The sequence below is a fragment of the Cnephaeus nilssonii genome, assembly GCF_951640355.1.
Source record: "Cnephaeus nilssonii genome assembly, chromosome: 5".
NCBI classification, from domain to species: Eukaryota; Metazoa; Chordata; class Mammalia; order Chiroptera; family Vespertilionidae; genus Cnephaeus; species Cnephaeus nilssonii.
In genome coordinates, this window is record NC_137076.1 from 21,248,044 (window position 1) to 21,311,659 (window position 63,616).

General features: G+C 42.8%; 2 protein-coding genes, 1 long non-coding RNA gene and 1 pseudogene across 4 annotated transcripts in view; all 4 read left to right on the forward strand.

The window, feature by feature from the left end:
• LOC307100519 (olfactory receptor-like protein OLF4) overlaps nucleotides 1-1,655 on the forward strand; it is a gene marked incomplete at both ends in the record, with an annotated part of 15,383 nt that extends 13,728 nt beyond the window's left edge. The window contains one exon of the mRNA XM_079772986.1: nucleotides 1,567-1,655. Within this exon, the coding sequence (XP_079629112.1) occupies nucleotides 1,567-1,655 (89 nt within the window). The remainder of the gene's footprint in view (nucleotides 1-1,566) is intronic.
• Nucleotides 1,656-11,104: 9,449 nt separating this feature from the next.
• On the forward strand, nucleotides 11,105-12,073 carry LOC307100520 (olfactory receptor-like protein OLF4; the record flags this gene model as incomplete). Its single annotated transcript, XM_079772987.1, has 1 exon — nucleotides 11,105-12,073. One exon carries the CDS (start codon nucleotides 11,105-11,107, stop codon nucleotides 12,071-12,073), a length of 969 nt encoding a protein of 322 aa, XP_079629113.1.
• Nucleotides 12,074-33,060: 20,987 nt separating this feature from the next.
• On the forward strand, nucleotides 33,061-34,319 carry LOC307100522 (lupus La protein homolog; annotated as a pseudogene). The gene has a single exon. The product of its transcript is annotated as a lupus La protein homolog (transcript).
• Nucleotides 34,320-42,181: 7,862 nt separating this feature from the next.
• Nucleotides 42,182-57,052, forward strand: LOC307100299. The gene is made up of 3 exons (XR_013813595.1): nucleotides 42,182-42,329; nucleotides 52,772-52,898; nucleotides 53,922-57,052. It is a non-coding gene; the product is annotated as an uncharacterized lncRNA (long non-coding RNA).
• The last annotated feature ends 6,564 nt before the right edge of the window (nucleotides 57,053-63,616 follow it).

Consider the following 63,616-nt stretch of genomic DNA (forward strand, 5'->3'; position numbering starts at 1 on the left):
AATATTTAATTTTCAAACCATCCTTTGTGGTTATTCCAGGTCTCTGAGTTTGCAAGACTGCCACGCAGGCCTCCCCTGAGCTTGTCAGGTTAGCATGTGGCTCCTTTCGTCCACAAATCCATGAACTCTCTTACAAGTAAGAAGTATATCTATCTGTATGTGTGTGCATTTGTAGATAATTAAAATAAGTGCACTCACACTCATATATAAAAAGACTCATTAATAATCCCATATTTTATGTTGAAAGAAAATTTGTGATAATTTGAGTAGGATAGAAATTAAAAGAATAAATGGTTGAATTAATGTGAAATAAAGGAATGTAGAAATTCAGGCACAAAGACATTATAGGGAATTCACGTTACCACCTAATGGGGCATAATCTCCAAATTGACTTTAGATATTTTACTTCTACTTAAGGTTAGACTTTAACACAAACTATTCTTATCCAAGGGAAGCTAAGTGAATTAATTGAGAAGCTAATATTTCGTTTCCTCCAGGAAAAAAAGTTTGACCCAGCAGGCGTGGCTCAGTGGTTGAGCGTGGACCTATTGAAACAGGAATTTTGGGGGTAAAATAGGACAAGTTTAGGAAATATTAGAAATTTTGGAAATTAGGGGCCCACGGAGAAAGCACAGGACTACAGAGCAGCAGAAGGTATATTTCCATAGAATGGGGGAGCTGGAAAGCTGCAACAGGTACATTTCCATAGAATGAGGAGTTGGGAACAGCAAAAGGTCTATATTTACAAAATAAAGAGAAGGAAGCCCTTCATTCAGAAGGAGAAGAAGAAAGCCCAAAGGGAATAGGAAAACAATAGGGAAGGAGGGGGGAGAACCTAACATGTCCCATGTGAGACTCAACCTTTGAGCCCAGGAGTTACTATGGTAACCAGTCTAGGGGAATAGTGATGACCAGTCAGAGAGGATATCAAGGCACCAGGATCTGCAGCCTTTATAAGCCATAGGCCCTATGGCATAGGGAAAAGGAATTCAGTGGGACCCTTTCCCCCTCCCTATGTGGGAGTCCATTCTGTGGGACTCTTTCCCTCTCCTCATGTGGGAGTCTGTACTTATTCTTCAATAAATTTCCACCTTTGCTATACCACTTTCTGTCTGTGGATTCATTCTTCGATTCTGGCAGACAAAGAATCTGGGTTTCAGTCCAAAAATTCTGTATCACTATGAACCAGGAGGTCAAGGTTCAATTCCCAGTCAGGGCACATGCCTGGGTTTCAGGCTTGATCCCCAGTGTGGGGCATGTATGAGGCAGCCGATCAATAATTCTCTCTCATCATTGATGTTTGTTTCTCTCTCTCCCTCTCCTTTCTGAAATCAATAAAAATATATTTTGAAAAAATAAAATGTTTGGATAAATGTCTGCATTGCGTTCCTGTGGCTGTTGTAATAAAATACTGCACTCGGTGGCATAAAAGAAACACACTTATGTTCTTACTGTTTTGGAGGTCAGAAGTCTGAAACTAGTCTCAATAGACTAAAATCAAGTTGTCTGCAGGGCCAGTTCCTTCTGGAGGCTCCAGGAGATAATCTGTTTCCTCTCCTTTCCCAGGTTCTCAAGGCCACAAGCATTCCTTGGCTTGTGGCCCCTTCTCCATCTCCACAGACACCAGTGCAGACCATCTCCAAAAATCCCTCTGATCCCAACTATTTTTCCTTTTTTTTTTTCTGCATTCTAGGACCATGGTGATTACATTAGTCCCACCTGCATAATTATGTTCCAACTTCTAATCCAGTGATGGGCAACCTTTTGAACTTGGTGTGTCAAACTTCACCAAAACACTGAGCATAACTCGGGTAGTGTGTCACTTTGAGGAAAAAACATTATTTCGCAAATGTTTCATCCTCAGGAGCAGCAAATGTTTCATCCTCGGCATGCGGCCGCCTCAGAGGCCGCGTGTCATCAGAAATGGCTACGCGTGTCAATGCTGACACGCATGTCATAGGTTCGCCATCACTGTTCTAATATAAAAGGGAAATCATTGTACTATTGTTGTTCTCTCTGCAGGAATGAAATGTGGACATTAAAGATATAAACATTTTTTAAAGTCAGCTGATTAGCAAAATATTCCATCTACTACCTTAATGCCCCCCCTTTAGTATAAAAATAATATATTCAAAGTTTATGGGATTGGATGCAGGCATCTTTTGGAGGCTCCTATTTATCTGCTACATGGTCTTTTTCAGAAATACATTATTGGAAGTCACTCTAAGACCTTTATTTTAAAAATGGACAAAGCCTTTCTCAGAAGCTTATTTGATGTTGTTCAAGGATCCTCTCTAATAAAATGGTAATATGCAAATTAACCATCACTCTGCTACATAAGCCACGCCCACCAGCCAAGCCACACCCACCAGCCAATCAGGGCGAGTATGCAAATTAACCCCATCCAAGATGGCTACTGCCACAGAGAGCAAGGTTTCCCAGGTAACAGAGGAAGCCAAGCTTTCCGATAGCCGTTGCAGGCCTAAGCCTCCACTCAAGCTACAAAGTTTCCATTATAGAAGGTAAACAAATTCAAACAAATGGCGGCAGAATGGAGCTTGAGAGAGCAGACCAGGGTTGCCGGTGGCAACAGGGGAAGCAAAGCTTTCCGCACACCCTGGCTGGGCTCACCTGCTTAAGGTTACAAAGTTTCCATTGTAGAAGGTGAATTAACTGCCACAGAAATGGCTGCCGCCCCGGAGGGAGCAGCAGGCTTGGCTCCGCTCCAGGCTACAAAGTTTCAATTGTAGAAGGAAAATAAATTCCAGATACCAAGGCCTCCGCTTGGGTTGCCAGGAGGCGTGGCCGGCCTGCAAACCACCACAGGCCCCTCGCTCAGGCTGCCCCACGCCCCAAGGGAACCCCACCCTGATCTGGGACACTCTTCAGGGCAAACCAGCTGGCCCCCACCCCTGTACGAGGCCTCTATCCTATCTAATAAAAGAGTAATATACAGATTGATCATCACTGCAACACACAATATAGCTGCCCCATGTGGTCAAAGATCCTGCTCCCATGTGGACACAAGATGGCCACTACAAGATGGCCAGCAGGAGAGGGCAGTTGGGAGGCATCCGGCCTGCAAGGGAGGGCAGTTGTGAGGGACCAGGCCTGCAAGGGAGGGCAGTTGGAGGTGATCAACCCTGCAGGAGAGGGCAGTTAGGGGTGACCAGGCTGGCAGAGGAGGGAAGTTGGGGGCAAACAGGCTGGCAGGGGAGCAGTTAAGCATCAACCAGGCTGGCAGCGGAGTGGTTAGGGGTTGATCAGGCTGGCAGGCAGAAGCAGTTAGGGGCAATCAGGAAGGCAGGCAGGCAAGCAGTTGGGAGCCAGCAGTCCTGGATTGTGAGAGGGATGTCCGACTGCCCTGGTGGGATCGGGCCTAAACGGGCAGTCGGACATCCCTCCAGGAGTCCCAGATTGGAGAGGGTACAGGCTGGGCTGAGGGACAACCCCCCGCCGTGCACGAATTTCGTGCACCGGGCTTCTAGTCTTTATATAAAAGAATGAAACACAGAATGTATAAGAGCTTCTGGAATAAGTAAATATACTATTCATTCAAATTACATGGAAATAGCCTAGCCAGCGTTTCTCAGTGGTTGAGCATCGACCCAGGAAACAAGAGGTCATGGTTTGATTCCTGGTCAGGGCACCTGCTCGAGTTATAGGCTCCATCCCCAGTGAGTGCAGGCAGAAGGCAGCTGATCAGTGATGTTTCTCTCTCATCAATGTTTCTCTCTCTCTATTCTTCTCCCTTTACCTCTTTCTAAAAATCAATAAAAGCATTTTTTTAAGTACATAGAAATAAAATTTTGGTTCAGAAGATCTACAACTTGACTCTGACATAGAGCCACAACCTTGGTGGTCACAGAGTGGTCCTCAGACCAGGACCAGCAGCATCAACACCTCTTGGGAGACATTGATTTTCAGAATCTCTGGGCCCACCCAGATCTCCAAAGGAACTGAGTGATTCATATGCACATTGAAGTTTTGGAAGTGCTGGTCTCACTGGGTTTTCACCTTTCACTTGACAACTGAGGCAGGATAACTACTAGTATTTGTGAACAATGGGCCTTGAAAGGACTGACTCCATCCTGTCCCTCACCCTCCATCTGAACCATAGGCACTCCATCTTGTTCCTGTAACCTCCATTTTGTAAGAACTGCTGTTTAAAATTTTCCACTAAACACAGATGGTCCTTTGTTTTGTTAATTCCAGGAAGTAACTAAGCCTGAGAGCCTCCCTGATAGAAATAACTCTGCTATTTCTAGTTTCTGTAAGCACACTTGCTAGAATAATGGGGAAAATAAGACATTTGGGGAGGGGAGGCCTAGCAACCTGAATCTGTGCCAGTAACCTAATGCACATCCTTGCTAGCCTCTTAATTATCTGGTCCTACAAGCCGCTCTGCTGGCATGGGGTTCTGGTCCATCCTTGGTTCCTCCCATACCAGGTGTCTTCTGGTTATCTGAGCTGTGCTCAAGGCTACAAGCTTTCTGCAAGATATCTGCTAAGCACACTGCCCCCATCCCAGCACATTGGGTTTTTTTGTCTTTATAAGCTAACCCCTAATTCCATTTGGGGCCGCGAGAATTTTGAGAGACCCAATTCTTCCGGCTTTTGACATAAAGACTCCAAATTTGCCTCTCTGATTACAGCATCTTCTGTTTAGCTTGCTGAATTTCCAATATACATTTGTGTTGGGTATTATAGGTGTTCAGCGGCCTCCCTCCAGACATTGACAAATATCCCCTAGGGCAAAATCATCTCAGGTTGAGAATCACTGGCCCAGAGTTTGAAAACTGAAAGCAACGTGATAGATTCCAATCGAGGCCTATCCCTTACCCATCTTGTAACTTTGAGCAGATTACTAAACCCCTTCAAGCCCCATTTCTGCAAAGGGGAATAGAGTTTATATAATAGACAAATATGCAAATTGACCGCACCTTCGCTATGCCCAAGCCACGCCCACCAACCAAGCCACGCCCACCAGGAAACCGTTGCAGGGACGTTGGGGTGTGGCGGAGCCCAAGGCCGGGAAAGCCTCGGGCGGAGGCTTTCCCGGCCTTGGGCACCAGAGGGCAGCCTGCACGGATTGCAGGCAACCACGGGGTCGGCTCCTATGATCCATAGCAGGGAGGCTGGGGTGCAGCAGAGCCAAGGCCGAAGCCCGGGGCCAAGCACCGACCCTGAAAGAAGGCAGAAGGTGGTGGCCACAGCCAAGGCCTGGGTCCCCGGTGTTGGCAGAAAACTGGTGCTGGCAGCCAGGTGAATGAAGGTCTAATGCACGAATCTTCGTGCAAACGGGCTACTAGTAGAGTTCATAATAGAACTATCTTATAGAGTGGATTTTTCAAAAATTAAATAAAATTATGCTTATAAGATGCTAAGTGCAGGTTATGTAGCATAAGAATATCTACATATATCTCATAATTAACATCTATATATATATAAAAGCCTAAGTGACCGTTAGGACCGGTCCACCAGTCACTATGATGTGCACTGACCACCAGGGAGCAGACGCTCAACACAGAAGCTGCCACCTGGTGGTCAGTGTGCTCCCACAGGGGGAGCACTGCTCATTCAGAAGCCGGGCTCACGGCTGGCAAACATAGCTACGGCAGCAGGAGCCTCTCCCGACTCTGAGTGGCAGTGGCAGGCACAGCAGGTCAGGATGAGCACAAGTGGCGTGGCGCCAGCTAGGGTTCCTCCCTAGCTGCCTGCCACTGGTGCACTGCTACATCCCTCAGGGGGTGTCTGACTGCTAGTTTATGCCCAATCCCCGCAGGCCAGCGGGATCGGGCATAAACCTGCAGTCAGGCATCCCCCAAGGTGTCCCGGATTATGAGAGAGCCCAGGCCAAGCTGAGGGGCCCCCTCCCCCCTTGCACGAATTCATGCACTGGGCCTCTAGTATCTATACTAATAAAAGGGTAATATGCTAATTAGACCGGACATCTGGAAATCCATCCGGCCGTCCTTCCGCACAAAGCCATGGTGGCGAGGGCCGAGGCAGAGGCGGTTAGGGGAGACCAGGCCGGCATGGGACGGCAGTTAGCAGTGATAAGGCAGGCAGGGGAGCAGTTAGGGGTGATCAGGCCAGCAGGGGAGCAGTTAGGGGTGATCAGGCAGGCAGGCAGAGGTGGTTAGGGGCTATAAGGCAGGCAGGCAGAGGCAGTTAGGGGCGATCAGGCAGGCAGGCAGGTGAGCAGTTAGGAGCTGGCGGTCCCGGATTGTGAGAGGGATGTCTGACTGCCAGTTTAGGCCTAATCCCACTGGGGTCCCAGATTGGAGAGGGTGCAGGCCTGACAGGGACCCCCCCACCAGTGCTCGAATTTCATGCACCAGGCCTCTAGTGTTTTATAATGAGGGACTTAATGGCAGCTCATAACTTGTGAAATAAGTACAAAATCCCTCATCATTTTTGACAAATGTGTCCTGAAACCAGACTGTGGTGTCAGAATTGCAATTGCCTATCAAAAGAACACAGCTCTCCCCTTATTGGAGAGATAGATAGCAGTTCTCTAGGGACATCAGGGATGTGTACCCACCACAGATCAGTGCTGGAGGATCAAACGGACTTGGTCCTGACAGGTTTCCTGGCCTCAGACACTGGGCAAATGTTAACTCAGCGTCGGGGTAACTCAGCGTAGGAGGTCAGATCTATGGAAAGCAAGAAGATCAAGGACAAGGGAAAATAAAAACTAAATTTACTTGACTCCTAACCTGGTCCCTTGGGATCAGAGAATCATTAGGAAAATTTCCTTGCTGTTTATTCCACAGGCCTACAGGGAAATCATGTGCTTAACAGTTGGAACAACACAAGGGAAATGTGCCTGATGAGCAGGTATAGAGAGAGCTGTAAATATCTCCCCTGTGCAGTCCTCAGTTTGTACAATGCTGGGGACAGCACATGGCTGTTGCTTTTGATTCCTAAGCTGGTTCAGGGACTGATGCTTCACTCCTTCCTGCTGTCTCGTGTGGGGACAGATCCTCAGTCTCCATCATCAACCATCCAGGGAGCAATTCAGACTTCCACACGGAGAACTTCCTCTCAGAGACCACATCCAGGTGAGTCTGGGAACCCATTAGGTACATCAGGAAAGGGTCAGACAGGATGGAACCTGGAACTTTTACCTGAGTCACTGTGAACCTAATCAGCCCAGCCCAGGGACCAGATATCTCTGTTTGTACGTTTGGTTAAGTAACTAATTTATTCTTAATTTACTTAATATGTTAATAAGGATGTTTCTCTTTGAATCTGCAATACAGGGCCCAGAGTTGACAGTTAGGTGGTGGGGATGGGAGTCCAGTCAGATGTCACTGTAGAATGAGTGAGGTGCATAAAATGATTGCAGTAAAATGAAAACATATCTGAGGAGTTCTGCTGTTCAGGGAGAAAGAAATAGAGAGTAGGTGTGGAGGACAATGCAGTGAAGTGAGAGTGTTTGTGTTAAATTTCCAAGGTGAGGTGTGATGGAGCATGTTTTGTATTTATTGAAAAGACCCTGGCCAGTGCAGGGAGATGGTACCTTGCAACAGCAGTTGGTGAGACGTACATTGCAGTGTCTTCTCTCAGGCTGGGTATTCACATGAGGAAAACTAATTAAAAGTCAAAGAGGAAGACTAAGTATTAAATTGAAAGACAAGCTTTGCCATATGGTAAATGTTCATATACTTTGAGACCTAATTCCAGAATCATTAAATAAATAATAACTGAGCATCTGCTATGTGCCAGAACATTCTACGAACATTATGTATTATATTCTTCTAAATTTACAATTTAATTATTAACCCATGTCGATATCTTTAAATTATGTCTTCTTTCAGTTAATATTTGGTTCTTCATTCAATTATGTTTATTATGTTTGTTTTGAAACTACTCATTGTAACCTGGCTTATTATCCCTTCTTTCTTTCCATGTATTGTTTCTTTTTAAGTGTGTATCCATGCACATACCTTTGCGAAAAACTCAAAATGTGAACAAAGCAGGGGAAGTCCCTGCTCTTCTTTTTTAATTGTTGAAAGTATTACAAATAGTAGAGTATATGTCTCCCTTTTCCCCTATTGACCTCCCCCCTGGGCATGCTCTCACCCCACCCCCCTAGTGTCTGTGTCCATTGGTTATGCTGCTCTTTTGATCATGCAGTATAACAGTGAGGGCAGAGAACAATGAAATAAATGGGTGCTTAAAATAATGTCCTCAGGAAGAATCATGTGAAGAAAGCTATTCAGTATAATTAGATAGAATTTTCATGGTGTGGCAGGATTTATAAAGCATGGTCTGGGAGGTTTTGCATGTTGGATGAAGACCGGACCAGGACCAGAATGTGCCCACTGGGTTTGTCACAAAAGAGATCAAAACCCAAAGCCCAAGAAATAATAGAAAAGGTGCCACATCAAAAAAGGAAGAAAGTGGCTCACCCTCCCTCAGACCATATAAAAATGAACTGGTCAAATAATTACGAAATAGGTCCAGAAAAAAACAAGTCTTCACTGCTTGATATTTAAAATGTTCCCCTTGATATTTTCTTTAGTGAAGTGTTGGTTTATCCCTTTGCTTTGGGTGTACAATATGTAAAGTGACACCATAAAGATATCACCTCTTTTGTCTTTTAGACAAGTTTCTTTTTGTTCTCTTATTATTTTGCTGGGCATCCAGGGAATGTGTTTAGGGTTCAAATGCTGCCAGAACCAAGGAAGATTTTTCTTCCTCACACCTGAGCTTATTAGGTCATTTTTAACTCCTCATTTCATTTCATTCCTTTTGCTCTCACAATGTTTATTCAACAGAATTTTTATACAATTACAACTATTATTTTATGGTTTATTCTTTATTAAAGTGTGCTTAGCATACAATATTATATTAACTTCAGGTGTACAACATAGGGATTCAACAGTTATATACTTACAATGTGGTCACCACAATAAGTCTAGTACCCATCTGTCACTGTGCAAAGTTATTAAGATATTATTAACTATATTCTTTGTGCTATACACGACATATACATGATTCATTTATTTTACAACTGTAAGTTGGTAGCTCGTATTCCCCTTCACTTTTTTCACCCACTCCTTCACCCCCGTCTGTTTGTTCTGTATCTATGAGTTTGTCATTGTTTTGTTTTGGTTGTTTGTTTGTTTTGTTTTGTTTAAGATTCTACATGTAAGTGAAATTATATGGTATTTCTCTATCTTTCTCTATCTGTCTTACTTATTTGACTTAGCATAATGCTCCCTAGGCCTGTCCCTTGTTGTTGCAAATAGCAAGGTTTCATTCTTCTTTCATTCTTTTTTGAGGAATATTCTATAGTGTATATAACAGGTAGAGCAAAAGCAGGCTTATAGTTGTGAGTACACAGAACACAGAGTTTATTCTTATATTATTACTTTTTAATTATTGTATAATTTTCCATGTGAACAACTGTAAATCTACTTTTGCCCCACCGTGTGTGTGTGTGTGTGTGTGTGTGTGTGTGTGTGTACCACATTCATTTATCGATGGACTCCCAGCAATGCTACTTCTGGTATTTATCTGAAAAAAAAAAAAAAACACTAATTCAAAAAGATATGGCCACCCTGTGTTCATTGCAGCATTATTTACAATAGTCAGGATATAAACAGATTTTTTAAATGTTTGTTTAAATACACTGCAGAAAAATGGCCATCCCCATATGGAGCCCAAGTTTATTGTCTATGGGAGGGATACAAATTGGAATTGCTAGAAACCATTTCTACAGTATACAAGTGAACAATCTGGCCAACTTGGGTTATAGCCACTACTTGTCAAATCAGTCTGAGAAAGGCATGGAAATAATATAACCATGTTATAGTGTGTGTGTGTGTGTGTGTGTGTGTGTGTGTGTGTGTGTGTGTGTGCAGTCCTCAAAACAGGACGACTATGGATCATATATTCCGAGGTAACTCTAACAATACAGGAGCCAGAACTCAATCAAGAGAAGGTACTAAGGAGGGACCTGTTTGCATCCATGGGGCACATTTGCAACAAAGTGCAAGAGGCAGCGTGAACATGGAAGTCCCTGTGCCTGAGGTTTCAACAGTAGCAGAGAGGCCCCAACTTGTCTGACACCTTCTCTCATCCTCTTCCTCATGCTCATTCACCTCCAACTCTGGTTTCCTTTCTTGGCTGAACATTAAAGAAACATCTTCTTCAGAATCTTTACCCAGGCCATTCTCTCTGCCCAGCACACGCTTTCCCATAGAACCTTGTATCTCCCTCTCTTACTTGATGTCTCTTTACAAATGATATCTTGTTGCCCTAACGCTAACCGGTTTGGCTCAGTGGATAGAGCGTCGGCCTGCAGACTCAAGGGTCCCAGGTTCGATTCCAGTCAAGGGCATGTACCTTGGTTGCGGGCACATCCCAAGTAGGGGGTGTGCGGGAGGTGGCTGATTGATGTTTCTCTCTCATCTATGTTTCTAACTCTCTCTCCCTCTCCCTTCCTCTCTGTAAAAAATCAATAAAATACATTTTAAAGAAAAAATGACATCTTGTTTGTAGGTCTTGCCTAAACACCCATGAAAAATAAAACACCCTATTCATTTCTTTATACCTGCTTTCCTTTTCTTCATAACACCTGTCACCATCTCAAATGTTATATATATACTGGTAGTTCATCCTCACATGAGGATATTTTTTCCATTGATTTTGAGACGGGAGTGCGTGAAAAACATCCATGTGAGAGAGACACACCAATTCGTTGCCTTCCACACCCACCCTGACCCAGAGCCAGGGATCATCTTCATCATTAAATTGTAGAAACTTTTGTTCTTCAGCACCCTATACTTACAGCCTGGACAGAGCCAAAAACATGGTCAGCACTCAATTTATATTCCTGAAATACATGAAAAATGTCTCATTAAAACTGTAGAATACATAATACCTTAAGGATAAATTATGATTGATGCAAAAGCTTCCTATCACAGGTGACATAAGGGTTTTCCCAAAAAGAGACCAGGTTCACACACAATATGTTAAAATTAATTATTTCTCTACAAATATAAATTTTAGCATTTCAAATATGTAATACAAGTTTCTGTGAATTAGTCATATTATTTCCCTCTTTCCTAGTAGTCACCTCCACCATATGCCACCAAGGAATGGTACACAAATTTCAGAATTTATTCTCCTGGGATTTTCAGAGGAACCAGAACTGCAGCCCCTCATATTCGGGCTTTTTCTCTCCATGTACCTGATCACTGTGTTGGGAAACCTGCTCATCATTTTGGCCTTCAGCTCAGACTCCCACCTCCACACGCCCATGTACTTCTTCCTCTCCAACCTGTCCTTTATAGACATCTGTTTCACCTCCACCACCATCCCAAAGATGCTGGTGAACGTCCAGACACAAAACAAAGCCATCACCTATGCAGGATGCATCACACAGATTTATTTTCTTATACTCTTTTCAGTGTTGGACGTTTTTCTCCTGACCGTGATGGCCTATGACAGGTATGTGGCCATCTGCCACCCCCTGCACTATATGGTCATCATGAACCCCCGGCTCTGTGGACTGCTGGTTCTGATGTCTTGGATCTTGAGTGTCCTGAATTCCTTGTTACAATGCTTAATGGCGTTGAGACTGTCCTTCTGTGCAAATTTGGAAATCCCCCACTTTATCTGTGAGCTCAATCAGATGATCCAACTTGCCTGTTCGGACACCTTTCTTAATAACATGGTGATGTATTTTGCAGCTGTCCTGCTTGGTGGTGGACCTTTCGCTGGGATCCTTTACTCATATTCTAAGATAGTGTCCTGCATACGTGGAATGTCATCAGCTCAGGGGAAGTACAAAGCATTTTCTACCTGTGCGTCTCACCTCTCAGTTGTCTCCTTATTTTATTGTACAACGCTAGGCGTGTACCTCAGCTCTGCTGCTATCCAGAGCTCACATTCAAGTGAAACAGCCTCGGTGATGTACACTGTGGTCACACCCATGCTGAACCCCTTCATCTACAGTCTCAGGAACAAGGACATCAAACAGGCACTGAAGACATTCTTTGTGAAGGAAACTACAAACAGGCCAGTTGTCCTACGACTGAAGACGTACCCCTGATGGCAGAGGTCAACGTCTCAGAGTCAGACATAGAAGCATGGGACAGATTGTCCAATCTCAGAGGGAAGGTGGAGGCAGGGGTGGCGGGGGCTGAGTGGGTAGAAAGAGATCAACCAAAGAACTTATGTGCATATATGCATAACCCCTGGACACAGACAATAAGGTGGTAAACGCTTGGGGCAGGGGATGGGAGTGGGCTAGAAAGGGTCAATGGGCGAAAAAGGGGGACATGTCTAATGCTTTCAACAATAAAGATGTTTTTAAAAATAAAATGCAGTTTCTGAGTCCCTCTTCAGAAGGGCTCAGTAATCGGCATTTACAATGATTAAAAATGATTTATAAACAGGTTGAAAATGAGCACACCTAGATAGTGGGTATCATTGCACAGATTATTATGTTATTATTAGTTTAAAAACAGGGTGGGAATCTGTGTTAATGGAAATGCCATGATTTAATGCATTTTGACTTAATTACCAGCATACTAGTATGTCTTCTTAAACTGATATTTTTCACATGAAAATAATCTAAATTTGCCAGCAATGCTCAAATCCTTTTATGATTATAGATATAGCTTTGCAAATAAGAGAATTTGAGCTATTCACTCTTGTTACAAATTGCATGAAAGGTAGGAATAAAGTGTGTCTTTGGATTCATTTTTTTTTAAAGGCTCAGAATCAGATACTGTGATTCAGACTGTAGAAGCAGAGCCTTCTCTTTCTATTCATTTCCTAGAATTTCCATTTCTTTGACTTAACTTCTGTATTCAATTTCAGTAACTCACTTCATTAAACTTTCTTGTCTCTGATATCCCATAGTTTTTCCCTTTGTTGTTTTTTTTTAGCTTCCCAATTTTATTTCCATCATGGATCAGAAATATTTGGAAAATCCCATTAACATAATGAGACAACATGGATTTTTTAGAATAATTTTTCTAGAGTGACATATATTGCATCAAATGTGTGGTTTTTTTTAACGAAAAGAATCATCCAGAATTTTACTTCCCCTATGGGAAAAACTACACTTACTGACCAAGGAATTCATACAGTTTTGTAAGAGGAAAATCTGAGACCTCTGTTGTTCACTTTTATGACTGACATTCCTTTGTATATCACTATCTTAACTGCTCTTCCTGATAATGTAGACTCTGACATACCGTGTGTTTAATAGCTGGTCACTGTGTTTTATTCTCCTCATTAGGATCCTGTTCTCTCTCAGCTCAGTGTTCACAATCCCTACCTTACCCACTTGCAAAATGATTATTGAATCCATGTCTCTAAGAGGACTCTTCACTGAAAGGCAAATTTTAATAAATAGGTTGACCTAATATGACCTTAGAATCACAGATGACCATCAATGCGATGAAGTAAACTTTTAAATCACATATTGTATTACTATGCAAAATATTTCTTCTTCATGCTGTACATCTAGTCACTGGAGTATGAAAGATTGGTGCCCATGTATAAGGGGTTTATACTTATGGTGAAGAACTGATTGGCATTTTTATTTTTTTATTGAATTTTCTTTGTGTTTCTGCTTGAAAACTTCCAGAGCTGCCCATAATATGACTCCTTTCATTTCTATAAAAGCCATATATACCCCCTTCTAAATTTTGCCATAACCACTGAGTATATCTCCATTATACTCAGGATTCTACCCATCTTTTATCTATACTAATAAAAGGGTAATATGCTAATTAGACCAGACATCTTTCGGACATCCATCCGAATGTCCTTCCAGACAAAGCCACGGTGGTGGGGGCCAAGCCAGGCACAGTTAGGGGCAATCAGGCCGGCAGGGGAGGGCACTTAGGGGCGACCAGGTAGGCAGGGGAGCAGTTAGGCATTGATCAGGCTGGCAGGGGAGTGGTTAGGGGGTGATCAGGCTGGCAGCCAGACAAGCGGTTCGGAGCCAGCAGTCTCGGATTGTGAGAGGGATGTCCGGCAGTCGGAATCCCCCAAGGGGTCCCAGGTTGGAGAGGGTTAAGGTTGGGCTGAGGGATACTCCCCCTCCTCTGTGCATGAATTTCGTGCACCGGGCCTCTAGTGATCAAAGAATGACTCAAGAGAGAGCTTGCATTCCTATCAGTCATGTGAATCAGAGTCACTAGTTTTCCTGCACATGCCTGTCCTCCTAACCTCTCCTGGTTACAGGAAAATGAACCCACAGTGAGAGTTTTTAAGTACAAGTTGTCTGTCATAGATACAGAAAACAAACTGGAGGTTGCCAGAGGGGAGAGGAGCTGGGGGCTGTAGCTAAAAAGGTGAAGGGATTAAGAAGTACAAATTTGTAGTTATAAAATTGTTACAAGGCATAGAATGCAGCATAAGGAATATAGCCAATAATATTGTAATAACTTAGTTACTACTAACTATGATGCCAGGTGAGTACTTAAAATACTGGGGGGATCACTTTGTATGTAAATTACATGATTGTCTAACCACTATGCTGTACCTCAAACTAATATAAAATAATATTGAATGTCAGCTGTAATGGAAAAATTAAATTAAAACAAGAAAGCACACTAATCATATGCCAGAAAATGTAGAAGAGAAATTTTAAAAATTAATGTTATTTTCAGCATTAAAAAATAAATTGCTCTAGAGTACTGAGAGTTAAATAAAGTTGTCTGAAATAAACGGAAATGACAAAGTAACCATGAATGCTGTTTTTAAATATGAGAGCAACTGCTAGAATGTTCTTCTGTATACTTAGTGCTAATACATCAACTTTTATACATATTTCTAACTTGTTTTTACATCTGTTATCCCTTATTGTTCTTTTTGGCCTTTGTGATTAGATCTATTTCTAAACTTTGCATCATCCCCAACCATTATATTCACATTTGACTAAAGATCAGCTTTCCTTCTGTAAGTATACTACTTAAATCCATCTACCTTTACATAAGAAATTATAACTGAGAGACTGCTTCCACCCCAAGTTTAACAACCTCTCTATTATATTCTTTTATTTCCAAGTCTTTGAAAATCTACTGGACTAGTGAGCCATGTTAATATCATTAAAATATTATGTTATCTCCTTCTATAAATTATCAGAACCGGCATAATATTGTCTAAGGAATCCCAACCCCCTGTTTTCCTACATGTGTCTCAGGTCAAACTGGGGAGTCTCTGACAGAGAAGGCTTACCCTGCATTGTAACAGGACCACAGATGTGTTTTGCAAGTTTTTGGTTTTTGTATTCATGAAAGGGACCCACACAGTATTCACTGTCTTGGGAGCGGTTAGTATTACTAGTATGTTTATGGGGTGACTACTTCATATTGTGTCGGCTGTTAATGTGGATTCTGCTGTGAAGTTCACTGGTGCAGAGAGCACAGATTTGTCCACTCTCCTGCTGAAGAGCATTTGCTCAGCTATTATGTCTCCAGGTGCTGTGGCCACACTGACACATGTCTGTAAGTGCATATACGACTTTAATAAATGCTGCCAAAGATGGTTGTGGTGTGTTTTTTTTCCAAATTAAACCAATAAGTAACCAATAACAAAATTGGTTCTACTAACTTACACTCCTACTAGCTCTACATGAACAATCTGATAGCTCCATAGCCTTGGCTGCACTTGACATTGCTCTTTTTTATTTTAAATAAAGTGATGTGTGAATATAACAGTACCTTGTGATTATTATTAGTATTTCCCTGCTGCTAACAGAGGTCAAACTTTTTTTCACATTTTGATAGACCATTTGTTTACCCTCATTTGTGTAGTGCCTATTCAAGTTTTTTACACCTTTTTATAATGGCTGTTCAGTATATTTTTGACAAAATTCTTTATATATTCTGGCTTAATGTACTTATATGTTGAATCACTATATTGTACACCTGAAACTAATAAAATTAATATTATATTGTATATCAGCTATATTTAAATAAAAATGTTTGTAAATAAATAATCTAGCCTGGCTGGTGTGGCTCTGTTGTTTGGGCGTCATCCGTGCACCAAAGGGTTGCTCGTTCGATTCCCATTCAGGGCATGTGACCTGGTTGCAGGCTCAATCCCTTGTCAGGGGCATGCAGGGGGTAGCCGATCAATGTTTCATTCTCACATCGATGTTTTTCTCTCCCTCTCCCTTTCTCTCTCTAAAAATCAATAAAAATGTTTTTAAAAAGAAATAATCTAAAATGCACAAATGATTACATGAAATGTAAATGCTCCAGATATTAATTTTATGACTATATGATATACTCTGTAGAGTTATTGATTAATGTGCTGGGCATTCTTTTATTGATGAACATTTAAACAGTCTCAAATATTGTTTTTAAATTACTTAAAATTGGGTGGTGGGAGATGGGTGGAGGGGGCAAAAAGGGGGAAATAGGGGACATCTTTAATACGCTCAACAATGAAATAATTTTCTTTTTTAAAGAGCTGTGCATTTTACTGCATATAAATTTCATTTCAAAAAATCTGTAAACAGCCCAGCCAGTGTTGCTCAGTGGTTGAGCATCAACCCATAAGCCAGGAAGTCACAGGTTTGATTCCTGGCCAGGGCACATGCTGGGTTGTGGGCTCGGTCCCCAGGAGGAGGCATGCAGGAGGCAGCCAACCAATGATCCTCTCTCGTCACTGATGTTTGTATCTCTCTCTCCCTTTCCCTTCCTCTCTCTGAAATCAATCTTTACTAATAAAAGGCCTGTGGCCGTGACACCGAAACACCATCACAACCAAACGAGCAGTGGCTCTCATGGCAGGCGGGGCAAGGTGCGAGCTACTAGCTGCAGAGAGCTACCAGCAGCAGAGGGTGGGGCTCGAGCTATGAGCAGCTATGGGTGGGGCGCCCAGCTGAAACAAGCGAGCTACTCATGCACGCTGGGTCTCTAGTAAAAACATATTTTTAAAAATCTGTAAACAAACCTGAATTCTAGTTAATGATATGCACATGGATGTGATTATAGAAATGCATATTGTATGATTCCATTTATATAAAACTAGAGACCCAGTGCACAACATTCGTGCACTGGGTGGGGTGGGGGGCGTCCCTCAGCCCGGCCTGCACCCTCTCACAGTCTGGGACCCCTGGGGTGATGTCCAGGGCTCTTACAGTCCAGGACCCCTCGCTCCTTACCACCTGCCACCGCCACTGCACTCACCAGCCATGAGCCGGCTGAGCGGCGCTCCCCCTATGAGAGCGCACTGACCACCAGGGGGCAGCTCCTTCATTGAGCGTCTGCCCCTTGGTGGTCAGTGCATGTCATAGCAACTGGTCATTCTGCCGTTCGGTCGATGTGCATATTAGTCTTTTATTATATAGGACTAGAGGCCTGGTGCACAAAATTCGTGCGTGGGGGATGTGTCTCTCAGCCCAGCCTGCACCCTCTCCAATCTGGGACCCCTTGAGGGATGTCCGACTGCCTGTTTAAGCCCAATCTCGTTAGGATCAGGCTGAAATGGGCAGTCAGACATCCCTCTCTCAATCCAGGACTGCTGGCTCCCAACTGCTCGCCTGCCTGCCTTCCTGATTGCCCCTAACCACTTCTGCCTGCCAGCCTGATCACCCCCTAACCACTCCCCTGCCAGCCTGATTGATGCCTAACTGCTCCCCTGCCAGCCTGTTTGTCCCTAACTACTCTCCCCTGCAGGCCTGGTCACCCCTAACTGCCCTCCCCTGCAGGTCTGATCCCCCGCAACTGCCCTTCCCTGCAGGCCCGGTCACCCCCAACTTCCCTCCTCTGCCTGCCTGGTCACCCCTAACTGCCCTCCCCTGCAGGCTTGATCACCCCCAACTGCCCTCCCCTGCCAGCCTGGTAACCCCTAACTGCCCTCCCTGCTGGCCTGATCACCCTCAACTGCCCTCCCTTGCAGACCTGGTCCTCCCAACTGCCCTCCCCTGCTGGCAATCTTGTGGCGGCCATCTTGTGTCCACATGGGGGCAGTCATCTTTGACCACATGGGGGCAGCCATCTTGTGTGTTGGAGTGACGGCCAATTTGCATATTATTCTTTTATTAGATAGGATTAAATAGGATAGATGCCTGGTGCATGGGTGGGTGCTGGCTGGTTTGCCCTGAAGGGTGTCCCAGATCAGGGTGGGGATTCCCTTGGGGTGTGGGGCAGCCTGGGCAAGGGGCCTATGGTGGTTTGCAGGCCGGCCATGCCCCCCAGCGACCCAAGTGGAGGCCCTGGTATCTGGGATTTATTTATCTTCTATAATAGAAACTTTGTAGCCTTGCGTGGAGCCAACCCTCCTGCTTGCTCCATGGCCACAGCCATTTTTGTTGGGATTTATTTATCTTCTATAATTGAAACTTTGTAGCCTTAAGCGGAGGCCAAGGCAGGCCAGGGCAGGCGGAAAGCTTGGCTTCCTCCATTGCCGGGGAAACCCAAGCCTCCTGCTCTCTCCGTGGCTGTAGCCATCTTGGTTGGGTTAATTTTCATACTCGCTCCTGATTGGCTGGTGGGCATGGCTTGTGGGTGTAGTGGAGGTATGGTCAATTTGCATATTACTCTTTTATTAGATAGGATTCTAGAAAAACACAAATGCATCTGGAGTGACAAAATTAGACAAATGTCTGCCTCAGGATGAGGCGGCAGGGAAGGCAGGAAGGAGAGACTTCCAAAGACATGAGGAAAGTTTGATGAATGTGAAGACATATTCATTATATTGATAGTGATGGTTTTGTGGTTAAATGCAAGTGTCAAAGCTTATGAAACTGTGCATGTTAAATGGATACAACTTATTATATGCTATTTATACATCAATAAAGCTGTTTTAAAGGAAGAAGAAGAGGGCCCAATGGTTGATAGTGCTAAATCATGCTAACTCAGTGGTCGGCAAACTCATTAGTCAACAGAGCCAAATATCAACAGTACAACGATTGAAATTTCTTTTGAGAGCCAAATTTTTTTAACTTAAACTTCTTCTAACGCCACTTCTTCAAAATAGACTCGCCCAGGCCATGGTATTTTGTGGAATAGCCACCCTCAAGGGGCCAAAGAGCTGCATGTGGCTCGCGAGCCGCAGTTTGCCAACCACGGTGCTAACCGATCAAGGAGGAAGAGAATTTGGTCACATAGTATGGGGATAGATTATAAAGGGCCACCTTCCATCAAGAGGTGGAATCTTGTCATATCTCTTGATTCTGACTGACCTTGTGACTTGGTTTTACCAAAAAAATGTGACACATTGTACAAGTTCTGAATCTAGGCTTCAGAGACCTTGCAGCTTCTACTTTTGCGTTCTTGAGATTGTACTGCCACGTGAATAAGACTGAGCTATTCTGCTGCAGAGACCACGTGGAGGAAAACCAAGGCATCTATATAGTAACCTATGCATAACTAGACCTGAGAGTGAGGCCATGCTAGACCCTACAGTGTCAGGTCATCCACTGACTGATGGCAGCCACATGAATGGGCAAGAGAAGACCTATAGAAGAACTACAGCGCTGAGCCCAGATCACATAGCTGAACTCCAGAAAGATTGAGTTCATAATTGTTTCATTATTTAAATTGTGGAGTTGTTTATTACACAGTGAAGGCTGATATAAGAGGCATTTGAACCTTGATAGAGCATCTTGAACTCAAACAGTTGGAGGACACCAGAAGCTTGACTGAAGCATGTTGAAAATAGAGGAAGGTTGAGAGAGTTGGTTTAGAAAAATATTTTTAAGAACATTTTCCATGAAAAGTGGTATAAAAATATATAACAACAGAAGGTAAATGATGATCAAGAACAGAGTTCTCTTTAGTTGTCACACATTGAACCTTGTAATGATTAGGAAGTGGTAGAAAATTGTCAATGGGCAGAGCACAAAACATCAGATTGAGAAGTAAGAGTTTAATTGTAGGGAGTGACAAATTTTTAATCTCTGGAATATAGTAAATTATACAACTCATTGAAAATCATTTCTTCCAGGAGGATATCGTAAACCTGAGTGATGTTAGGACCGTGTCTACTGTGAATTGCAGTGGTACTCATCAATGGCTAATGTTGGCCTTGTCCCTTCTTGCTAAAGCATACTGTGGAATATTCTACTAGGCCTCTTGTTGGTTCTCACACCAGCTCTTCTAACCCCGCCCACTCCCTCAGGGCAGTCTCCTGACACAAATACTGCCAGCCGCTTGTGGACACAGCATTACAGAGCCCTCTGTGTCAGGATGCAGGGGTCCCCAAAGCCTGACTAGACCATAATGAAGTCATAAATTCCAGGGGAAGAGGAGAGCCCCAAACATATCTTTTCAGGTTGTTTTTCACCGGGATGTACAGAGACAGTTGTGGAACCCCAGGTGTCAACCCTAGAGCTTCTTTATGGGACTGAAACAAAGCCGTGAGAACAAGGAGAAGCCAAGCTGTTCTCATCACAGGAAACTAAGGGAGAGATCTCAGCACTGCTATCCCCTTATAAATGCCCCTTTTTCCTTCTAGCTGTTCCTCCCTCTGGCACACCAGCCTAGCACAGGAGCCATGGTGTTTCCACAGGAAGAGGGCTTACAGTGACGGTGGGGATCTACTGCCCTACACTGAGGTCACTTTTCCCTTCAGAGAGCTGATCCTGTAGACTCCCTCCAGCTCCATCCTCTCTTCAGCGTAGCTTAGATGCAGGGCTTTGAATCTATTGGGCAGCCCCTGCCATGTTGTTCTCTCTGATTTGTCTCTTCCTAACCCTGCAGCCTTTACACACTCCATGCAATATGACTCATTAGAGATGTTTTCAACACCTAAAGCCAAGTGTCTATAGAGATAGATGGGGACTTGGTATTCACTGGGTTTTCCCTCTTTTATGTCTTAAATCAAGAACCAGACAGCCCTTGCCAGTTTTTCTCAGTGGATAGAGCTTCAACCAGTGGACTGAAGGGTCCTAGGTTCTATTCTGGTCAAGGACACATACCTGGTATGCAGGCGCTCGATTGGGGTGCGTGCAGGAAGCAACCAATCGATATGTCTCTCTAACATCGATGTTTCTCTCTAACTCACCCCCTCCCTTCCACTCTCTCTAAATATCAGTGGGAAAATATCCTAGGGTGAGGATTAACAAAACCAAAAAAAGTAATAAAAAAAAATGTTTACTAGCGAAGTGGAGCTACCATTTGACCCAGTGATTCCACCCCAAGGAATATCCTAAGAACCCCAAAATACCAATCATAAAGAATTTTTGTACCCCTATGGTCATAGCAGAGCTATTTACAATAGCCAAGATCTGGAAACAGCCCATGTGCCCACCAGTAGATGAGTGAATAAAAAACATGTGGTACATTTACACCATGGAATATTATGCAGCTGTAAAATATATATATATATATATATATATATATATATATATATATATATATATATATTTCCTTTGAGACAGCATGAAGAGATGTGGAGAGTATTATGCTAAGCAAAATAAGCCAGTCAGAGAAAGACAAGTATCACATGATCTCAGTAATATGTGGAATCTAATGAACAAAATAAACTGATTAGCAAAATAGATCCAGAGACATAGAAGCATGGAATAGACAAATGGATGTCAAAAGCAAGGGGGAGGAGGTGGGAAGTGATTAAACAAAGAACTTATATACATATACACATAACCCATGACACAGACAATAGTGCAGTGAGGCTTGGGGGCAGAGGTGGCATGGATGGTATCAATGTGGAAAAAAGGGACATATGTAATGCTTTCAACAATAAAGATAAAAAATTTTTAAAGTACAGATTAGTAGTCAAAACAGTCACAGGAATATAAAGTGCAGCATAAGGACTATAGTCAGTAATCCTATATAGTAAGAGAGGAATATGCTAATTATTCGTTATGCCCTGAGGCATAATGACCAACTGCCTAAGGATCAGATCATGGATCTGCAGGAGGGTGGGCAGCGAACTACAAGCTACAAGCGGGCAGCGGAGACCTACAGGAGGGGGCAGGGCCGCAAACTATGAGGGGGGAGTTGGGAGGAGGGAGGGGGAGGGGGAGCTACAGGAGAGCGGGCAGCAGGCAGAAAGCTACAGGAGGGCGGCAGTGACCTACTGGAACACAGATTCCTGCGCAGGACTACTAGTAATGTAATAACGATGTATGATGTCAGGTGGGTACTAGAATTACCAGGGGATCACTTGATAAATTATTGTCTAACCACTATGCATTACATCAGAAACTAATATAAAATAATATTGAATGTCAAGTGTAATTGAAAAATAAAATATTTTTAAACCCCCAATAAATAAATACTTAACAAAAAATAAAAAGAATAAAGACAATCCCATTTACTATTGCAACAACAAAAAAAGTAAAGTACTTAGGAATAAATTCAACCAAGGAGGTAAAAGACCTATACTTAGAAAATTATAGGATATTGAAGAAAAAATTGAGGAAGATACAAATAAGTGGAAACATATAATGTGTTCAAGAATTGGAAGAATTAAATCTTTAAAATGTCCATACTACCCAAAGCCATCAATAGATTCAACACAATTCCTATTAAAATACCAATAGCACATTTCACAAATCTAGAACAAATATTCCAAAAATTTATATGGACCCCAAAAAAGTCCACAAATAGCTTCAGCAATCTTGAGAAAGAAGAAAAAAACGTTGGAGGGATCACAATACAGGATATCAAACGATATTATAAAGCCACTGTAATCAAAACAGCCTGGTGCTGTCATAACAACAGGCATACAGATCAAAGGAGCATAACAGGGAACCCAGAAATAAACCCACACCTTTAAGGTCAATTAATATTTGAAAAGGAAGCAAGAGCGTACAAAGGAGTAAAGACAGTCTCTTCAATAAAGGGTGCTGGGGAAATTGAACAGGTACATGCAAAAAAAAAAAAAAAAATTACCGCCAACTTATACCAGACACAAGAATAAACTCAAAAGGGATAAAAGACTTAAATGTTAAAAAATAAATAAAAAATAAAAATCCTAGAAGAAAACATAGGCAGCACGGCCCCTCCTGCTGGAGTGCTCCCTGAATCTCTGCTCCTCCCTGCTGAAGAGAGTGCCAGCAGCAACCTGATTTCTCCTCTCTCCGAGCTGAAGCCCAAAGTGAGCATCAGGCTGCAGGGCTGCGTCCATGGCTCCTCTCAGTTCTTCTCCATGTCTGCCTTCCAGGTTCGCTGGCACTTGCCTTCAGATGTTTCAACGAGTAAATATCTCGGATGTGTTTGTGCATCGAGCAGGAAAACCTTTGCTGAATTAGAGCAGCTCAAATCGTTGAAACTTTGCGGAGAAATCTCAAGGGGATCTCTCACCCCGACATTCCTCTGCTGTCACTCTCCAGGCCTGTTGTAAGTGGCATTTCAAGCTACATTCCACCCCTTCTTGTCATTTTGCCATCTCTGAATTTTTGCATCAGACATATGTAACGCCAGCCCGCAGGCGTTAAGTATTAAATCATATATACTTAAATCATATATACATTAAGTATTAAATCATATATGCTTAATGATGTCTCTAGATAGTAGTTTTCTGGCATCATCCCTACTGTGCAGGTTGGATCACTGGGGAGGCCCAAAGAGACACAATGGCTTTTCCAGGACACTAAACTGATCAGACAAAAAAAAGAGTTCTGAACTCACTTAGCTCTTCTGAAAACTGAAACACTGGCTACTTTCCCAGGGAGGGCTGTGTTGATCTGTGTCTATTTATGGAGGGGTCATGGGTGAACAGTTAACAGCCCTGAGTGGACTTCAGGTAAGTTGATCCAAAGAAGAAGTTACCTCGCTTCCTTGGTGACAAAACAAAACAGAAGTTAGAGCTCTGGTAACCAGGCACCCACATTCTAGGGACAGGCCCCTATCTAGCTCACTTGACTGGAGACAGCGGAGAGAGTGCAATGTTCTGCTGTGGTCTCCGGACTTCCTCAGGCTGTGGCTTTTGGAAACCCATAATACAAGCTGTTTCACTCCCTGTAGACGGTGACTCTGGCCTCCCCTCTAACGTCAGTGGTCATTTAACAATGTGTAGCCTCAGGTAGCTTATGGCCGACAGAAGCAGGCCAATCGAGGTAAGCCTAAAACTGTGATCCTACGTGGGCAGCATCTCAGCCCTTGCCACTTCTTGTGTGTGTGTTGGGATGGGGGAAATGGCGGGAGGGAAGGGTGGCCTTCCTGGGCAGGAGCAATTTGTTATTTATTGGAAGACGGTAGGTCAGGGCTGGCAGAATAAGAAGTCAGTGCTTGGGAACAAGCTCTTCCAACCATTTGTAATTTGGGGCCACTACGGTGTGAATTTGTTTCCTTCATAGATTAGGGTCTACACAGGTGCCCCTCTGTACCTGATAAGAAGTATTTATGGTGGGGGTCCCTTCTGTAATGATGCCCAGGCAGCCCCCTAATGTTACCTGGCCTGGATACCAGTCTTTATAGAGCTCCACCCAAGAGACAATGGAGCAGCAAATGGACAGGTACAGCTTCGCCATCCTTGGACAGGTAGCAGATGCATGAGACCAACAACATTCAGCGGTGAGAGTAGGCACAGAGGCATCTGTACACCAGGATGTTAAGATGACCAGGGCGAGCCCAGATCCCAGACTCCAATCTGAAAACTCTTTTGTGGGTCTCCCAGGCTTTGCCACTAGAGTGTCCCACTCCCAAAAGAATCTGGATCTCCATTCACCAGCTACATGAAAGGATAGAAATCAGTCCTCAGGTATTTGTGGATATAATAGAAAAAATGGTATGTTGTTTGGCTCCACAGTAGACCATGAGCATCTGGCATTTTCCTAACTGTTGTTTGAACTCCCTGCTCCAGCTATCCTGCATAGCAGTCAGCTCCACTGTTGCTCCAGGCCTACTTCTAGACTTACTTGTTATCATACGTAACAGAATGATTTATATATAGAAAGAATGAGATTAAGCTCATCTATAGGTTTGTATGCAACCTGTTACCTCACAGAAAAGGACCACCCAGGTCAGAAGCTGGGGCCTCACATATTTTCACGATGTCCCCTAAGAGAGTCCATTTGCCACATGATGCAACCTTTCCATGTCCTTGGACTTCGGCATGATTCAGTTCATTTGACATGTTAGCAGTCAGTGGGAAACATCTAAAGTGTGTTGTTGTTGTTTTGTTTGTTTTGTTTTTTATATATTTCTTTATTGACTTCAAAGAGGAAGAGAGAAGGAGAGAGAAAATCATTGATCGGCTGCCTCCTGCACACCCCCGACTGGGGATCGAGCCGCAACCCAGGCATGTGCCCTTGGCCAGAATGGAACCTGGGACCCTTCAGTCCGCAGGCTGACGCTCTATCCACTGAGCCATGCTGGCTAGGGCTAAAGTGTGTTTTAATGACATGTTATTAGCTTGCTTGTGCTGCCAAAACGTGGTGCCATGTTGGTTGGTGTAAACAACAGACATTTATTTCTTTAGAATTCTGGGAGCTAGAAGTTTGAGATCAGGGTGTGACAAAATTGGTTTTTCGTGAGGCCCCTCTTCTTCTCTTATAGATGAGCACCTTTCATATTCTTGTTCATGTCTTTTTAACAGGTGCTTCTCTGTTACCTGACCTATTCTTATAAGGACACTACTTACATTGTATTAGATTCCACCCCCAATGCTACTCTATTAACCTTATTTCCTTAAAGGCCATCAGTCCAAATGCAGGCTCATTTTGGTGTCATAGGACTTTAGACTTCAAATTGTGAATTTGGGGGACACAGTTTAGCTCTTAATGTATGCTGTGTCTTGGCTGCTTCCTTGCATTCAGCCTGACTTGGAATTTGCCATTCTTTTACATTTCAACCAAACTGGCGTCAGGTCATCCAGTGCTATCACGGTGGCCCTTTTTTTTTTTTTTAATATATTTTATTGATTTTTTACAGAGAGGAAGAGAGAGGGATAGAGAGTTAGAAACATCGATGAGAGAGAAACATCGATCAGCTGCCTCCTGCACACCCCCCACTGGAGATGTGCCCGCAACCAAGGTACATGCCCTTGACCGGAATCGAACCTGGGACCCTTGAGTCCGCAGGCCGACGCTCTATCCACTGAGCCAAACCGGTTTCGGCGACGGTGGCCCTTGATGTGCACTTTTTCAGTGACACTGAGTCAGCTGTCAGCTTCATGCCGGCCACAGGGATTTCCTCCTTTCTGAGTCATCTGCTCAGAACCTTTCCCTGTGGTGGGCAACCTCCCTTCCTGAAAGCTCCAACGATTTGCTCCTTTGCCAAATCTGGAATCTCCATAACCAGGGTATCAAAACTCGATTTAATATAAAAGGAAGAAAACAATCAGTGTCTTCATTTGAAATCAAGAGAGTTCTCATAGTGTCTGTGTACACACGGTCTCCAAACTGGGGAGAGATGGAACTCTCCCTCTTTGTCAGGGGCAGATCAAGCCTCAGTAACTTAGAGGGAACATGGTGCCACCCTCTAGAACTCAAAACCTTTAGATGGTTCAAAGGTTCTCAGTTCTTTTTTTTTTCTTTACTTAAATCTTTATTGTTGAAAGATTACATATGTCCCCTTTTTCCCCCATTGACCCCTTCTAGCCCACCCAAAGGTTCTAAATTCTGACTTGAAGGAGCTTGAGCAGCCATTTGACATCCCTAAGTCTCTGTTTTCTCATCTCTATAATCAAGTTGTCGGTTGCGTACTCACAGGGACAATGCTCCTAATACAGACTATTCATAAAGGAATATGTGCTGTTCCTCGGCTAACTAAATGCCCGAAGGGAATAATTGTATAATACTCCCCCACCCACTACACTCACATTGTACATATAAAGCTTGACATTTTTTCCTGGCTGGGCACTCCTGTCCCTCCACACACTTCCCTAAAGAACTGGGAGTTCCTGGTGAGATCCGGACCTTGATCCTTTCAGTGGTTCATGGTGATGTTGCTGACATTATGTCCCTTCTTGTCTCACTTAGTGTGAAGATGACATAAGCTTGTCCCTGGATGAGGCTTGCACCTTGAGGGCCCTCCAGAAGGGAGCACACGGAAGGGTCTTGTATTGTCTATGGTATCAGCCTTCCCATTTAGAACCATCATTTACATAGCTACCTACCTGCTCACCTGTCTGGCATTCAACACCACCCAACATCTCCTGGACCAGCTTTTCACTAGATGAGCACTGGCCACCTCCTCTGCCCACCTCCAGCTTGTGTCCTGAAAATATCTCCTTATCACTCTGAGCCTCAGGGTGCTTCTCTGAAAAGAGGAAGGTAGGAAATAAACCTTATATACTTTTGGTGGGATTAACTGGTAATTACCTGTGCCGGGACCTGCAGAATATACTGCTGGACACGCATAGTCCTTCATCTTTATGCATTTCTATTCCCCGATGAAAAGCCCTCTTGTCTTTTTCTTCAGTGGTCTGTGGCCATTTTGACTTTGGCAAAGCACATGGAAAAAGCAACCTGTCAAGAAGGTTGAGATGCCATCTATTTGATGCTGGGTTTTGTCCTATATGTGGCCAGATTATGGAAACTTGGGATCAGCAGAGAAGCCCCAGGCTCACTCAGATATTTGAGATAATTTTGGATGGAGTTCATTCATTCAACGATACATATGATACACCTGCTACATGTGGGCACTTTGAGACATTTATCATAACTCACTGAACAATCTCTGAACTTCAGGTTAGTCAGAGTCAGACAGTCAGACTGGACATCATTTGAGGTCTCTTCCCAATATATTACAGATGGTATCCTCATAGCATTCTCTGCATCGGGAGGTATTTTCCAAATGCTGGCAGAATGATGGATCACAAAACAATATAAAAAAAAAATAAGTGATCTTCGAGTCCAGAAGAAGGGCCTCATGTTTCTACAGAAGGAGCAGCATCAGAATACATGTGAAGTGCCAGCATATATGTGTCTATGTAGTAGTCGCTGTTCCTGATAATGCTTTATAATCATTGCTATTCATTCAGTGCTTCATTTGACATGAAGAGTCTGATGCCAAGAAATCTCAAGCCCATGAAACTCAATTTCAGATGACTCTAAGAAAAATAGTTCATTTTCCGTTTACTACTTTTATTGTTGTTGTTGTAAGTTCCTGAGTGTTGTAAGCTCTTTACATGTCAAACCTGAAACCAAAACTTGTCATTAATTAAGTTTTAAAAGGGATTGTGAAAGGATTTCAATCTAAAATGAAACTGGAGGCTATGAAATGGAGAAAGAAGCTCATGTGCATGCTCTTAGAATGGAACTTGAGAAGTGAGAGACTGACTTCCTGGAAATGCCTGGTTTACAGATCACGAAGACTTACCTCCCGACCAAGGAACATCTGCCAAAAATTTCTCCCCACCTTCATACATTTACTGCTTGGACTCTGCCTGGAATTCCTCCTCTTTGTACTCCTTGCCCATAAATACAGCCCACCCCAAAGCCTCAATGGATCCTCCTGTAGCTTGCTACCACATGCATTTCTCAAATTGCAATTCCTCTGTTATTCCTGAATAAACCCAATTGTTGTTCATTCAAGCTTGTCTCAGTTTACCTCTTCATTTAGGTTGAACAGGATAATTGACCACAAAGGAATATATGTTTTCATGATTATGTTTGTTATGCTCATTACAAAAAAATAGAAAACAAACTCAATTGAGGATAAAAATAACATAAAAAGTAAACTCTCTGGTAATTTCTACTACTAAGATTTCTGTGAACTTCAATATTCATGCATATACATATTTCATTTTCATTTCCCCTCTAAGCTTATTTAATTTCTTAATTTTTTCTCACCATCAAAAAATCATGAAGAATTATTCATAACATAATTCTAATGGATGGACCCTAAGCAGCTAGATGGTCCCTAATACCCACAGATATGGGTGATTTTCCCCAAGGAGGGTGAGTGAGCAATGAGAGAAGCAATCTACTATGAGTGGTTCTGTAAGGACCATTTGGGTGCCAGTAAGAACCCTCCTTGCCTGTGAGCCTGGTGGGGGTACAATGGAGCCAGAAAAGACACTGGGAAGGATGTGGAGGTCACAGAAGCTGAGGAAAGAAACAGAAATTAAATCTAAAGTGTGCTATACCTGTAGGGAGTGGTGGTGGCTCTAATTATAAAAATGTATGCATCTCTCTATGCACCATTTACCCTGGAGTCAGGGCATCATCGTTGGTTGCATGTGGGAAAAGAGGAGGAGTGAACCCTGTCCCTCACAGTTTAGTGCACATTTCTGTGCATGTCCTCTAAACTCCTTCGCATCCAGATTGGGGGGTGGGGTAGGGAGGCAGGTTCCTATTTTTAAGTAAAGGGTAGGGATAACAGGTACACAGGAGTTTGAAATATTCACTGTGGGGGGTGGTGAGTGAGGCCATACGGGTGTAACCTATAAGGATAAGGAGAGATTGTGAGGAAGGGGAAAAAGAGGTCTTTAATGAAGAGACAACTCACCCATTAGAGTGATGGTGGCTGGACCATCTCAGCTGGGATTCATTAAAAGGCAGAGTACCCACCTGGCAGGCAGAAAATCCACCCTCCCAGCCAAAGAGAGGCAAAAAAAAACTTTGCTCAAAACATTTTGAAATGTGAGGCCCCAATAAGAGTCTGAACTAAGGCCAGAAGCCTGCTGCCACAGAGCCCACTCAATGGGGAGAAGGAGACCCACACAGCCCCTCACCAATGATGTAGACACTGACATCACAGAAGCTGGGGAGAAAACATCCCAAGTACTTGGGTTGGGAACCTCATCATTTCAAAGATGGCAGGGAAAAGATACCTAGGTCTGGGGCTTTATAAGTCTTGGTCCACGTTCTCCCACGCTTGGACGTGAGGTTAGGGTGGGGAATGGCCCTTTTCGTTACTAGGTGCTTGGGCTTCTGTAGCCTCCTAATACTCGCTGCTGGGGGGTGGCCCAAGTCTGGTGGGTGTGACCCACACAGGTAGAGAAAGATAGGGTGAGGAGGAGAGGGAATGAGGAAAAGGGAGGAATAAAAAAGGAGCATATTGGACCAGCTAAGATGGAAAAAAAAAATTGCAGCATCTCACCATTGAAGTAGAGACTATCCTGGACAAGGGTGAGTGGCCCAGTGGGGTCAGCTGGCTCAGTCCAGTGGCTGTTCCATCCTTCTCAGGCCTGAGGAGGGTAGATGGGGAGGATGATCCTATATAATAAATAGCTAATATGCTAATTAGACCAAACAGCAGAACGACCATCTGGACGACCTTACAGACGAAGCCGGGGCTGTGAGGTGGGCTGCGAGGACCAAGCCCCTTGCACGAATTTCGTGCATCAGGCCTCTAGTAATAAATGAAATTCCTAGGGAAGGCTCCTGAGACGCCTGGGGCCAGGACAGGAAGGGGCCAGAGAAAATGAGGAGGCTGGCAAAGAGGTGAGAATCCAGATTAGATGCTCTGAGTGCACTGACTACAGGCCATGCTGAGACTGTGAGCAGAATCAATGGGTAAAAGCATTCTTGTTAAATTGAAGAAAACTTTATCTTCACGGCATGGGGATAGGACACGTGAAGAGCTGAAATTGGGATTAAACCAAGTGAAAAGGGGATGTTTGTCTTGAGAGAAATCCTGGGGACAGAATTGAAAACCTAAGGGCAATGCCCTCATTGATCAAACAAAGGGGAGAAAAAATACGGAAGGATGGCCAGGCTAGGGGCTGTCTCTAGCATGCGGGTGCCTGGTTACCAAAGTTCTAACTTCTGTTTCGTTCAGTTACCAAGAAAGTGAGGTCACTTCTTGAAGGTTCTGTTACCTGGGCCTCTTCCTTTAATTAGACCCACCTGGGCTGCTTTGCTCTTCTTGCCCATGTCATCTCCATAACTACACACAGGTACCCAAAGCAGCCCTTCTCACTGCTCCCCCGGAATGTAACCAGGGCCCCAGCTTTGAGGAGACAGAGCTGAGATCAGACCTCTTTTTTCTGATCAGTTCTGTGTCCTAAAAAAAAGCCGTCTGCCTCTCAGGGCTTCCCCAGTATCCCAGCCTGCACTGTGAAGATAACGCCAGGAACTATTTCCTAAAGTGAATGTCAGGTGTATCTGACACAAACCCTACAACACCTGAGGGCTGGTGTCACAGGTGCCTGATGCAAAAATTCAGAGATGGCAGAATTACCAAATGGAGCCTGGAATACCACTTAAAACGGGCCTGGTTTTCAGCCATGTGACCTGGTAAAAGTCACACCTTCCTTGGGCACATTTTAAGTCTTTCACCTTTAAAGGGTTGTCATTCATACCACCTAACCTGCTATGGTCTCCTGTTATAGTTAGAATCAGACCTTGTGCCTCCTGTAACCCTGAATAGCTTCCACAATGGCTCCCAGTGGTCCCTGCCTCCTTGTATGCACATCTTTGTGTCACCACGAAGTGGTTAGCAACCAGCTTCCGAACAACAGAAAATAGCCAAAGTGATGTCATTTTGTCCCTAGTAATATTTGCATGGGGGATGTGAGACTCAAGATGACAGAAAGATCCAGAGAAGGGTCTGGGGATCAGTAATCCAAGGGACAGTGGCTGTCCCAGGTGGAATGCTGGAAAGAGCTTGAAGCCAAAAAAAAAAAAAAAAAAAAAACAGTCCTAGAGAAATGTGGATAACTATTTGGCATCAGTCTGGATACATCCAGATGCAATGCCATGTCAAGTTTCACTTACAAATTATGTCACTTCCCTCTTATTTACTTTGAGCTCGTTTCCTTTTTCTTTCCTGCTGTTTTAATTCCTTTCTCTCTCCCTGTCTCTAGCTCCCTCTCTCTTTTCTTTATCTGTCATGTCTTTTTTTTGGGACGGGCGGGGGGGGGGGGGGGGGGAGTTAGGGTACTACAAGCATCTAGACGGTATGGGACAATATGCTGCTAATTATCCTACAATGCAGAGGACAGCCTTCCACCACAAAACTATGGGACTAGAATGTCAATAGTGACCATACACCAAGAGCCCCTATGTCAGACAATGCCATGCCTTTGTGGTAGGAAAAGATGCTTGGTATAATTTCAGTCTTCTTGAACTTTTTGAAGTTTGATGTGTGGTCTAGTATGTAACCTATTCTGGAAAATATTCCACGTGCACTTGAGAAAAATATGCAAGCTGCAGTTTTTGGATGAAATGCTGTATAAATGTCTATCAAATCAAACTGTTATACTATGGTAGTTAAGGCCATTATTTCATTATTCATTTTCTAAAACACAATCTTTTTTAAAGCAGCTGACTAATCATCTCATGCAACATTTAACTCTCAAAATGACCCCTTAAGTCAAGTGCTTTTATCTTCATAGTTATTACAGATGAGAAAATAAAGCCAAAAGGCCAGATCACTACTTCACAGTCAAATCACTTGTCTGTGGTAGGTTCAAGTTTTCAACATGGAACTGTCTGCCTCCCCAGCCCTCTACACACTCCAAAATTGTAGAAAGGAGACTCAAAAAGGTGGAGGGGAAGACGGGGAAAATAGTGAACAGTAAAAACTCTCACCAGGTATTGTGCAACTTAGTCTGAGTAGCTGGACTTCCCAGAGAATGGCTGCATGTCCTCTGCATGGCACAGGTTGCTGATGGTAAAGTTGAGGGTGAAGGGCACCAGGCCAGGGCCAGCAGCTGCAGTGAAGGAGGAAAGGAGAGGCCATGCCCTGAGTCAGATTGGACCACTGGGGCAAAGGGTCACTGGCACACAACCCCTGCCTGCGCAGGGAGCCCCATCATCTTGGAGATACCAGAGAAAAAGTGTTCATGCCTTGGGCTTCTTACAGGTATCATTTTCTGTTCATCGGAGGCTGGACATGGAGTGGGGGTGGGAAGTGAAGGAGGTGGTATGCTTTATTTTATATGGTTCCCAATTATGACCACAGACAGAAACCAGAAGATGGTGTCATCAGGGTGTTACACAAATGAGCAAAAGATGGTGCCTGTATATGAGCCCCTATGTTATTTATTTAATACAGCAGGCTGGGATCCATTAGCACAAAAGCCTTCAGGACTAAACTCAATTTTATGTGTCCAATTGTTTCACAAAAGAGCCCAAACAAGTGTATATTAGCCATTTAGAGCCTGCCTGCTTTGCATAACCTGTAACTTTGAACCTAACATCTGATAGCTATACAAAGGGTAAACCTTACTCTTAGTGATCCTTTGACCCGGCTCTGCGGACCGGGACCTTAAAGATAGCCACGGTGGCTTAAAATGGTGATGAAAAAATGGCTGCTCTGGAGGCCAAAATCTGTCATCAAATTGAGTATTATTTTGGTGACTTCCATTTACCACGGGACAAATTTTTAAAGGAATAAATCAAAGTAGATGAAGGCTGTGTATCTTTGGAAATAATTTTAAAATTCCAAAGGTTAAACCGTCTGACAACAGACTTTAATGTAATAGTAGAAACATTGAGTAAATGAAAGACAGAACTCGTGAAAATAAATGAAGATAAAACCAAAATCATATCTTCAAACAAACCCCTCCCTGAAGTGACTGATGAGTATTATAACGAAAACATATCTGTTTATATTAAGGGTTCCCTACTGATGCAACCCTTGGTGATGTAAAAGAATGGTTAGAAGATAAAGGTCAAGTACTAAATATTCAGATGAGAAGAACATTGCACAGAGCATTTAAGGGATCAACATTTGCTGTGTTTGATAGCATTGAATCTGCTAAAAAGTTTATGGAGACCCCTGAACAAAAGAACAAAGACATAGATCTGCTAATATTTTCAAGAAAGATTATTTTGCAAAAAAAAAAAAAAAAAAAAAGTTTGAAGAAAGCAAGCAAAATAAAGTGGAAGCTAAATTACTAGCTTTAAAAGAGCAAGAAGAAAAACAAAAGTTAGCAGAAAATGCTGAAATGAAACCTCTACAAGAAAAGATTGGCTGCTTGTTGAAATTTTGAGGGGACCTAGATGATCAAACCTGTAGAAATTTACACATCCTTTTCTCAAATCATGGTGAAATAAAATGGATAGACTTTGTCAGAGAAGCAAAAGAGGAAATAATTCTATTTAAAGAAAAAGCTAAGGAGGCACTGGATAAAACCAAAGATATAAATAATGGTAACCTACAAGTAAGGAACAAACAAGTGACATGGAAGTACTAGATAGAGACTTGGAAAAAGAAACATTGAAAAAACTCATAGAAGATCAACAAGAATCCCTAAACAAATGGAAGTCAAAAGTTCACAGATTTAAAGGAAAAGGAAAGGGAAATAAAGCTGCCCAGACTGGGTCTGCTGAAGGAAAAATATAGTTCCAGGGTAAGAAAACTAGATTTGATAGTGATGATGAACATGATGAAAATGGTGCATCTAGACCAATAAAAAGAGCTACAGAAGAATCAGACAAAGAAGAACCTGCATCAAAACAACAGAAAATGGTGCAGGAGACCAGCAGTTTAGTAAACAGATTTTTTTATTCGTTTTAATTAGTTTTTCAGCAGCTTTTGTCTTTGGAGGTTTTTTAAAAGAAAACCAAATTAGGTCCACTTCAATGTTTGCCTGCAAGAAAGGAAAATGTCTTGTTGTTTAGTTTTTGTTTTGTTTTGTTTTGTTTTGTTATCCAAATAAGGATTTTTTTTTATGTACAGTTGTATGTTATTTCAGATTATTCAAATATCAAAAGAAAGATTCTTGTACTAAATTGCCTTTGTAATATGAGAATGCATTAGTACAAACTAATAAAATATATACAATTGTGGACGAAAGGAGCCACATGCTAACCTGACAAGCTCAGGGGAGGCCTGCGTGGCGGTCTTGCAAACTCAGAGACCTGGAATAACCACAAAGGATGGTTTGAAAATTAAATATTTAACTACAAACAGGTTATGGTGGGCAGTCATTCCTAGGCTGCTATCTTCCCTGACGAAGATCAACTTGGATCTTCTTTACTGAGCCCATTTGCCTTTTTGCCTCTAAGATAACATATCTGTGAGATGTCTGGGTAACTTGTAACTTCCTTCTTTTGCTGGAGCCCCTGGGGCACAACCAAATGTGGTAGGCGCCAGGACAGATGCCTCAAATTCCTTCATTATCATGTTAACTGTTCCTGTACCCACCTAAGTATGTGTCCATCATTTTACTTTTTGTCCAATCCCAGGGGTTTCCCACCATTTGACTTTATCCAATGAATTTCATGTAGCCCACCTATGTCCCTCCTTTGATGGCAATGCATAAATACAGATGTAACCCACCATTCTTCGGAGCATAATCTCAATTCATTGAGGTTCTGCTTCCCGGCATATGTCGACAGTTTGGCTCAAATAAACTCACTAAAATTCTTTACAGGTTTCAATGGTTTTTTTCGTTAACACAATATTAAAAGGAAAAAAAGGATAATGCTTGTGGCTACAAAATGCTAAACCCACTACTGTCCTTCAGGGCTATCTAAACCAGAGACTCTCCAGTGGGCTGCTGAGTGACATTCCCTAGACACATAATCCTACCCCCGCCACCCCCGCCATCCCCGCCCCAATACCCTCCTCTTCTGAGGGTTCTCTTACTTTTCTTCCCTTCTGACTAGTGATCCTCATGCCTTAACCTCTTGAAAGTGTCCTGCTCTGAGAAACGGCCCCCCCAATATGCAAACCTGTCAATGTTGCCCAATATAGCCTATGTGTGCTACTGCCATCTAGTGGTCACATCTTTTTTTCTTTGATCAATCCAGAATTTCTTCAAAACCCATATTCTGGGTTTGCCTGGCATGAGAACAGGTAAGAAATGAATAGTGAAAAACCAAAAGCTTGTCTTGGCTTGAGCCAGTTTTCTCCTCCTACTGGGACACCTTAGAGGATCCTCACAAACAGGCTAATTCTTCAATGCCTCATTTAGAATTTGTCACCAAACCATTCTTGAAAAAGAAAACAAAGTAGTAGGACTAACATTTCTTGATCTCAAAACGTTGCCCAAACTAAAGGGAATCAAGATAGTCTGGTACTGCCCAGCTGGTGTGGTTCAGTGGTTGGGCATCTTTCCATGCACCAAGAGGTCACCATTTCAGGGCATATGCCCGGGTTTTGGCTCAATCCCCAGTAGGGGTCGTGCAGGAGGCAGCTGATCAATGTTGATGTTTCTCTCATCGATGTTTCTCTCTCTCCCTCTCCCTTCCTCTTTCTCTAAAAATCAATTTTAAAAATATAGTTTGATACAAGGATAGGTATACATATCTGTAGAATAGATAGATATTTGAGAAATAAACCCCTACATCTATGGTCAACTGATATTTGAAAAAGGTACCAAGAACGGGGAAAGAATATTATTTCCTAATTTTTTTTCATAAATTGATGCTGGTCTAACTAGACAACCCATGTGATGTACTGTATACATCACACCATATACTGTGTTACGCAAAAGGATCAAAGACCTAAACATCAGACCAAACTACAACAGACTTAGATAAAACAGGGGGAAATTCCTGATCTTGAGTTTGACAAAATTTTGTTAGACATGACACAAAGGGCAATAACAGAAAAAAATTGGTAATTTAGACTTCATCAAATTAATGACTTTATTGCTTCAAAGAACACCATCCAGAAAGTGAAAACATCCATTGAAACCCTTGTGCACTATTGCTGCAAATATAAGATAACTAGGGGCCCGGTGCACGAAGATTCGTGTATGGGGGGTGGGTCCCTCAGCCTGACCTGCACCCTCTCCAATCTTGGAGCCCTCAGGGGAGCCCGCTCCAATCCGGGAGTTTCTATCTGTCTTTGCAATCATATGAGTGAATTGTCTGAGACCCCAACTCAGTTTGGTTTGTTGCTCACAGAATAATAGAGGCTTTTTTTTTTCTTTGCTTCATTGGTGGAGGTTTCCTGGAAGTTTTAGGATATCTTCCCTTTAATTTTTCCTGGACACTCTGATTTTACTTATGTCTCTCACCTTTGCTTTCCCTCCATCCCCCACCGCAATAGTAACTTGCTACAGGCTCACTTTGGTTCATAGGTCGACGCTCAACCCCTGAGCCACGCCGGCCGGGTTACAGGCTCACTTTGCTCTAGTGTCTAGGACAGTGATGGCAAACCTATGACACGCGTGTCAGCACTGCCACACGTAGCCATTTCTGATGACACCGCTGAGGCGGCCGCATGCCAAGGATGAAACATTTGCAAAATAATGTTTTTTCCTCAAAGTGACACACTACCCGAGTTATGCTCAGTTTTTTGGCAAAGTTTGACACACCAAGCTCAAAAGGTTGCCCATCACTGGTCTAGGAGATCTGTCTGCCACGAGAACTACTATTCCCAGAATTCCTGGTGCTCCCCGTGCTCGCAGTTTTCCCTTCCTGCTCTGTCTCCGTCCCATGGCCTCCCGCTCTGCCAAGTCCTCCAAGCCACCAGCTCTCCCTCTCTGCTCTCCATCTAGCAGCTTGGGGAGCCAAGTTCCCCAAGCCACTCCACTCTCCACCAGCTCTCCTGCTCTGTTCTCCACCCGGCGCCTGTGTACGCAAATTAACCCACCATCTTTGTTGGGTTAATTTGCATACTCGCTCCTGATTGGCTGGTGAGCGTAGCAGAGGTATGGTCAATTTACATGTTTCTCTTTTATTATATAGGCTGTTGTCAGTATAAAAAACAGCATGGTGGTTCAGCAAAAACTTAAAAACTGAGTTACCGCCCTAACTGGTTTGGCTCAGTGGATAGAGCATCGGCCTGTGGACTGAAGGGTCCCAAGTTCGAATCTGGTCAAGGGCATGTACCTTGGTTGCAGGCACGTCCCCAGTGCGGGGTGTGCAAGAGGCAGCTGATCGATGTTTCTCTCTCATCAATGTTTCTAGCTCTCTATTCCTCTCCTTTACACTCTGTAAAAAATCAATAAAATATATATATTTTTTAAAAACTGAGTTACCATCTCATCTAGTAATTCTACTTCTGGGTAAAAATTCAAAAAATTGAAAACCAGAATTCAAACAGATATATGTCTAATCATGTTTATGTTAGCATCATTCACAATAACCAAAACCCTCGTGTTCATCAACATATGAATGGATCAAAATAATTAGCACATCCATACAACAGAATATCATTTAGCTTTAAAAAGAAAGCAAATCCGCCCAAGCCAGTTTGGCTCAGTGGATAGAGCATCGGCCTGTGGACTGAAGGGTCCTGGGTTCAGTTCCAGTCAAGGGCATGTACCAGTCGAGACCCAGGAGGCAACCAATTGATGTGTCTCTTTCACATCAATGTTTCTCTCTTTCCATCTCTCCCTCTCCCTTCCATTCTCTCTAAAAAGCAATGAAAAAAATATCCTCAGGTGAGAATTGACAAAAAATAATAATAATTAAAATCTATACTAATAAAAGGGTAATATGCAAATTGGTCAGAATGCCCTCACAGTAATGACCAAACAGCAGGCTGCATGGGGCGACCAGGCCAGCAGGGGTGTTAGTGAGGGATGACCAAACGACCGAACAGCAGGCTGTGTGGGGCGACCAGGCTGGCAGGGGGGGGCCACTGAGGGGTGACCAGGCCTACAGAGGAGGGCAGTGAGGGGCAACCAGGCCAGCAGGAGGGGCAGTTGGCAGCGACTAGGCCAGCAGTGGGGGGCAATGAGGGGTGACCAGACCAGCAGGGGGGCCAGTTGGAGGCAACCAGGCTGGCAGGGAGGCAGTTGGTGGCAACCAGGCCGGCAGGGGGGGCAGTGAGGGGCAACCAGGCCAGCAGGGGGGGGGGGCAGTTGGAGGTGACCAGGCCAGCAGAGGGGGGCAGTGAGGGGAAACCAGGCTGGCAGGGGGGCAGTTGAGGGTGACCAGGCCGGCAGAGGGGGGCAGTTAGAGGCGATCAGGCCAGCAGGCAGAGGCGGTTAGGGGTGATCAGGCTGGCGGGGGGGGGGGGGCAGTTAGGGGCAATCAGGCAGGCAGGCAGGTGAGCAGTTAGGAGCCAGCGGTCCCAGATTTGAGAGGGATGTCCGACTGCCGGTTTAGGCCCAATCCTTGGGATCGGGCCTAAACCGGCAGTCCGACATCCCCCGAGGAGTCCCAGATTGGAGAGGGTGCAAGCTGGGCTGAAGGGACACCCCCCCCCCCAATGCATGAATTTTGTGTACTGGGCCTCTAGTAAATATATAAATTGCAACTGCTGACACATGCTACAACCTGGAATAACTTTAAGGGCATCAGGCTAAGTGAAATCAGCCTGTCAAAAATATGTCAACACTGACCAGGCCAGAGTGGCTCAGTTGGTTGAGTGTCATCCTGTGCACAGAAAAGTTTCAGGTTCGATTCCTGGTCAGGGCACATACTTGGGTTATGTGTTCAGTACTGGTCAGTGCATGTATGGAAGGCAACCGATCAATGTTGCTCTCTTACATCAATGTTTCTCTCTCTCTCTCTCCCTCTCTCCCCCTCTCTCTCTCTCTCTAGTAAAAATAAAGAGTTTGAAAAAAAATAAAAAATAAATAAATAAAATAAAGAGTTTGACAATGCAAGGAGACTTGACTTTGGGTGGTGAACAACAATACAATATATAGATTATATATTATAGAATTGCAGCCCTGGCTGGGTACCTTAGTTGATTAATTCAGGTTTGAGGTTCAATCCCTGGTCAGGGCACATACAAGAACCAACCAATGAAACATAAATAAATGGAATGATAAATCAATGTTCTCTCTCTCTCTCTCTCTCTCTCTCTCTCTCTCTCTGTCTCTCTCTCTTTCTAAGTCAATAAATTTAAAAAAATATATGAAATTGTACACTTGAAAACTATATAATTTTATTAACCAATGTCACCCCAATAAATTTTTTCTGAAGTTTGGCAATGCAAAGAGTTTTGCAATCCCATTATCAGCAAGAAGTAGATATATAAAGGAAGCAGTCAGGTCAAAGAATACGGCCAGAAGAGGGCATTCTGCACAAATTGCTAAACCTATTCATCCTGGGCAACATCCAGCAGCTTCTCCAACTCATCCAAGTGCAAATCATGGAGGAGGTGTATTTACTCAGAAGAGCCAGCCTGTGGTAGTATGAGGTGGAGGAGGCAAACAAGTATAAGCATTACACATTACCTACAGGTGTTGAGAGTAATTGAAGTATGAAGACTAATATCAAGCAGAGTCATTCAGAAACTATAAAATTTACCCCTGGGAATTATAGAATTACAACTATTTTAAATGTATAAATTGTACCTGGCCTCTACAGCTGTTTTCTGCTCACTTTTCTTATACACTCTGCTGCTTCCCAGCATAACTTAGAATGCAAACTTGGCTTCTTAGGAAGGAAAAATGACAGTTTACAACTGTGGCCCTATTTATTACATAATTTGCCTTTTGTGCCTTGCATTTAGTCTTCACTGTGCCCATCTGATTATCCTTTTTGTACTTGTTTCTTCAGGTGTGGTTTTCAATCTCAAAGTACCTAGTTACTGTTGCTTTTTTTTTTTCTTTTTCCTTATTAAAGTGTCTTCCGTATTTTAGGGAAAAATGTAAAACAAAAAAGAGAGAGTTTTGCAATCCAATCTCTTAAAGATATTAGAGTTTCCAGGTTAATTAACTCATCCATCACCTCACATCATTACTCTCACCAGATTGTGCCATCACGTTATTAGTTAGTCTTTAAACTCCTACTGACTTTCTTGTATTCTCTCCATTATATCCCCTGACAAAAGCAAGCTGAATTTGTAACAAAACCAAGCAGTGGCAATTCCAGGGCTAGCTAAGATAAGAAATCCAAGGACCACCACCAAGAAGCCAGTTTGCTCTGGAAAAATCCCAGATGACACCTGAAACCCCCTTTCCAAGAGACCTTCTGATGAATTTTCTTCATTAGCATACTAAAGATCACGCCCAGGGGAGGGATTTAACATTGAAATGAGATGTGTGATGTGTGGCTAGCCATGTTCCAAGCTTGTTTGGAACTGTGCATGCTCCCTTGGAAATCCAAGAATTCTCCACCCTCCCTAGGGAATCCCCACCCCTGAACCCCTTTTCTTCCCCCCACCCTTTAATACTTTCCTAATTCCCCAGAACCTGAGAGACGGAATCATTAGAGCACTCGTGTGTCCTTCTCTGTTCCTTGGCCAAGGAATAAAGTTTCTGACTCGCTTTACCGAATACTGTCTCATCCTATTGATGTGAACAACTCCAGGCAGAAAGACCACGATTTCGGGTCTCTGACTTGCAGGAGACCGTGAAGTGTTCTATGTGTGTGTGGTGAGAATGACTAATCCACTGTTTTAGCAAGTACAGGACACGTTGTAATATTTAGATGTAGACAATTTTATTAGTTATACTCAAGAAAGTTGGGAGACAAAAGTTTCCAGGTTCATCCCAAATTTACATAATATTTTTTCTTATATTATTAAAACCAGAAATCAATTGTCTTAGGGATATTACAGTCATTTACATTTCAAAATTCTTTATGGACTAATAAAAACTCATCTAAATTACATGTTCTTCTTGTGTAAAATGTACAGCTGAGAATATAATGAACACATTTCACACCCTCTGATTAGACTGAGAAGGGTCCTAGCGCCCAGGATAGGACTGCCAGGTTCCAACTTCCCACCGGAGGCCAGTGCTCTAGGATTCTTTTTCTTTTCAAAAGATTTTTTTTTTTTTTTTTTTTGAGAAAGAAGAAAGATCAGCCTGTTGCTCCACCCCTCCTGCATTCATTGCTTGATTCCTGTGACTCCTCTATGTGGCATGGTTGGGGATCAAACCCGCAACCTTGGTACATCCGGAGGATGCTCTTAACCAACTGAGCTACTGAACTACCCGGCCAGGCCTGCGATTCTTTTTCATAAGGACCAAACGAAAGGGGGTGGGGAAGGGATGTGGGTTCAAGGCTCAAGGGTTGCAAGGCTCAAAGACTGAAATGGGGCCAGACTCCTTATTATACATGGTGCGGCCGCATTTAAGTGAGTTTCTAAGAAAGGGTCAGAGTTCCATGAGTGGCCTTACACCCTAAGCCAAGCCCTTGACCCCTATTGGACATAAGACCTTGTTGCAGTGTGGCCTGGCCGGGACTGCCCTCCTGCTCTGTACTTAACTTGCACCACTTGGAAACTCAGTCGGGAATTCCCTGTGCAGGCCTGTGCCCTTGCATCCACAAACAGCTTGGAGAAAGCAATAGAGGCTGTCCCAGGCCATGAAAAACTCCTGTTTAAGTGCCACGAAACAGGCGAGGTCAGGCCCACGCTGTCCAGTGGAGGCTTGTTTCGCGGAGCCAAGCGTCCTCCCGTCAGCTGTCACTCAGGACCAAGGGGGCGCGGCCTTGTGAACTGTCCAGTCAGGGGCGCCGCCGGGGCAGGTGGGAGGGGCAACGCCGGGAGAAGTCCTGGGCGTCCCAGCTCAGCTTGCTCCAGCGGCGCTGGGGATCGGGTGTCGCCAGTCCTTCAGGGTCCCGGGTGGCCCTGGTGCACGGTCTGTCGCGCAGTAATCCGGCTGTAATCCGCTGTGAGAGGCCCGTAGGCAGGACTCGGGGAGACGCAGGAAACCTCGACATGGTAAGTGCCGCTGGGGTGCAGAGATGGGAACGACGGCTGGTTGGAACCTGTTGGACCGGGAGGGTCAGCAGGGGACAGTCGTGACTCTGTGTCCCGGGTTCGCGCGTGGGAGGGGCTGTGGTCTGTGTGATCCCCAGGCCCTCCGTTCTCCCCTGAGTTTCCCAAATGTTTCTGTGCCCCAGCCTGTCTCTTCCTGGGACTGGCAACAAGTTCCTAAATTTCCAGATCCCTCCTCGAATTCCCAAGCCAACTTCCCCTCTTCGATTCACAGCATCGTTACCAACGATTTGTCCTCCGTGGTGCATTTCAAACAGACTCAATAGTTTCTTCTTTTTCCACAGAGTCGTGGATGGCTCTTTTTTTTTTTTTTTTTTTTTTTTAGAGAGAGAGAGAGATTTGTATTTTGTTTTGGATATTTTACAGCAGAGAAAAGGCAAGAATAACCACCTGTGTAGGGCAGGTGTGGCCCAGTGGTTGATTGTCGACCTATGAACCAGGAGGTCATGGTTCGATTCCCGGTCAGGGCACATGCCAGAGTTTTGGGCTTGATCCCAAGTGGGGGGGGGGGGGGGGGGGCGTGCAGGAGGCAGCCGATCAATGATTCTCTCTCATCGTTGATGTTTCTGTCTCTCTCTCCCTCTCCCTTCCTCTCTGCAATCAATAAAAATATTAATTGATTTCACCTGGACCTCTGTTGCTTGAAATCCTTGCACCTCTCCCCCAGGATGGATCCTGGGTACGGAACCCTAGTGCTTTGGGTGAAGGTTCCTGTTTGGAAACTTTCCTGGGTGTTGTGTCCTGTGTGTGTGGCTTCTCCCTAGGCTTGTCACCTTGAAAAGATTTACTTACTTGCTGAAACCGGTTTGGCTCAGTGGATAGAGCGTTGGCCTGCGGACTCAAAGGTCCCAGGTTCGATTCGGGTCAAGGGCATGTACCTTGGTTGGGGCACATCCCCAGTAGGGGGTGTGCAAGAGGCAGCTGATCGATGTTTCTCTATCATCGATGTTTCTAACTCTCTATCCCTCTGTCTTCCTCTCTGTAAAAAGTCAATAAAATATATTTTTTAAAAAAAAGATTTACTTACTTATTTAAGTGTCTGTTTTTCAATAGGGGTAACATGTACTTAATCAATGGATTCCAAACAGGCACACACAAAAAATACTGAATTTTTTTTTAATATATTTTATTGATTTTTTACAGAGAGGAAGGGAGAGGGATAGAGAGTTAGAAACATCGATGAGAGAGAAACATCGATCAGCTGCCTCCTGCACACCCCCTACTGGGGATGTGCCCGCAACCAAGGTACATGCCCTTGACCGGAATCGAACCTGGGACCCTTGAGTCCGCAGGCCGACGCTCTATCCACTGAGCCAAACCAGTTTCGGCAAAAATACTGAATTTTTTAAAAAATAAAACGTTCCATGATTACATTTTATTTTTAGATATTCTTATTTCACACTTTCTTCCCCGGAGCCTGTGTAGTAAAAGAGTGAGGTCCGTTTTTTAGTTTGGAGTATTTTCAAATCAAACTGCAGGGTTTAGACTTGCAGAGCAGACATGTTCAAGTGTGATTGATTATTTATCAATCGGAGTCTTTTTCTAGAAGTATAATTAAATTATATCTTTCTCTGAATAGAATAGATATTTGCAGTTTTCCAGTTGAATTTGTAGAAGACCCTTACAGTTCTCTTCCTTTTTCTATAAATGTTGGGTTTTCATGATTTTGCTTTGTTTAAAGGCTGAGTTTGTATCCTTTACAATAGCAATGGTGTTCCAAAGCAACTCCAGTTTGAAGCAGGGGCCTGTCTGTGGTCAGTGACCCAAGCTAAGACCCCTTGAGCCTGCAAAGGGAAGTACTTAACGGCCCCCAAGTTGTTCCTGGGGAGCCTCCCCCACAGGTGTCCTACTTGCTCACACCCCCCAGGGAAGGAGCCTTTATACTGAGAGAAACTACAGCCCTGGAAAGCTGGGGGTGCAGCTGCACCGGAGGGGAAGGAGGGAAGTTGTGGTTGTAGGCCTAGACCTTTGCAGATCTTATGTTTGTTTTCCATCCACTGTAGGTGCACTCAGTACTTTGTGCACATTGAGATCTATGAAATGAGGGGTTCTGTCTCCTGGACAAAGTGTTTATGAACTGGGAGAGCATTTGGGTCAGAAGTTAAGCTCAATCAGACTTAGAGTTGCCTCACTTGTGAGAATGGAGGCTGGGGGAGGGAGCGCTCCGTGCTTACAGGAAAGGGGAAGGTGTGTGGAGCTCCCAGAGTTCATTCCTAGGGCTGCTCAGGTGCCTCTCCCTGCCTCCCCCAGGGACTGACCCACTCCAGGGGTTCTGTCTCAAGCAGGAGTACTACACCTTAAGTTTGCCATTATGTTCAACTTTCTGAATGTGGGGTGTGTTTTCTCCCTAACCATAGGGAAGCAGACTGCTTATTAGATTTGATTCCAGTGTTTGTTTCATTCCTTCGTATTCCTTTAGCCATTGAGTATTGCAGCTCTTTGATGCTAGTTTCCATTAACATTTGGGCTTTCAAAATATAACTTGATTGAGAGGTACCATGTGAATAAGATAACTGTGGAAATAAATAGAATTTTGGTTTCATTTAGGCAAAAGAACCTGAAGATGTCAGATGAGCATTTTTTCCATTTTTAGGTCATTTTTGTGTGTGTGTGCTCAGATCACTATGGAACTTTGACATTGAAAAGGGCAAACCATTCCTAAGGAAAATGAACTCCTACTTTAATAAGTGTGAGGGAAATTTTTTAATTTTTATTTTTATTCATAAGAGAAAAATACCTCTTAGGTACATATTTGGAATTTCTAATATATTTCAGGGCTGAATGGCAAACCCCTCATGCATTATATGTTACTCATGCCTGAAAATATCCACAGTGGGAAATATAGCAGAGAGAAAACTATCATAATAACTTCTTTGTCCTTTTAGTTAGAAAGGGATTTGTACCTTAGTTTTATGGTCTGTACATTCATATCATTTAGTGTTTAAAAGGATTAAATCTTGGAGTGGTTTCCTATGTAGAAAAGTTAAAATTCAATTAACTTTAAAAGCAAAAGTTAATTTAAAATAATTATCAATCATGGGAAAATGCAGTGTATATAAATTTATCTCCTTATTTGAAATAAATAATGCATTTGGGATGTTTTTAACCTTTTGCACTCGGATGTCGAGATTAAAATTACTCTTTGAATGTATCGATAATTTGAAATATAAAAAAATCCAAATAAATAAGTTTGTATGAAAAGAAACTCCAGATTTTTATTCTACTGCCGCGCTTTGTAAAATCTGGGATATTTAAAAAGTTAAATCCCGAGTGGAATAAAGGAATCGAGAAAAAAAGCAAGCGAGTGCAAAGGGTTAAAATGCCTAAGAAAGGAAACTGACTGAAAAAGGTCACCGCAGGCATATCCTGCTCTACTCCTGTGCTCGCCCTCGGGCAACCAGTTTCGATCACATCCTGCTCATCCTGTTAGAGTGTCTTTATATGCAAACAAGCCAGGATGAATGCATATTTTCCATACTTGTGTTTGTTCCAGGCATAAATGGTCAGGCCCCACGTGATATTTGACTCCTGAAAACGTAAGCCTCACTCCTCCCACTAACCCCTTGCCCTTCTTATCTGTCAGGCTGATAAGAACCTGGATGCTCCTGCTCTGGGAGCTGCTGCTTGCTGGGAAGCCCCTCCTGTGAGCTGTGTCGTATGGTTGACTCCATTGGGCCTGGGTTTTATATTCATCATACGCTGAGTTGCGAGCAGAGTATGACAATAGTCCTGGGTTGATATCCCTACTGTGTGTTTAGAGTGAAGGTGTGACTGAGGCTGGGTTTGCCCACACATTAGGGGGAGACTTGGGGGAAGAGGGGTATGAGGATGTGTATACCCTGTGAATGAGGTGAGCCCATCAGATGGTCATTCCTTAAAGAGAAGAAACAAGGATGGCAGCCACTAGGTGGCAAGAGAAAGAAAGAAACCATGGTGCTATAGGAGGTCACCCTTCTCCCAGATTCCTTGGTTCCCTGGGCTGTTCCTTGGGATTCACTGAATGCACAGCACTGGGGAGTGCATACACATTCAGGAGGACAATACACATTCCTACATGATGGAACTCCTTGGAGAGTTGCTCCTCCTATTCATTCATTCTTTCCTCCAACCCCTAAATCCTTCAAATGCAAAGATTTTTATTGGCTCATAATTTTGTCTGATCCAGGTTGTCATATACTCAGAACATATAATGTGTGGCCTTGTCAGCTTGGCTTCTTTCACTTAGCAATGTACTTTTAAGTTTCCACCTATGTTTTCATGGCCTAATTAATTCCCCATTTCTTTATTATCACTGAAAAATATTTCATTGCATGGATTTATCAGTGATTGTCTGTTTGCTTCCTTTTTTTAATATATTTTTATTGATTTCAGAGAGGAAGGGAGAGGGAGAGAGAGATAGAAACAACAGTGTGAGAGAGAATCATTGATTGGCTGCCTCCTGCACACCTCCTACTAGGGATTGAGCCTGCAACCCCAGGTATGTGCCCTTGACTGGAATTGAACCTTGGACCCTCTGGTCCTCAGGCTGATGCTTTATCCACTGAGCCAAACCAGCCAGGGCTGTCTGTTTGCTTCTTGAAGGACATCTTGCTTAACTCTAACTCCTGCCAATTATGAATAAAGCACCTACAAATATTCATGTACAGGTTTTGGTTTGAGCATCAGGTTTCAATTCATTTAGGTTTATACCAAGGAGTGTGATTGCTGGATCTTACTATACATAGTAAGAGTACTAGTACATTTAGTATTGAAAGTTCCTGTCTCCAATTCCATTCCCACCAGCGATGAATGAGGATTACCTGCAGCTTCACATCTCCACCAATATTTGATGTTCTGAGTGTTTTGAATTCCAGCCATATAATAAGTGCATAATGATACCTCATTGTTATTTGCTTCTAGAATTTCTTATATATTATCTTGTAGGAGCTTATTACTTTTGCATTTTACATTTGGATCTACAATGTGTGTTGTTGTTGTTTTGTTTTACTTTTTGTTCTTTTTTTTTAATCCTCACCCTAGAACATATTCATTGATTTTTAGAGAGAGGGTGAAGGAGAGAGAGGGAGAGGGAAAGAGAGAGAAAAATCTATGTGAGAGAGAAACGTCAATCAGTTGCCTCCCATACCAGGAACCAAACCTGCAACCTAGGTATGTGCTCTGATCAAGATTCAAACATGACCTTTAGTTGTACAGGATGACAGTCTAACCAACTGAGCCACACAAACCAGCGGTGTGTTTTGAGTTAATTTTTGTGTAGTGTAATATCTGTGTCTCTATTAGTTTTTGTGATTTTGTGTGTGTTTGTATGTGCATCTTCATTATTTCCAGCACGATTTAAAATACTTTATATTTCCATTGAATTGTCTTTCTTCCTTTGTTAAAGATCAGTTCAGTATATTTGTGTGGGTCTATAGGAAAACAGTTAACTTGTGTATCCTTAATCCTTACTATACTCGCATTAATTTCAGGAGTTATCTCTGTTGTTGTGGGCTCTTTCACATAGACACTCATGTCATAAGGAACAAATGTGATGAGTTTACATGTTTTGAACATGTTCTTTCTCAAGAAGTGGAAGTTTCCCTCTATTGCTAGTTTGTTATCATAACTGGGATGCTCAATTTTATCAAATCCTTTATTTTTTATTTCCCCCTCCTTTATTTTCTAATATTAGTAATTTCTGTCTTTCCTTTTTTCTTAGCTATATTATCTAGATGTTTACCAATTTTATTCACCTTGTCAATAAAGCAACTTTTAAAATGTTTTTCTTCCATTGATTTTCCACAGTCATATTGATTTATTTTCTAATTTTTATTATTTCTCTTATTCTGCTTACTTTGGGTTTAATTTACTCTTTTTATTAATTCCTGAGGTAGATGCTTACATTATTGATTATAGATCATTCTTTTTTCTAGTATATTTGTTTAATGGCCTAAATTTCCCTGTAGGCACCACTTTTGCTATATCTCACAGTTTGATTATGATGTACTTCTATTTTATTTGGTTCAAAATGTTTTTTTGTTTCTCCAGAGATTTCTTCCTTGATCCTATATGTTATTTAGAAATGTGTGGTTGAATCTCCACATATTTGGGGTATTCCCAATTATCTTTCTGTTACTGATTTCTAGATTAATTCCTGTGTGGCCTAAGAGCATGTTTTGTATGATTTCTGTTCTTCCATATTAAGGTGTGCTTTATGTTCCAGGATCTCTTGTGTCTTGTTTAATGTTCCATGCAAACTTGAGAAGAATGTATATTCTGCTGTTGTGGCATGAAGTATCCCACAGATTACAGCTAAATTCAGCTGTTTCATAGCGCTGCTCAGTTCCACTCTGTTCTTCTTGATTTTCTGCTACTGGAATTTATAATTCACGATAAGGGGATATTGAAGTCTTTAGCCACAGTAGTGGATTCATGTATTTCTCCTACATTCTATCAACTCTTGCCTTATGCAGTTTGACCCAGGTTCATACACCTAACGGATGGCTTAGTCATTATGTAATGTCCTTATTTATCTCTGAGTTTTCCTTGGTTTGAAGTCTTTATTTTGTATAATTCATTGTCTGTCCTTTGATTTCTGTTGATATGGCCTACTTTGCTTCATTCCTTTACCTTTTTTAATCTATCTGTGTCTTTATATTTAAAGTGTGTTTCTTATAGACAACAAATCTGATATTACTCTTTCAATGCTATTGAGAGCATTGATAATTTAAGTGATTATTGATATAATTGGATAATATTTGCCAAACCTTAACTGTTTTCTATCTGTTGCCCTTGTTTATTGTGTCTGTATTCAATCATTTTCTGCCTTCTTTGGCTTTAATTAAGGATTTTGCTAATTGTTTTTTCTCCTCTTTCAGAAAAGCAGTCACATTTTTAAAAAAAAAAAAAACAAAACTTTTTTATTGGTTTCCCTTGAGTTTTGAGTATACATTTACAACCAACCCACATCCTCTGTCAAGTCACACTGTACCACTTCACTGTTTATGCAAGTACCTCCTACCACACTATTCCCAATTCCCCCATCACTATCCCTTGTCACATTATTGTCATTTATTTCCATTACCCGTGAGCTTATAATATTTAACACATTATTACTAATATTTTAAGAAGTACAAAAGATTTTTACCTCCATTTATTTCTTTTTATTTTATTTTTAATCCTCCACCTTTTATCACTTATATCTTTGTGATGAATTTTTTAATGTTTCATTTAAAGTAGGGGTACTAGTGGCTAATCCCCTCAATTTTTGTCTCAAGGAATTCTTATTTCTTCTTTATTTTTGAAAGATTATTGTCCTTGATATAAAATTCTGCAGAGTGTTTTATCAACTTCAAAATGTTCAATATTTTACTACACTCTGTTCTTACTTGCATGGTTTCTAAAAAGAAGTTGAATTTAATTCAGATCTTTGTTTCTCCATACCTAAGATTTGTTTTCACTTCTGGCTTCTTTCAATATATTCCCTTTGTCTTTGATTTTTGTCTAACTTGAATATGATATACTTGGGTGGATATTTTTAGTGTTTTAGAGCTTTCTTGATCCACAGTGTATCATCTATTAATTTTAGGAAATTTCAGTGATTATTACTCCACTTGCCTGCTGTTTCTTTCTGTCTTTCTTTTTTTCAGATATTACCATTGTGTGTATTTCAATGCTCATGTTAAGGACGGTTGTTTTAGGCTTCATGGATATTGTGTTCTGTTTGTCTTGTTCTTCATTGTCTTTGCATAGACTCTGGTGAAATGGAATTTTTTTGAGTACAGACCTCATTGAAAACAGAATGTTTGAGGCATAGTTCAAAATACCATCTTTTCTCTTTCCTAATTATGGAGATACCATTTCCCCAGTGAGCTCAAGGATCTGGTGGATCTAAGAAGGGTAGTTTATTTCAAGTAATTTTCTTTTTCTTTTTGTTTTGTTGTAGTTGTTATTAATCTTCACCCAAGGATATTTTTTCCTTTTTTTTTTTTTTTTTTTTTGAGAGAGAGAGAGAGAGTGAAAGGAAGGAAAGGGAGGGAGAGGGAGAGAGAAACATCAATGTGAGAGAAACACATCAATTGGCTGCCTCCCACACCCACTCTGACCAGGGCCCAGGATCGAATCTGCAACCCAGGTATGTGTCCTTGACCAGGAATCAAACCCAAGACCCTTTGGTGCTCGGGCCGGCATTCTTACCACTGAGCCACACAGGCCAGGACATTTTTTTTTAAACGAGATAGAGTATGACAGCTCCTAAGTTCCTTAAGTGCCAGAAGATGGTGGGCAGCCTCCAGACTGACTTGTCAGAAAATTTTCTTCTCCTAAAATTGGAGAATGGAAATTTTGTATACTTTTAGTAATCCTCACCTGAGGATATTTTTCCATTGACTTTTAGATATTGGAAGGAAGAGGGAGAGACAGATTGAGAAACATAGATGACACATCGATTGGTTGCCTCCTGCAACTAACCTGACTAGGGCAGGGATTGAGCCTGCAACTGAGATACGTGCCCTTGACCAGAGTCGAACCCACAACCTTTCAGTCCAGACTGACACTCTATCCACTGAGCCAAACTGGCTAGGGCCATTTTATGTTCTTTTAGAGGAAAGCACTGTTCCTTTATGTATTCTACTAGAGGCCCGGTGCACGAAATTCGTGCACGGGGTGGGGGGTGTCCCTCAGCCCAGCCTGCACCCTCTCCAATCTGGGATCCCTCTCACAATCCAGGACTGCTGGCTCCCAACTGCTCACCTGCCTGCCTTCCTGATTGCCCCTAACCGCTTCTGCCTACCAGTCTGAACACCCCCTAACCACTCCCCTGCCAGCCTGATTGATGCCTAACCGCTCCCCTGCCAGCCTGTTTGCCCCTAACTGCCCTGCCCTGCAGGCCTGGTCCTCCCTAACTGCTCTCCCCTGCAGGCTTGGTTCCCCCCCGAACTGCTCTCCCCTGCAGGCCTGGGTCCCCCTCAACTGCCCTTCCCTACAGGCCCAGTCGCCCCCAACTTCCCTCCTCTGCCGGCCTGGTCACCCCTAACTGCCCTCCCCTGCTGGCCATCTGGTGACGGCCATCTTGTGTCCACATGGGGGCAGCCATCTTTGTGTGTTGGAGTGATGGTCAATTTGCATATTACTCTTTAATTAGATAGGATAATCATAGGCAAATTCCTCATCAAATGCTGGGGACTTAAATGAATTCCAATATAACCTACAGCTTTTAACCTCTTCCCCAAGGGCAGCAAGTCCCAGGGTACACTGTTAGAAGTTGACCAGATAAAGCTCCTATGGCCCTTTCCCTCACTATGTGTTCTAAAATTTGGCTGGAAGCAGTCCTAAGCACATGACTATAGGGGTTTTGTGGTCTAACTTTTCACGCCTTCGTCCTTGTGTCTGAGCTCTAAATTCCAAATAACTCTCCAGCCCCATTAAACTGAACAGAGAGAGAAGGAAGCACTGAGTCTGTGATAAATACTACACAAGCCGAAACCGGTTTGGCTCAGTGGATAGAGCGTCAGCCTGTGGACTGAAAGGTCCCAGGTTCGATTCCGGTCAAGGGCATGTACCTTGGTTGCGGGCACATCCCCAGTAGGGGGTGTGCAGGAGGCAGCTGGTCGATGTTGCTCTCTCTTTGATGTTTCTAACTCTCTATCTCTCTCCCTTCCTCTCTGTAAAAAATCAATAAAATACTTTTTTTTTAAATACTACACAAGTTACAATGCTTCTCCACAAGCATATTTACACTGAGCCAGCTGCCCCTGATTAGGGTAAAGGCCCGGAGGACTTTAGGACACATGGTCACCTGGCTTTGTTGGAAGTGATTTTCACAGGCCTCCTGGACTCTCATGTTTGATGATGGGATAAGAAGGAAAAGCTTCCAGTTCTTCACTCTGTTTTATTTACTAAGAACTCATGCAGATTTAAGCCTCTACATCATGGAATGCTGAAAATGGTGGGTAATAAAGAAGATGAAAGAATTTTTCTCACAAGGAATTCATGATCTTAGAATGAAAATATTTGCTGGAGGTGGCCGGGGAGAGGTCAATGGGGGGAAGAGGAGGCATATGTGATAATATATGTAATACCTTAAATAATAAGAATTTTTAAAAATGCTAATATTTGTTTCATTTGAATAGCATTTCTGTCATTTCCAAAAATTCTGTGAATCCTGTCATTAGAAAAAAAAATGTAATGTGATCACAGTAACAATGTGTAAGTCATTTCCATGTGTTCATGATGGTGTTAAATTTATAAGAAAATAAGTATGAACAGAGAGTACATTTCTGATAATCAAGTCATAAGAATAATATTTAGAGACAAGCAAATCATATGTAACCTTCCTATAAATTGAGTCTGGGTATCCAGTGCTGTCAGTCTCACACATCAACTCTACACATATTGGGATGTTTTAGGACTCAGTAGCCTTTGAGGATGTGGCTGTGAACTTCACTCTGGAGGTGTGGGCCTTACTGGAGCCTTCATAGAAGAAGCTCTACAGAGATGTGATGAGGGAAACCTTTAGGAACGTGGCCTCCATAGGTAAGGACGACATTCCTTCATTTGTCAATTACAGAATAAGTGTTTCTTGCTCATCGGCATTGTTCTAAGATGTATAATGTGGAAAGGAAAGACGTTGGTAAATTAATTTAGCCTGGTCACAGTTTATTATAATTCTAGAAGATAATTATTTTTCTATAATATGAATTCTTTGGACTCATTTTCTGGGTCTGGATTTTAGGAAAAATATGGGAAGAACATGACATTGAAAATCACTACAAAAACCAGGGGAGAAAACTAAGGTGAGCCAAGGCCGGTTTGGCTCAGTGGATAGAGCGTCGGCCTGCTGACTCAAGGGTCCCAGGTTCGATTCCGGTCAAGGGCATGTACCTTGGTTGCGGGCACATCCCCAGTAGGGGGTGTGCAGGAGGCAGCTGATCGATGTTTCTCTCTCATCGATGTTTCTAACTCTCTATCCCTCTCTCTTCCTCTCTGTAAAAAATCAATAAATATTTTTTTAAAAAAGAAAAAAAGAAAGAAAACTAAGGTGAGTTGGACAATAGAAAGCGGAATTCTAGTACGTTATGAAATTTTTAAAAGAAGCAAACAAAACTAATAAACTCTGCTTTAAATGTCTTCTTAGAAAATTTGTACCAAAAATACTTTATCAAATGTACCATATATGTTCAGTGTTTGCAAAATAATTAACTTGGAAACAGTATTAATAAACTGTATATATGCATATATATCACAGTTTGATAATAGCAAGGGTGAAGTCTTTTTAGAAAACATTCAGTATTTTTAATTTCAGAAAATTCAGACAACACAGAATACCTATACTTCTCCTATCAATCATAATAAATATAATATAAAATCATTAATGAAAAATCATTGCCCTGGCTGCTGTTGCTTAGTGGTTAGAGCATGGGCCCATGCACCAAAGGGCCATGGGTTTGATTCCTGGTCAAGGCCACATACCTGGGTTTCAGGTTCACTCCCTGCACCTGATGAGGATTAATCAAAAATAATAATAATCATTAATACTGTGCTTTTCATTGTTTACAGAAGTCAAATGGTAGAGAAAGTCTGTGGAAGTAAAGAGAGTACTCAATGTGGAGAAAACTTCAGCCTTATTTCAAATCTCAGCCTGAACAACAAAACCACTGGAGTGAAACCATGTGAATGCAGTGTGTGTGGAAAAGTCTTTCATGCAGCATTCATCCCTTAACAGGCACATCAGATGTCACACTGGACACAAAGCATATGAATTTCAAAAATATGGAGAGAAGCCTTATAAGTGCAAAGAATGTGGTAAAGCCTTTAGTTATCTCCAGTATTTTGAAAAACATGAAAGAAATCACAGTGTAGAAAAAACCTATAAATATAAAGAACATGGGAAAGCCTTTAATTGTCCATGTTCACTTGGATTACGTGGAATAATGGTCACTGGAGACAAAACCTATGTGTGTAAACACTGTGGTAAAGCTTACACATCTTACAGTTTCTTACTGAGACACAAAAGGATTCATAAAGAAGAAAAGCCCTATGTATGTAAAATATGTGGTCAAACCTTCTATTGCTTTAGTCATGTTCAAGCACATGAAAGAACTCATACTGGAGAGAAACCCTATGAGTGTAAACAATGTGGTAAAGCCCACAGAGATCCCAGTTCCTTAAAAATACATGAGAGAATTCATACTGGAGAGAAACCCTATGAGTTAAACAATGTGGTAAAGCCTACAGAGATCACAGTTCCTTAAAAACCCATGAAAGAATTCATACCGGAGAGAAACCCTATGAATGTAAAATCTGTAGCAAAGCATTCACTTATCCCAGTTCTCTTTAAAAACATAAAAGGACACATACTGGAGAGAAGCCCTATGAATGTAAAATATGTGGTAAAGCCTTTAGTTCTTCCAGTCAAGTTCAAGTGCATGGAAGAACTCACACTGGAGAAAAACCCTATGAATGTAAAACATGTGGTAAAGCCTTCAGCTCTTCCCGTTATGTTCAAATACATGAAATAACTCACACTGGAGAGAAACCCTATAAATGTAAAATCTGTAGCAAAACATTCACTTATCCCACTTCTCTTCAAAAACATAAAAGAACACATACTGGAGAGAAACCCTATGAATGCAAACAATGTAATAAATTCTTCAAATTTTATAGTTCCTTACACATACACAAAAAAAAACTCACACAGGGGAGAAACCTTGTGAATGTAAGCAATGTGGTAAAGCTTTCAGAGATCACAGTTATCTTCAGAAACATGAAAGAACACATACTGGAGAGAAACCCTATGAATATAAACAATGTGGCAAAGCTTTCCATTTTCATGAGGATTTCCAGATGCATAAAGGAACTCACACTGCAAAGACACTATGAACATAAGATGTGTGGTGACATTCAGGTGTCCATTGGTCTTGGAATACATGAAAAAACTCACACTGGCGAAAACCCTATGAATGTTAGCAATGAAGTTAAAGCCTACAGTCCCTTAAAAACACGTGAAAGAACTGGAGAGAAACCTTGTAAGTATGAGGAGCATGGGAAAACCTGAAAACATAACAGTACCTTTCAGAGAGGTATAAAAGGACTCAGTCTAGAGGAAAAAAAACGTGAATATAAGTAATTTAGAAAAGAATTCAGATATTAAGTTTTTAGACCCATGATAGGAATCAACCTGGAGAGAAATCATATGTATTTTTAAAATGTAGTAAAGCATTCAGTTATCTTAGTTATCTTTAAAAACATGAAAGAGATCTCACTGGAGAGAAACTCTTTGAATGTAAACAATGTGCTAAAGCCTACAGAGATCACAGTCCCTTCAAAACATGCAAAAGAACTCACACTGGAGAGAAGCCCCATGAATGTAAGAAATATAGAAAAGCCTTCATTGATCACAACCTTTAGAAAACCATATAAAAGTGAAGAATGTGGGGAAGGCTTCTGTTATTCCAGTTCCTATCAAAAGCATAAAATGACTCACTGAATAAAACTTGAATGTACACACAATGGGAAACATTTTAATTGATCCACATTCTTACATGTGAAAACTCCCATGGAAGATAAATAGAAATGTAAGTAACATAAGAAAGCTTGATAGAAATTAACCTCAGCCATAAAAAAGAATGAAATATTGCCATTTGTGGCAACATTGATGGACCTAGAGGGTGCTATGTTAAGTGAAATACGTCAGAGAAAGACAAATACCATATGATTTCATTTATATGTGGAATCTAAAACACAAAATAAATTAACAAACTCATAGATACAGAGAACAAATTCATGGTTGCCAGATGGGAGGAGGTTTGGGGGGATTGGTGGAAAAGGTGAAGAACAAATAGCCAGTTATAAATATAGTTACAGGATATAAAACACAGCATAAGGAATGTAGTCAATAATATTGTAATAACTATGTATGGTGTCAGATGGGTACTAGACCTATTGGGATGATCATTTTGCAAGTTATATAAATGTCTAATCATTATGTTGTACACATGAATCTAATATAATATTGTATGTCAACTATAACAAAATTTTTTGAAATTTTTTTAATTGATCTTCACCTGAGGATATTTTTACCATTGATTTTTAGAGAGAGTAGAAGGGAAGGGGAGAGACAGAGAGAGAGAAACATCAATGTGAGAGAGACACATGGGATTGGTTGCCTACCTCATGCACCATGACCAGGGCCAGGGATTGAGCCTACAACCGAGGTACATGCCCTTGATCAGAATTGAACCCAGTTCCCTTCAGTCCTCAGGCCAAAGCTCTATCCTCTGAGCCAAACTGGCCAGGGCTTTAAAAATTTTTTAAAGATAAATAAAGTTCTGACATCAGTTTCCCAATGTCAGTGTACTGCTCACTACTGCATTGTACACCTAACATGTAAATTTTAGCCTTGACCAGTGTTTCTCCATGATTAGAGCATCGGTCCACACACCAAAGAGTTAAGGGTTCTATTTCCTGTCAAGAGCACGTACCTGAGTTGCAGGTTCAATACCTGGCCTCAGTCAGGACACATGCGGGAGGCAACCAATCGAAATGAGACACAGTGATGTTTCTCTCTCCCCCTCCCTCTCCCTGCCGCTCTCCTTTTCACTCTCTGAAAAGCAATGGAAAAAAATATCCTCAGGTGAGAATTAACACAAAAAAAAATTTAAAATATAAATCTTATACTATGTGTATATTACCACAATTAAAAGTAAAAATTTTAGCCGAAACCGGTTTGGCTCAGTGGATAGAGCGTCGGTCTGCGGACTGAAAGGTCCCAGGTTCGATTCCAGTCAAGGGCATGTACATTGGTTGTGGGCACATCCCCAGTAGGGGGTGTGCAGGAGGCAGCTGGTCGATGTTTCTAGCTCTCTATCCCTCTCCCTTCCTCTCTGTAAAAAATCAAGAAAATATTTTTTTTTACAGTAAAAATTTTAAAGCAAGAGGGTGAAAACAATTCACTGAATGGGAGAAAAATTGCAAATCACATATCTGATAGGGATTTGTATCAAAAATATGTAACAAACGCTTACAACTCAATAATAAAAAATAACCAAATTATAAAACATTAAAAGATGCAAATAGACATTTTTCCAAGAAGATATATAAATAGCCAAGAGCACATGAAAAGATGCTGGACATCATTAGTCCTCAAGGACATTTAAATCAAAACCCCAATGGGATACCATGACAGAACTACTAGGATGGCTAGAATAAAAAAGTGAAATAAGTTTTGTCAAGGACATGAAAAAGTTGAAACCCTCATCCACTGCTGATGGGAATATAAAATTGTGCAGCTACGTTAGAAAACAGTGTGGCAGCTTTATTCCAGGGATGCAAGAGTTGAAGATCCTTATGGACCACAACTTTGTCTTTTTCATCATTGTAATCCTAGCACCTGGCACATTAAAGATGCTCCAATATTTAAAAAGAAAAAAAAAGAGAAAACTGTGGCAGTTTCTCAAAAATTAAACCTAGAATTACCATAGCACCCATCATTTCATTCCTAGGTATATGCCTCAGAGAAATGAAAATATACATCCAAACAAATCTTGTACTTGACAGTTTATTGCAATCCTATCTAATAATAGAGTAACATGTAAATTACCATCACTCCGCTACGCCCACCATTGGGTGGCTGGAGGCTGGGGGGCGGGACTCAGGGTGGTCTATCCGGCCATTGAGAGGCACGGATCCGCTGCCACTGAGGGGGGCTACCCTGCTGTTGAGAGGTGCAGGGGGCGGGACTCCCCCACCCCTGTGCCTCTCAATGGCCAGATCCGCTGCCACTAAGGGGGCCTGCCACGGACACCCAGCTGCGCCTCTCAATGGCAGGGTAGCCAGGTGTCTGCGGCAGCTCCCCTCAGCGGCCACGGACCATCAAAAGTGGGGGAGCTGGGTGCCTGTCTGCGCTGGCACCAGGCCTTTCAGAAGCCTCCGCCTAGCCAGAGGCTTCTGAAAGGCCTGGTGCACCAGCGGACAGGCACCCAGCTCCACCGCGAAAAGCGAAAGTGTGTAGGGGACCCTACAAGTGCATGATCCAATCATGCACTGGGCCTCTAGTGTCATTCATAATAGCCAAAAGGTAGAAATAAAATATCCTTTAGAAATAAATAGATAAACAAAATATGTTTTATCCATATAAGTCCACATTATTTGGCCATAAAAACAAAGTATCCATACATATTACAACATGGATGTTCCTTGAAAAATTATGCTAAGTAATTGAAATCAGTTGCAAAGATATTCATATGTAAGTCTAGAAAAGGAAATCTATGGACAGTAAACTTAGAGGTTGCCTGGAACTGTGGCTCGGAGTTAGAAGATGGGAAGATAAAGAAATGATAGCTAAAGCACACGGGTTTGGTTTTGAGGTAACAAAATATTTTTTTCAAAAATCGTGGTGCTTATTGCACTTACCTGTGAATATACTAAAACCCAACAAATTGTACCCATTAAAGGGATGCATTGTATAATATGTGTATTCTATCTCAATAAGCCTTTCAAATAAGTGTATTCAGAGTTTTGAATCAATGTATTAAATATATTGAGTTTCCAGGTACCTCCCACATTTCCAGAACCTTTATTGTTTTTTCTTATATTGGTGATAATAGGAGTTCATTTGCCTTAGGGATGCCATAGCTGTTTATGTTTCAAAATCTCTGGGCACGGGCACACACTCAACAACCATTTAAATTGCCTGGCCTGCAATGCTCAGCAGTTGAGGTGTAACACTGAACCAGGAGGTCACGGTTCGATTCCTGGTCAGGGCAATCAATGATTCTCTCTCATCACTGATGTTTCTATCTCTCTCTCCCTCTCTCTTCCTCTCTGAAATCAATTTTTAAAAATATGTTTTAAAAAAAAACCACTTAAATAAATTTCCCTGTATTGTAAAATATACACCTGAGAGTTTTATTGAACACATCTTACAATTTATGGTTAGTCAGGGCCTGGGCTTCGAGTTCCAACTTCCCGGCAGAATGAAGACCTTGGGCGGCCCTGGGACTCATTTGCTAAAATACCACATGTGTGGAGGTGAAGAAAGGACTGGTAGAAGCCACAGCGCTGACAGCAAGGATCAAAATGGAGCCAGAATCTTTATTGCTTATGGTGAGGTCATTTTTAAATGGGTTTGTAAACAAGGATCACCGTTCGATGGATGGCCTCCCAGCCTAGGTCAACCCCTGACCCAGGGAGGCCTTCTGACCCTCTGGTCCCAGGGGCTTGGTCTCGCCTGGACGCCCCTCTTGCTGGGACAGGGCATCGCGCCGTCTGGAAACTGCAATTCCCTGCGCACACCTGTGTCCCGCGATCAGGTAGACAGCACAGCCCCGCTAAGGCCAGGAACAGGTTTTATTTCAAAGCAAACGTCGCTCAAAAATAAAAATTAAAATTAAAAAGCAACCGCCTCTCGAGGGGACATGTCCCGCCCACCCGCAAAAGCTACTCCCGAGTTAGCCCCACTGACCTTCCCGGTTGTCACTCAGGAAACGGGGGGGCGGGTCCTTGCAAGCTGTCCAATCAGGGCGCAGCAGCAGGCACGCTCCTGAAACCGCGTGGACGCTCCCGGCGGCGCTCGGGGCCACGTCCCACCTGCGGGTAACGGTCCAGGTGTCTCAGCCGCAGCATCAGCCCAGCCCACCTGCACCTGCACCCGCAGCGGAGCCTCAGGGATGGCGCCCGGGGACCCCCGACGCCGGGAGGTGGTGAGCGTGGGGCCCGGGGGTGCCGGGACAGGGACAGGGGCTGCTTGGAACCGGCTGTGACCAGACCTGGCCTCCGGCGGTCAAGTCCAAAGTCTGCGGACCCGAGTTCCCCGGGTTCCGCTGGGACCTCCGTCCTCTCGGGCTCGCAGCGCGGGGCTGGGCGGGCAGCCGGGACCCCGGTGTCCTGTCCGGTCACAGGCGCGGCGAGTTCGGCCCGCAGCCCCGCGTCTCCCCAGATGGTGCGGGGACCACGGGGAGGGGGAGGGTCACCGGGGGAAACCGTGACTCGGTCTGCGGGGTTTGTGCAGAGGAGGCGCTGTGGTCTGTAGGGTCCTCAGCCCCTCCTTTCTCCTCAGGGGGACCCGTTTTTGCTCGGTTGTCTAGATGCCTGGGAAGCAGGGTCTCCAATCCAGGACCCCGTCTCTCCCCGCCCCCCTGACCCAGGGCGGAGCGATACATTTCTGAAATCCCGGATCCTTCCTCGCGTTCCTGAAGGCTAACTTGGTCTCTCCAGTTCACAGCATCATTAAGCAACTATTTATCATTTTTCCACAGGGCCATGGATTGCTCTTTTTAAAGATGTATTTCTTTTTCTTTCTGTGGATATTTTACATGAGAGGAAGGCCGAGAATAGCCTTCTGGAATCGTTGAATGAAGTCCCCGTTCCCCACCCCCAGGATCTGCCCTGGGCACAAACACGCAGGGCAAGTCCTTTGGGTGGAGGTTCCTCTTCGGAAACTTTCCTGGGTGTCTTGTCCCGTGAGCACAGCCCCTCCCTGTGTTTGTCACCAGAAAAGACTTACCGACTTAGATATGATTTTGCTTTTCAATAAGGATTAAATATATCCCATCAGTAGGGCTTGAAAGACAAAGTAGTTCCAATCAGGCAAGAAAGAGGTGGATTTCGGGAAAATTTTTTCAGTATTGCTTTACATTTGTATAGAATTCTTCTTTGACTCTTTCTTCCCTTGTAGTAAGTTTCTGAAGTCTGCTTTTTATTTTGGAGTGTTTTCAAATAAAATTCCAGGTTCAGACTTGCAGAGCAGAAGTGTTCAAGTGTGAGAAATTACAAACCAATTACTTTTCATCTAAGTAGAAATAATTGACACCTTTTTCTGAAAAGAATACATCTTAGGGGTTTTCTAATTGAACTAGTAAAAGACACTTATTCTTCCTTCCTTTCCCCATAAATGCTGGGATTATGTTATTTTGGTGGATTGTTCAAAAACGGTATTAATGTCATTCAAAATATCAAAGTGTGTTGCAAAGTAACTGCAGTGGTGTATAGAGACCTGAGGCAGTGTATCTAAGGCCCCCTTGAGCCTGTGAGATAAAGGGGAGGGATATACTAGGATGCAACTTGTCCTTTTAGTTAGCAAGGTATTTGAAATTTTCATTTTGTATGGTTACACTTTTGTAACCCTTAGTGTTTTTGTATGTGTGTTTTTGTAACCCTTAGTGTTTAAAGGAACTAAATCTTAGAAGGGGTTCCTATGTACTAGTTAAAGACTATTAAAATAGTAGCATAACTTTCTGTTTATTTTAAATAAATCTGTAAGATAGAAAAAGTCTAACTTAAGAAGGCTCACTGAGCAACCAATTCAAAGTTGGACAGCTGGTACTGCTCATTTGACAGTCAGCTGAAAGGCTCACTGACCACAAATCCTGGTCTCACCAGTGCTGTTACTCTAGCCACCTCCAAATACACAGTTTTGATCATTTCTTGAGCTCCTGTTAGTATTCCTTTCTATAAAGACAAGTCACCACAAATGCATATTGTTCTTACCCATGTTTGTCCTTATAATGAGCAATCAGTCTGAATTGTCTGGTATTTGCTGACAGCTTAAGCCTCCTTCCCCCTCCCTCTTTCCTTGTGTCCACACCTGGACAGGCTGATGAGAAAGTCCAGGGCTCCCTCCTCTGGCACTGGCTTCAGATTGCAACCACACAAGCCCCAGTCTGTGTGTAGAATTCTTGCTTTGGCCCCGCCCATGACAAGGAATCTTTGCTTGAACAACTTCAGTCTGGCTCCTGAACTTTTTCCTAGGCCTGTCTTTGCACTTCTTTGTAAAATCCAGTTGTTGTTTTTTTAATATATATTTTATTGATTTTTTACAGAGAGGAAGGGAGAGGGATAGAGAGCTAGAAACATCGATGAGAGAGAAACATCGACCAGATGCCTCCTGCACACCCCCTACCGGGGATGTGCCCGCAACCAATGTACATGCCCTTGACCGGAATCGAACCTGGGACCTTTCAGTCCGCAGACCGACGCTCTATCCACTGAGCCAAACCGGTTTCGGCTAAAATCCAGTTTTAACAGGAACCTTGCAAAGTTGAGTGAACCAGAATCCCCCACCCTCCTATCTGACCACCCTCCATATCTAATCACTTTCCTCCTCTTCCACCATCAGGCGATGCCTGATCCCCCTGGCCTATCTGCAGTAGGAATCCTGTTTGGTCGGTTTAGCCAGAACACCCTCACCCCAATTCCTTTTTTAGTAATTTTCTATCCACTGAACCCCACCCTATCCTCTGGCAGTGGATTCCCACTTGTATTCAAAATTGAGCCCAATCTCATTTCTCACCTCCTGTGAAATCCCGTCACAATGGTCTGTATACCTTTTGCAATGGTTCTCAATTAACCCTGCTTTACCATCTTTGACAGATGTCATTACATATTTTTTCTTTAATACCCCAGCTACAATAAAATCTCAGGCCAGGCTCCTTTCCTTGCTCTCTCAAGCCACTTCAGAGCTGCGTAAGAAGCCCACCCTATCCTACCCTGAGACCTCAATTATGAGAGTCATAGGCCTTTCCCAATGCAGGTGACCCAAACTATTGGCACTGTGAGCAGCATGTCCCAATATGACCACCCTTGTGGTTCTATCTTTTCTTGCTCTGACTCACCTGCTCTGCTGCCTGAAGGTGACCTACACTGTGGGCTGCTGAGTGCTGGGGAGCTGATTCTATGAGCTCCCATGTGACAGTGTTGAACCTACCAAGCCTCAGTTCTAGATGCAATGGACCAGAGCTGGGTGTTTTAAGGATTACTAGGCATGTTAAGGATTTTTGCATCTGTGTTCATTGGGGACATTGGCCTGTAATTTTCTTTTCTTGTGTCTTTCCTAGCTTTGGTTACCAGGGTAATATTGGCCTTGTAAAATGAGTTTGGAATTTGGGGTGATGTTGGTGGAAATCTCCTATTCCACTATCTTGTTGGCATTGCTCTCTTATTGACTTGTGTTATTTAGAAGTGTGTTGTTTAATCTTAAAGTATTTGGAGGTTTTCCAACTATTGTTCTTGTTACTGATTTCTAGAAAAATGCTGCTGTGGTCTGCAGCATATCTTTTTTTCATAATTTTGTTATTTCTGCATTTATGTTTTTAATATGCTTTTATTGATTTTCAGAGAGAGAGGAAGGGAGAGGGATAGAGAGATCGAAACATTGATGAGAAAGAAACATCATCGATTGGCTCCCTCCTGCATGCCCCCCACCCCCTGTCAGGGATCAAGCCTACAACCCAGGCATGTGCCCTGATTGGGAATCG